This window comes from Bidens hawaiensis, unplaced genomic scaffold, assembly GCF_021521415.1.
Source record: "Bidens hawaiensis isolate Kalapana, Puna unplaced genomic scaffold, B.hawaiensis_p1.1 tig00023627_1, whole genome shotgun sequence".
Classification (NCBI taxonomy): Eukaryota; Viridiplantae; Streptophyta; class Magnoliopsida; order Asterales; family Asteraceae; genus Bidens; species Bidens hawaiensis.
The window spans coordinates 204,790-276,878 of NW_027505035.1; the positions used below are offsets into that span (position 1 = coordinate 204,790).

A 72,089-nucleotide genomic window follows, 5' to 3' on the forward strand; every position below is an offset into this window, starting at 1 on the left:
GGGTGGTTATGAGAGGATCCCCCCATTCCTCGTATCGAGCTCACGGTGTTCTGTTTTACAGGATATACTCGTCTGCCCCAAGAAGGTTTTATAACCTATCGTGGGAAATACTTAATCATATCCCTCGGACTAACGTGTTAGACCTGAGGGGTGGATTTGTGTTTATTCACCCTGCAACAAATTAAAAATCCATGGAGTTTGATACATTGGAAGAGAGAGAAAGAAGAGTTGGGAGATGTAATAGGAACGTGGGTTAATTAAAAAAAAGTAAATTATAAGCAATTTTATTATTAACCCCTTTTAGTTCAATACAATTACAAATAATACCCTTTAGTTTGATTTTAATTTTAAATCACCTTATAGTTAAACATTTCACATTACTTGTTAGTCAAATATTCTAGTAAAATTCAATAGATAAAATTACTATGCTTAAATGATATGTTTTGTTGTTAGATTAGTTAACTGATTTTGAATATATTTTTCTTTTGTTATTTTTGGGTTACAATTGTCCTCTTATTTTCTTATTTAATTAAATATCGTGTTCATCAATATTTTTGTTGAGTAAACTCTAAAACTACTCATTAACAATATGTGTTTGATCCGATCAAAAGATATCAATAAATCATTGTATTAATATGTTAATAAGTTCGAGTAATGTTACAATATCAATAAGCAAACAACTTTGGATTATTTTGGCTTTTTGGGGCGATCCATTATAAACCAACTTGTTTTGATCCGCCATTGCAAACGGGTTAACTGGACGTCGGTACGCTTGCAACACGAAGCCGGGGCTACGACACGCGAAACACGTAACCAGAATCCTGTACAAGCGAACCCCTATAATAAGCTTTGTTACGCGCAAAACACGTAAATAGGCACCGGTAAAAAATTTCTTAAATGTATGTTTAAAATATTTTTTACGCTACCCCTGAAATAATTGTCTAGATCCGCCACTGATTGTAAAGTGGGTATAATTTTCTTAGTAAGTATGCATTTATTACTTATTTTGGTTTAGTTGTGAATTTATAAATTATTAGGAAATAAGATTATAATTAAAAAAAAATTCTAAAATAGTCATGTTAGACCTTCTTGTTTTCATTCTGGTCTATGATACCCAAATGAATAACCAAAATAGTCAAAAGTTAATTAACTAGTATTAAAAAGATAATTGAGGGTTAAGTTTGTATCTTTTATTCTTTTAAATGCTTTATATATTATGTTAAGGGTTATATCTTTCAAACACATGCTTTATATATCACGTTATGTTTTAAGTGTTTTCTATCTTTTATATTTAAACTAGTTTTTATCCCCCGTATTACGGGGGTTATGTTTCTTTTTCGTGTTTAATATTTATATTTTCTTTTTGGATTCTAGTTTTATTTATTATAAGAAAAATACTAATTTACTCAGGGTTTGATGATGAAAAGGTTTCACAAATAAATAAGATGTTATAATCCGTTTAAAAGCTAAGAGTTTGGTGGGATCCATGACCCGCTTAATATTTTTTTTACTACAAAACTTTTTCTTAATATAAATAATTTCTTTTTCTTAGAAAATTTGGATATTAATTTTTAATATATCCTTATTTTATAGAATTTTCATATCAAATATATAATGATATTAATTTTTAATATAATGCGATGTTATAACCCGTTTAAGGTTATCTGGGTTTGGTGAGATCTATACCCGTGAATCCGAGTCAAATACATGATAATCTTCATTTACAAATAAAACAATCTGGTGGGTTAAGAGATTTTAAAGGTTTGGTTTATATATATTTAAGACTAAGATTCTTATTGTTAGGTCACGATTTTTATACTGAGGATCCTTTATCCTTGACTGTCTTATGGATAGTTTATCCTTGAAATATACATCAGGATATAAAGGATCTACGATCCTCGGTATTGTTTGTTTACTAATGATTGCGTTTAGTATGGTGATGTGTTGGACAGGTATATCAACTTTAAGACGAACTTGCATCAATTATCCTCATGGGACATCCTATAGCTGGAACATGGATCTAGGATCCTAATTCAACATAGCTGATTATGGACGAACTCTCTAGAAGATTGACGTTTAAACAATAACAACGGTATCTAGACCCGGTCTACCGCTTTGTTCGCTAGTGAGTGGCTATCAGCACGTGGTCAAAGAGCACGTTGGTGAGGAATGGAAGACTAGCAGATTTATAGGATGAAGTTGTTAAGTTTGTTAATTACTTTTTCCTTATATATTTGAGTATGATCGAGTAGGAAAACACATGTACTTACACACACACTAGAGCAGAAATTAATACTATCTACACACTAGCATACTCTGTAACCTCGATCGTATTCTCCACTACATTTGTAACCACCTTTCGTTCTATTAATATAATCGACGGTGATAGTTTTCACCGTCCAGGGGTTTTTTGTGCCGGAGACCACGATAATCATATACTCATCGACCAAAGGTTACCTTGTTGATCATTGACTAAAGTAATCCGACCAAAGATTATCTTATTAATCCTTGACCGGAGTTATTTTACCAAAGATTACCTTGATAAGTTTTGACCGAAGTAAGACTATTTTGGTTAAGGGCTTTTTCCCTCGCGATAAAACCTTTGTGTTCACCAACATTACGCATATACATTTGTCAATATCGAGTTAGCATCTCACCTCACATAACAGATTTGGATACTTGATCCTTAGTAGATTTTTATCAAGGATCTTTCTTTCCGAATCAAGGATCCTCGGGCGTCCAACATCAACGATCCTCTGAAGTCCATGAAGGAGATATAATCCCCATGCAGACCATAGCTTCTGGAGGACCTACTCAGATTGCTGACTCCTCTTATCCCAGATACTCGTCTGGAATACCAAACTCCACCCAGCAGAGAGGTAACTGGTACGATCCTATATCTTTAGATACTAACCATGTTCCCATGCAGGATTCAGGTATCAACCAGGACATGGCCAGAGAATTACAGAAGCTAAAGGATATGATATCCAGTGTCCCGGGAGTGATACGTCCAATCCCTGAAATACCAGAGGGGTGTCACAAATTATCCAGATTCGCTCCGCCCATATGTGATGCTGAAATCCCGAAGCGGTTTCAAATTCCCAACATGAAGACGTATGATGGGAGCACCGATCCTAAGGAACATGTAGCCCAATATTGGGAGAGAATGGAAATTAATCCTTTTTCTGAGAGACTCAAAGAGGCTTGCCTTTGTAAAGGATTTGGAGCCACACTGATGGGAGCTACACTAAAATGGCTGCTAAGTCTCCCCCTTTCTTGGTTACATCTTTCTCTCATTTAGTTAGTTTGTTTAACACTCAATTTTCCTGTAGTCGGAAATTTGAGAGGTTAACCAGTGATTTATATCGAGTTATCCAGCCTAGTGATGAATCTTTTAGGGATTTCATTACCATGTTTGGAAAGGAAGCTCTAGAAATCCCAAATTTTGATATGACTAATGCTGTTGAAGCATTCAAGATGGGAATTCAAAAGAGCTCCCTTTTTTATGATGATTTAGTGATGACTCCATGCAGGACATTAGATGAAGTCAGAAGCAGGGCATTAAGATACATCTGATTAGAAGAAGATAAAAAGATCCAGGATCGTCTCGGGGGACAAAAGAAGCAAGAAACTCCTGAAAATAATAAAGGATCCTGGAATAGGAACAACAATTCAAAGCTGTACGCCAAGCCCAATAATCACAACGTGCGGGCAGTTGAAGAAGGAGATGACGATGAAGACTATCCTTGCATCTCCGATTATTGTTTCTCTATGGACACTCATGGCTTGATCTGTGCCATGAAGGACTTGGGAGAAAAAGCGAGGTGGCCACGAAAGAATGAAAAGGGTGTCGGCTTCAAAGACAAGTCTAAGTGGTGCGCTTTTCACGAAGATTTTGGCCACGCGACAGACGAATGCATCGCCTTAAGGAAAGAAATTGGATACCTCCTGAGCAAGGGTCACTTTAAAGAACTCTTGGGAAGGAAGAAATCTAAGATTCAGAATCCTAAAGATCCTCCACAAAAAGCAACACCGCCACCCGCCGGATGCTCATGTGATCAACTTTGTCTCCAGAGACTACGAATTGTTTAGAGATTCTTGTGCCGTAGCAGAGAGTCCCGCAGAAGAATTCGAGTTGGATAATGAGAGAAGACCACTCATCCCCACTACTCGAGTGACTGATCAGAGAATCTTTTTTAATTCAAGGATCTAGGATCCTCGACAAGACAAGCCAGATGTGCGAGCAGTTAACTTCATCTCGGGAGGTTCAGACATATGTGGAACTTCCTTCTCTGTCACAAAAAGATTCGCCAAGGAGATCAAGATGGATAACGGAGATCGTCCAATAGTTTCAACCACATTAACAACAGACAAGAGAATCTTCTTCGGTGAGGAAGACAAGCTGAACATTCAGGATCCTCATCATGACGGTTTGATTATTACTTTATTTATCTCTAACCATTATGTACGCAGGATCCTAGTAGACGGCGGCAGCTCGGTCAACATTATCCAACATGATGTCCTTAAGAAAATGAACATCCCGGATTCAGAAATCATCCCCAGAACATCGGTGCTAGTTGGCTTCAGTGGCGAAACCAAGAAGACACTGGGGGACATCAACCTCCCAATTTATATCGAAGGGTTAAATTCATACCAAAAATTTTGTGTTATAGATAACCTTTCCTGTTGCAATGTTATTTTAGGTAGGTCGTGGCTCCATGGAATGAAGGCTGTAGCCTCAACTTATCACCAGTGCATCAAGCTACCTACTCCTTGGGGAGTTGTAAAGATAGTAGGTGACCAAGCGTAGGCCAAGAACTATTATTCATCATCGATGAAGCCAACAGCCAAGCCAACCATAGCATAGCAACTACAGCAACATCCTAGGGACGTGATGGAAGCTACGGAGAAAGACCTTAAAGAAGTATCATTGGACCCCGAGGATCCTGAAATAAAAGTGTTCCTAGGATCCAGTATCGCAAGTAAGATTGAGGAGGATATAATATCCTTCTTAGGGTGAAGAAGATCTACTTTTTCCTTCAAGCACTCGGACATGACAGGTATTTCAAAAGAGGTAATCACTCATAAACTCGGCCTTGATTTATTTGTTAAACCCGTCCATCAGAAGCGAAGAAAATTCGCTCCAGAGAGGAACAAGATCATACAAGAAGAAGTTGAAAAACTTCTTAAGGCCGGTATGATCAGAGATGTTCAATATCCTCGATGGCTAGCTAATGTGGTCGTTGTTTCAAAAAAGAATGGAAAGTGGAGGGTGTGTGTCGATTTTATTGATTTAAACAAGGCATGCCCCAAAAATCCTTTCCCGTTACCACATATAGATTCCATGGTGGATGCAACGACAGGACATGAAATGCTTACCTTTATGGATGCTTCCTCTGGATTTCAACAAATTCAGATGGAACCATTTGATCAAGAGAATACAGCATTCATGACTCCTACCGGCATATATTGTTATACTGTTATGCCGTTCGGACTAAGAAATGCAGGGGCAACATACCAAAGATTAGTCAACATGATGTTCAAGGATCAGTTGGGTAAGACTATGGAGGTCTACATAGATGATATGGTGGTGAAATCAAAGAAAGCTGAGGATCACCTTAGAGACCTCGAGGAAGCATTCAATATCCTCGACCAATATAACATGAAATTGAATCCATCAAAATGCCACTTTGGTGTTAAGGCTGGAAAATTTCTGGGATACATTGTGACTAAGAGAGGAATTGAAGCAAGCCCTGAACAAATTGAAGCCATCCTCAATTTGAAATCTCCTGCAAACACAAAGGATGTCCAAAGGCTTACAGGAAGAATAGCTGCTCTCAACCGATTCATCTCAAGATCCTCCGAGAAATGCAAAGACTTCTACGATATTCTTAGAATAAGAAGTTTGAATGGACAGAAAAGCATGAGGCAGCACTCAAGTCGTTGAAGGATTACTTACCCTCAGTACCATCCTTAATAAAGCCTGTAGATAGAGGATCCTTATATTTATACCTAGCAGTTTCAGGTAATGCAGTAAGTGTTGTTCTCATTAAGGATCATGAAGGTGAACAACACCCCGTATATTATGTAAGTAAGAGTCTGTTAGATGCAGAAGCCAGGTACTCTCATCTTGAAAAATTAATTCTTGCTTTAATTATGGCTTCTACTAAATTGAGACATTATTTTGAAACTCACCCTATTATTTTGAGAACTAATTATCCTGTGAAGAATGTCCTTAGAAAACCAGAGTTATCAGGTAGAATGGCCAAGTGGGCTGTGAAATTAAGTGCATTTGATATCCAATATGAGCCAAGAACAGCAATCAAATCTCAAGCATTAGCAGACTTTGTGGCTGATTTCACTAGTGATCTACAAAAAGAAGCTGACTAGGAGGTCCAACAACTGGAAAAGACCAAGGATCCTTGGATACTCTTCACAGATGGAGCATCCAACGTAAGAAGAACAGGATTAGGGATCCTACTGAAATCGCCACAGGGGGACATAATACCCCAATCCATATCTTGTGAGTTCCAAGCAACAAACAATGAAGCAGAGTATGAGGCTCTGATCGCAGGTTTGCAATTAGCCAAAAGCATGGAGATCAGGTATCTTCAAGTTTATGTAGATTCTTTATTGATAACTAACCACTTTAATAGCTCGTATGTTGTTAAAGGTGAGAAACTAATGAAATATTTAGATGTTGTGAAGGAGTTATCGAAATCCTTCGAAATATTTATTATTACACATGTACCGAGGGAAGAAAACGCTGGGGCAGACGCCTTGGCAAACTTAGCCTCATCTCTGAAGATTCCTGAGGATTTGAAAATCCCAATAATCCACATACTCTCGCCAGCAATAGGAGAGCAAGAAGTTGGGGAAATAACAAATGATAAGCAGATTGTGCTTTGGGATCCATTATCCTCGGACAATCAAGGATCCTGGATCCGATCAAAAAGTACATACAAACAGGAGAAATTCCAACAACAGAGAATCCCAGATCCTTCAAACTCAAGGTATCACAGTACATTTTATTAAATGATATACTATATAGAAAATCTCTTGCAGGTCCATATTTGAGATGCATTGAGGATCCTGAGATCAAAGAAGTACTCAAGGATTTTCATGAAGGAGATTGCAGCAATCATACAGGTGGAAGAGCATTATTTTCTAGAATACTTAGAACCGGATACTTCTGGCCAACAATGAAGAAGGATGCAGTGGAGTATTCAAGGAAATGTGATGCTTGTCAAAGACATGCAAACATCCTTCATCAGCCAGCGGAGCCTTTATATCATATATCCTCCTCATGGCCTTTCATGAAATGGGGTATGGATATTGGAGGCAAGTTACCAAAAGCACCCAGTGGAAAAGTCTTTATGCTTGCCATGACTGACTACTTCTCCAAATTGATTGAGGCAGAAGAATTTGTACAAGTCCGAGAAAGGGAAGTAATATCTTTTATTAAACGAAATATTATAACTAGATTTGGTATTCCTGCTGAAATTATTTGTGACAATGGTTCCCAGTTTATCGGGAATAGAACCACTAACTTTTGTGACAGTTGGGGCATCAAAATGATTACTTCCACTCCGGTTCATCCTCAAGCCAATGGTCAAGCTGAGTCTAGCAACAAGATCATCATCAACAATCAAAAGAAGAAGTTGGATCCGAGAAGGGAAAATGGGCTGAAGAACTTCCTTACGTTCTTTGGGCAGACAGGACAACTCCAAAGAATGCAACAGGTCAAACACCCTTTTCACTGGTGTTTGGATCCGAAGCAGTAATTCCCACAGAAATGGTGGTTCCTACTGCGAGAACGAGCATCCGTGATCCTCAAGCCAATGAGGATATCCTTCTTGAAGACTTAGATACTATAGAAAAACTCAGAAACCTAGCAAAGATCAGAATGGCAGCTTATCAACAAAGGGTAGCTGGGGCATACAACAAATATATCAGAATCAGAAGATTTCAAGAAGGAGATTTGGTGTTAAGGAAAGCCTTCCAAAACACAACAAATCCGGGTGATGGGAAGCTAGCGCCCAAATGGGAAGGACTTTATCAAATTGAGTCGGAAGCAGGAAAGGGGGCATATCATTTGCTCACAATGGAAGGCAATAGACTACCAAGACCACGGAATGCTATCCACCTAAAAAAGTATTTTTCTAATCAAGATCCAATATCCTAAGAGGATATATTATCCTTAAAGGATCAAGGATCCTAAAATCGGTAATATCTATCTGATTACTTATCTATTTTTTTATTCTTGTTATTCTAAGGATAATATATTCTTAATATTTATCTTTTCCGAGTTTTTAAGTAACAATGCAGATTCTAATGAGAAGTTCAATGTCTAGGAGGTTGGCCACCTCTCCTTTACATATAAGGTACTTTACTATTTCCCTTGGCTTTGCCCACGATTGGGTATGACCCCCGATGGTCATACCCCCTAAGGTTTAAAGGTTTTCACCTTTCTCACGATCGCCAGTTGCGCACGATATCCAATGTATAGTCCGGGGCAGCGGGACCAGTACACGTTTAGTGGCTGACAATTTCGTTGTTGCCGGCTATATGGAGGATCCTACGATATATGGTAGACGTACCATTTCCTAAGGTTTAAGGGGTTTTCACCTCTTCTCAAGGGCCATGTCGCCAGTTAACACCAGTTTATTGGGCTTGTCCCCAGAATATTTGTTGGGCTTGTCACCAGTTTATTGGGCTTGTCCCCAGAATATTTGTTGGGCTTGTCCCCAGTTTATTGGGCTTGTCAACAGAATATTTAAAGGGCTTGTCCCCAGTTTATTTTATGGGCTTGTCCCCAGTTGCACGGGCGTGTCCCCAGAATATTTGTTGGGCTTGTTCCCAGTTTATTTTATGGGCTTGTCCCAAGCTTAACGGATTTGATCCCAATTAATAATATGAATTATTTGCAGCGAATTTTCTAAGTTATTACTAAAGATCGAGAAACTAAGGATCCCAGATCCTAAAACTACTCTTGTAAGGAATATTAAGAGTTCAATATTTCTGGTAACTTAGGTCTATCTAGACCTTCTTGTATGATCTTTATCGTTAAACTTAGACTTGTTATTCATTGCAATAAATTTGGATATTCCGATTGGAAAGACTATTTTCTTAAAGTTATTTGTCTATCTTAAGGATACTTTATCCTAAAATTTATGATTTAAGGATATTCTTTTCTAAATATTTTCTTCCTTAAGGATATTTTATTCTAAACAATTTTTAAGGATCTTTTATCCTAAAAACCTTTTACTTAAGAATATTTGCCAAACTATTAATAATGCTAAAAGTTATATCAAACAAATTTTTGAAGATAAACAACATGTAAATAGTCAAAAGATTTATATATTAATTAAGAAAAGCCCCGAGAACTTTTCCAAAATTACATAACCCGGACTTCACCATACGAAAAGATGGACCATCCATCCGGGTTAAGTGAAAGTTACTAATTGTTCTTAAAGTGCAGAAAATTAAAACAGGGGCAACAAAGGCTTCAACCCCACAAACAGAGGATCCCTCCACCTTTGTCACCCCCGCCGATTGTCTTAAGGATCATGGATCCTTTATCCTAATTTCTATTGTTTATTACATACCATAGTACTTGTTCATAAAAACATCAACACCAAATAAAAAAGTGGGCTCGGGCCTTGTCTTTAATATCCTTCATCGCCCACTTAAGCTGCATCTTCTACCGCAGCATCACCTTCCCCCTTGCCAGCTTCAACCACTTCTTTACGCCACTGGTCCCAGCCTCAGTGTTCTCAACCATCTCCTCGTCATCCTCACCACCAAGGTCATCAAGAGCAGCCTTCCATTTCTCCACATCCCAGGCCGACTTGTCAAAAGCGGGATCACCAGCCTCCATCGCCATCTTGATCCACGCTTGGAAGATCGACCTGGCAGCACACACCTTGGCTTCGTCTGTCGCTTGCTCCACTGCCTCTTGACATTGGGCTTCAGCTGAGGATATCTGATCCTCCAATTGTTTCTTGAGTTGGATCATGGCTTTATCCTTAGCAACCGCAGCTTCCCCAAACCTGCCATCTTTTCGCTCATCTGAAGGATAGTCTTCTCATAATAATCCCTCATAGCAATCACAGCCTATCAACAATTTTCATATCAAGATTGGGACAATACTGGATCCTAAATTATTAAAGACGAAAATACGATATACTTACAGAGCAGACAATGTCGCAATGAGTCTCGGGATAGGAGGATCTTTTCCTCTTAGAAGTTGCAGATTTGGCCCTGGTTGTGGCGGTCTATGGTTCAGAACTGGTTCCAGCCTTTGAAGCTTCCTTCTTGGCAGTGGGGGAGGTCACCATACAATCGATATCGTCCAGGGAGAACTTGAGGGCAGATTTACCAGATTTCTTGGTGCCTATAGAAGGAAAATCGACAGATAAGTATTCTACTTTATTCTAATTACTTTAAAATTATTAACTTACTTGACATTCTTAAACTTGAGGGGATATCACAAAAGCCTTCAACAAATCGAGCTTGAAAAGTTCTAACTGCGGTATCCAACTCCAGGAACCGTTTTGGTTTTTCTTCCGTTCCAGGTAGCTTGCTCAATGAAGCGAAGTTCTCAACTGCAGACAACAGAAAAGAATAAGTCTTAAAACTAAAGAATAAAGGATCTTGCTATTCCGTAAGGATCCAGGATCCTACCCTTCGTGACCCACGTTGAAGGAAGATCAGTCACCCCTGGTATCGAGTCGCGTTTAACGAAGAAAAATTGATTCTTCCACACGGAATCATTTAGCGTGGCTATGGAGATCGGATGGGGCTGTCGGGGCTTGGATTTGAAGATAAAACGGGAAGAACCGAATGTAGTGAGGGTATACAGATATGACAACTCCGGAAGGCCAAAATCGATTTTTTCCTCCTTGATGATTCTTTCGATAGTGCTAAGAACCCTCCAAATCATGGGCATGTCTTGTATGTAAGATATGCCGGTAGAATCGAAAAAACTTTGGGTAAAATGCAGAAAGGGGTATTTATAGCCGATAAGAAAGGGAGTTGCTGGAAAGCAGATCCAAACCTTGGAGTAAATATCGCATCTAATGCTGGATTCGTAGGGTCGGAACAGGGTTTTTGGAGGAAATAATGTATGAAAACTGTCAACCTCGGGATCCGTGAGCTTACAAATTTCAGAAGATGGGTTGGAAAGCAGACCTTAGGGTTCCATTTCGACTAGTTCGGAACCACCGGATGACTGTTCAGAAGGTTTAGAAGGGGCCGGAGAAGAAGAAGAAGCGGCAGACATGATTAAAGAAAATAAGATACAGAGGTTAGAAGAATACCTGATGCGTCGGATGAAGGTGTATATAATCCAAGATATATGGCGGCATATATAGACGGTTATAATTAACCTTGGGAGCTAAATGGTAAATTTTCTGGCAAAACCGTCCCATCATTCAATTTTCACAGGATTTTGAATTTCAAAATGACAGCTGTGCTCCACTGTCACCCGCCATTTGGGGGGGCAATTGTTAGGTAACGATTTTTATACTGAGGATCCTTTATCCTTGACTGTCTTATGGATAGTTTATCCTTGAAATATACATCAGGATATAAAGGATCGACGATCCTCGGTATTGTTTGTTTACTAATGATTGCGTTTAGTATGGTGATGTGTTAGACAGGTATATCAACTTTAAGACGAACTTGCATCAATTATCCTCATGGGACATTCTATAGCTAGAACATGGATAAAGGATCCTAATTCAACATAGCTGATTATGGACGAACTCTCTAGAAGATTGACGTTTAAACAATAACAACGGTATCTAGACCCGGTCGACCGCTTTGTTCGCTAGTGAGTGGCTATCAGCACGTGGTCAAAGAGCACGTTGGTGAGGAATGGAAGACTAGCGGATTTATAGGATGAAGTTGTTAAGTTTGTTAATTACTTTTTCCTTATATATTTGAGTATGATCGAGTAGGAAAACACATGTAGTTACACACACACTAGAGCAGAAATTAATACTCTCTACACACTAGCATACTCTGTAACCTCGATCGTATTCTCCACTACACTTGTAACCACCTTTTGTTCTATTAATATAATAGACGGTGATAGTTTTCACCGTCCGGGGGTTTTTTGTGCCGGAGACCACGATAATCATATACTCATCGACCAAAGGTTACCTTGTTGATCATTGACTAAAGTAATCCGACCAAAGATTATCTTATTAATCTTTGACCGGAGTTATTTTAACAAAGATTACCTTGATAAGTTTTGACCGAAGTAAGACTATTTTGGTTAAGGGCTTTTTCCCTCGCGATCAAACCTTTGTGTTCACCAACATTATTCATATACATTTGTCATTATCGAGTTAGCACCTCACCTCACATAACAGATTTGGATACTTGATCCTTAGCAGATTTTTGTCCAAAACACTTATATCTATAGGTTTTATTTTATTTTCTTTATTTTCTTTCGTTTTTTTTTTTCTTTTGCACACAACATGTATTGTATCATCATATGTTGTTTTACATTATTCGTTTATAATATTTATATATTTTTTTGAATTTTAATTTTATTTATTGTAAGGAAATTAATAATATACTTAGGATATGATAATAAAATGGTTTCATGATCAATAAATGAGATTATTTATTTATTTCTACTTAGGAAATTAATAATATACTTAGGATACGATAATAAAATGGTTTCATGATAATATTATTTAGTGAGACCCATGATCCGTTTATTTATTTATTTTTACTATAAAATTGTTTCGTAATTATAAATAATATCTTGTAAAAAAATATATATTAATTTTAAGTATATCCCTATTTTATAGGATTTTCATATCAAATATTTTATAATATTAACTTTTAATATAATGAGATGTTATAACCCTTTTAAGGGCTATCTGGGTTTGGTGAGATTCATACCCATGAATTCGGGTCAAATGTATGAGAAGCCTTCACTTAAGAATAAAGCAATCTGGTGGCTTGAGAGAATTTAGGGAGTTTTCGTTTATATATATTTAAGATAAGATTACTTAACTATTAATAATCAAAAGTTAATTGTTTAATGTTGATTTTATTATCTGTTTGTTTTCGTTTTACCTTTTTAAAGGTTTGTTTTTATAATTCTTATAAAAAATACAAAACGCTTAACTTTAAAATGTTAGGCCCCGTCTCCGGTGCCCTACTTTGGACGTTGGATTTACTCATAAACACAGTTCTAAATATCAGAGTTAATAAAAACTTTCGCGGAATAATATAAAAGTCAATCATTCATTACAAACATCCATAACTTGTCTTTCAAAAACATATCATAAAACATAGTATTTCAAACATCACGACAAATCTCCGGATGCCAGCCTCCTCGGATCCCGCCATGTGTCTTCCTCAAGCCAACTGTCTCAGTCGATTAGCCTGCATGCATACTAAAAGTCAGCTACGTTGAGTGAGTTTTAGTTAATCATATAACATTCAAATACATTCATAACTACGTACTTTCATACGTACTTCATACTTTCAATATTTCGTTCATAATATACATACTTACCTTCATACTTTATTCTAAATTCTACTTTACATTATTCTATTCTGCCTCAGATATTTTTAGGGTCCGGTCCCTTTTTCTGCCTTGAGTATTATTAGGGCTCAGTCCCTTTCTGCCTCGAGATTTATAAAGGGCTCGGTCCCTTTTCTACCTTGAGTATTATTAGGGCTCAGTCCCTTTCTTCTGTACATGGCTATCTCTACATTCCTTTATAACATACATACGTACCATTTATACATTATACATAACATTATAACTTGACAATACGTGCAATATCAGAAGATCGTTCGCGTACCGACTAGCAATCATTCATACTTTATTTATGTATCGTTCGTATCTCCAAACTATCACCCGACGGTATATGTAATATCCAAAAATTGTTCACGCACCGTCAAGCATTTATCTATACAGAATCATATAAGGCATACACTTACCACTTAAGGTAAGTGTATTAACTAATCACATCGAGTATGCACACAGCCCCGAAAACATAACAAGGAATAGGGCTAGAAGCTCACCTGAAGTCGGTTACGTTCACCGTTAATTATTATTCCTTTCCTTAGCTGTGCTCGACTAACTGTATAGCAATTAAACGTATCAATTTAACTATCAATACTCACATCGCGTTTCTAGTCTAGTTATAATTCTCAACGAACGGGGGTCCGAGGGTAGCGCCCCTGGCAGCGCGGTCTAGGGGCGGCAGCCCCTAGCAGGGTCCAAGGGGCAGAGCCCCTGGCTGGGGTCGAGCTTGGAAAAAATTTATTTCCATTAACTGTCTTATCACATTTTCCATTAGAATTTTGAATCATCGTTAAATTTGCTAACTTAAAAAGTCCAAGGGCTTCTTTGTAATTAAACCATTCTTTTATAAGTCCAGGGACTGTTTTGTCATTTCATAAAACCTCTAGTTCGTTACTTGGTTCTTTAACGAATTGGTTCGTTATAATGAACTGGTCCCTGTAACGAATTGAACCCTCTAACGAACTGGTTCTTTGACGAATCAGTCCGACCTTCTAATTCGTTATCTATGTTAACGAATGACTATAACGAATCAAGGGTAATTCGTTATCTTTTTCCCTTAACGAATTGGATACGAACTAAAGCTAGTTCGTTAATCTCTCCTTAGCGAATCAGCTGACGAATTGCCTCTAGTTCGTTAATCCTCCGTTAACGAACTAGGGTTAGGTCAGAGAATGTCAGAACATTCTCTGACATTCCCTTAACCTCGTATCTTTTCCGGCGCCGTCGCCGGAAAAACGCGATTTCGCCGGAAAAACGAATTTGACTCATTTTTCACCGTTTTTCGCCCCGTTCGATCCAGATCTCAGCTAGGGTGATCCCTAAGCTCATCTTAGGTTCGGTTTATACCCGATTCCATCCGGATCTCGTGATTTAAACGGTTTAACGGTGTCAGCTCGTCGTTTCGTGACCATATCTAACGGATTTGGGTTTATACAATATCATACTATCATTACCTCGGGTCGGTGCTTGGTTTCCTTCTTGGTTTCGGCTTAGGTAAGGAGAGGACTAGAGAGAAAGCTGAAGTGTGTGTTTTGGGTTGTGTAAGGGATATGTGTAAATGAGGGATTAAATGGTGATTATGGTTTATATATTTAGGGATCATGCGCTTAAGCCCATGACCTTTCCTTCTTTCTTTCATAATCCAAGTCCATAGCCCATATCCATTTACCCAACACTAGCCCAACTCATATTCTATTTATCTAAAACCGATAACGACCCACTCTAAAATAGACGAAATTTATTTTATTATTATAACCAAAAGTAGGATGTTACATAACATAATAATATAATATATAAATCATTTACAAGATATAAAACACTTAATACTTAATTCTAAAAAGAAAAAATCCTTTCCAAAATGATAAACCGTCGGCCGACTAAACTGATAAACCATCGACAGATTTCAGGTACATGTGGCGCTATATTATTCATCCAGGAGTTTCGTTAGAGGACAGAACAAAAACAGTTGGCGGCTGAAAAAGATTCATCGGCCGACGGTTATTGAGTGGCTATTTTTAGCTACCATTGTAGGTCCCGTGACCGGATCAAACAAAACAACAAACTAAGTACTAGTCGTCTTGGATCAACCTCTTCACTAGTTGGCTGAAACAACTAGTAAGGACCGAGATCTCAGATCTTGTGGTGGGGTTAGTGGAGGCCGGAAGTTGGTAGAGGGAGGGAGGAAGAGAGAGTTTGAGAGTACGGACAATTAGGTTTTTGCAAAAGGATTTATTCACAAAGGTTGGTGGAGAAATTGGTTAAATGACCCTTTATATAGGGTTTCCTATTTCTCCAAGTTTACATAACATGATGTAAAATAGACGTACTGAGGTACGTATTACACGACTCTAAACAAATATAAAGACACACACAATCTTAAAACTAATATAAAATATTGGCTCTACAACTAAAATGGGAACAACGGGCCAACTTGGCTATTTTAGGAATTTTAATCTCTATAAAAAATTGAATATTGCCCATTTAATATTCCTCATACACTCTGGTCGTAGGTTTTCATCCGGGGTTCAATCGCTGGTAAACAAAGAAGGGTTCTGTTACTCAAGATCGTTAGGTACGTAGGTTGTCTTCTTCCTCATTATTTTTGTTCATGATTTTCGTCTATTTCCCATTGAATAATTTATTGTGCTATTCATGTATTGGTTTGCAAACAAATTGTTAAAAGTTAGAAACTGTGTTGTTTTTAGTGTATTGAATATATGCCCAACTGTTTGATATAATGTCTATGAGTTAATTTTAAACTGTGTAGCTTCAGATCGGCATGTCAGTATTATATATTACATATATGTTTAATCTGTTAAATAAAAACTATAAGTAATATGTTCGTTTAGGCTTGCGAGACTATTGGATCTAAACTGATTAAGTATACAAGGAATTCGGTCTTACGGTACCCGTCTTTTAATCCACATAATCAATCACATATCATTCCTTTTGTGTAGCATATTCTGATTATTGCATGTTATTATATATTGCAGCTTTTAAAGAATGCATAATGATGATGGTTTGGTCAAAAAGGACTCATCACATAATTAATAATAATACAACGGAGGTAGAAGACGACGATAGACTAAGTAGTTTGCCAGATGATCTCGTCCATAAAATTCTCTCTTTTATTGATTTTAAAGATATTATTAAGATGAGTGTTTTGTCGTCTAGATGGAGGTATATATGGACTACAACGCCCTATCTCAATTTCTCAAGAAATGATCTTGTTACTACACGCGAGCCTTCCAAATTTGTTATGGATTTTTTGTCTCACCGCAGTAATCTAACTGGACTGTTTTCAATCAAACTTAGTTGGAATTCGTTAGTCATTCGTTGGTTGTCTATCAAAAGCATTTTGAACTATGCGTTTTCTCATAATGTCCAACAACTTACACTTCAATGCTTTCGTTTCAACAACAATAAATCGCCCGTTTCTTTCTTTAGTTCCAAGTCTCTGAAACAGCTTAGTTTGAGCGGATCTTTTGAGAGACAATTGATTATGCCTCCATCAACATGGGAACTCTTAGCTTTAACAACACTGCATCTTCATTTTGTCACATTTAATAATAACAATACTGATACGGACATTCGTCTTTTCTCAAAGTGTGTGAATCTAAAGAGTCTCGCGTTAAACGAGTGCATAATGAGGGGATCCGAGGGTTTTCGTATCTGTCATCCTCATCTTACGGATCTAACTTTTATAGATCGTAAAGGGAAGTTATTTAAAGGTGATTATCCTTTGCAGTTCTCTAAACACAGTTTGCATTCTTTGGAGAAGTTGGATCTTTGTATCATGCATCCTCGCGAGGCGGATGGAACTAAAGTGTTTGGTCTGCTTCAACACCTTCATGGTGTCAAATTTCTTACACTCAACTTGGGACTGGTAGAGGTATATTTATGAACATTTATTGTATGAGTTATAATGACATAGTATACTTTATTTGTATTTATATATTATTTATTTTGTTAGTCTTTGTGCAGTTTCTTTCTTCACCCATGGAGGACCTGATCTCACATCCACCTTCTCCATTTGCTAATTAAAAAAGTTTAGAGGTCTACCGAACATATGCGCAAATATTCAAAGTCGAAGAAGAAGAACAACTACGACCTTTGTCTACTGAAATAAAAAACTATTTTCTAAATAGTTCTCCAAGTGCTTCCTTCACATTGATTACTTTTGAGAAGTATCTAGGGTTGTGAAAAAATGTGTGTTTTAAAATTATGGGTGGAAATTTAACGTGACAATGGACTTTTGTACGTGCTTTTGAGGCTTTGGACCGGAGTTTGTGTTTTTGGGGTTTTGGATAAATGTTAATTTTATAATATTTATTCTTATAAATTGCATGCAATTTTGGAAAGACGCTATATTTGAAGTTTAGTGATTAAAGCTGAAAGACGCTATATCCGAACTATCATAGTTTTGTATCCTTGATTTTACTATCTTATAACCTTTTTATAATCGATATAAACCTTTTTACACTGCTGTTTTTTTTTTCTAGAAATTAATAGAATATATGACCAAGGTATTTTTTGTAATTGCAATTGATTTATGTCACCTCTTTGTAACAAACATCAACAAATAAAAGAATCCTATCTGTATTTTTTAAGGTGAAGATCAATGAAAAGAAAATAAAATTTGATGATAATAATCTTTTAAGATCAAAATTTCAAATTTTGTATAATATACTTGGGATCCTATTATCTATATAAATTTGTTACAAATAGAAAACAATATCTATTTAAACCTTAAGGATATCGATCCTTCATTCATTCTTATTCTTATTCTTAAGTCATATTTCAAATCCTCTAAACTGTTCTTCAATGTCTCCAAATTCATATCGAGTTTCTGCTCATCAGATCAACAACATCAACATGAATACTTATAGTAAGTGATAGTTTTCGCTAGTTAAATTCGTTGACACTATTCAAGTTCTTAAACTTGATTGCATTTATTGTATTCACATAATAATTAAATCATAGTTTATACTCCATTTTCAACAGACAAAGTTGACATGGAAATAGTTCGCGAAGCAAGGCGCATAATAAGCGAGAGAAATGTAAGTTGTGCGTACGAATTAATTTAACTGTTTTTGTAAATCGGTATGTGCTAATCGTTATGAGGTCTCGTTTCAGGAGAAGGTTATTGACAAAAATCTGCTGATTACAGCATACCAAATGCACTCAATGCTCCTAATTTGTTCTATTTTATTGGGATTGAAATTGGATATCAATGAAAATCACCTAATGATCGCATTTACGTTGGATTTCGTGGTTTTGGTCTGTAACTGCTTTCTTTTTGGTGCATTTGTTGCATACGGAGGGATTATGTTTAGGAAGCTGACTTTGCTTGCCATGGCTTTGCAATTTGCGGCGAATCTTTCGCTAATTGCCTTAGCTGTGCTAGATCTTTTTGAGGTCATTTAACTGGAGATCATTTTGTGTGTTGTCTTTTTGGTGCACGAACTAATTTTGTCTTTTGGTTTTTTGTTTTATGCATTTAGAATTCGTTGGTGATTAATAATTTGATAACTTTTTGAAATGATTACATTTTGAGATGAATCATGAGTTGAAATGTTACAAGACCCAAATCCAACCCAACAGTTATAACAACCATTTGGATCAATGGTTTGACGAGCTCGATAACTAAATAAGCTTTATCTAAAGCTCGACCTTGGCTCGCTTCGCTTTTATTGAAACGCCATGGCTCTTTGCGAAAAAGTGTGTTAGTTAAAGGTTAAACATTGAGAGCTGATAATCGACTTTCAATGTGTTACTTTTGAATTCCGATAACACTGATGACAAGATAGTGCTAATCGCGCATACAATTGCTTGTAGTCGTTGCTTATCATAAACCAAATTGTTGCTTTACCACTAATGATTAGTAGTAACTTGCGGCATTGTATTCAACTCCCACAAGCAATTTCTATGTAACTTTCTATCAAATCTACTCCCCTTGGATTCTGTTAGTCTGCCTTCCCAAACACACCAAGGAGGTGATGTCCCCTTGGACCACCATGTTCAATGATGACGGATACCCGAATAATTTTGATCAAGCATTATATTGTTTTATTCTGGTTAAACATAAATAAAAAAAAATCAGGTTCTATAGTTTTTGTATTTATACCATTATTAAATAAATATAACAATAATAAAGCAACATCATCGCTATTTAGACTATGCGTACTGGGCGATAAATGGGGGCGAAAAGGGGCGACAAAAAGTTGTAACACCGCCCCGCAGGCGATATTCGGGCGATTTTTTTTATTTGGGGGGGGGGGGGGGGAAGGCAACTAGTTTTTGTCGCCTGTTGTTATATATTATTATAATAGGTTGTGTGTATGTAATATATATATATATGAGAGTACAACACTATTACACCCATAAAGCAAAAATCAAATCTTTGCTGATTGGTCACCACATGGAGCAAATCGTCTCATTTTTTAGCTCATCACTACACATAGCCTTATAATCAAAATCAATCACCAATAACTCGCCCCACATTTTTAAAATTTTCAGAGATCGTTGCTTAAGAATCTTATTTACCAATATATATATATATATATATATATATATATATATATATATATATATATATATATATATATATATATAGGATTAGGATCATTTCAGAAGTATTATTGTAGAGAGAAGTGCGAGAAGTCAATAGACCAATCATAAAGTTTCTTTCTTATTTTTAGATTATTTAAATACATAGGTGTTTTAGTAAAATGCTAGTTATTATTTTTTTGTAACTAATCACAATTAATAGTAAGTTACAATTTATTATTTTTTATTATTTCATCTATAATTATATAAACTTAAGTTCTTTACCCAACCAACACAAGTTGATATCATCATCTCCTCTACCTAAATTTATCAATATTACCTTGTTTTATTTTTGTAATTTGAATTTCATACATTTATCTATATTATAGTTCTTAAATTCAGTCATGCCAATAAAATTACACAATACATAAATGAACCTACACGCGATAAAAATTATACACACACAATTCGAAATACCATATACACAGTAAACATATAAACCTATACAGTACATAAATTAACCTACACACAATAAAAAAAATAAATACGTGTACACAATTTGAAATAGCACGTACACAATATTTATACGAAACTAATAATACAAAATAATAATTATTTTGTGTTTATATTAAAGTACATACATGTCATTTGAATTTTCATACCTTATTCTAGATAGTAGTTCTTAAATTCAATTGTGCCGACAAAATTCACAGTACATAAAATGAACCTACACAATACATAAATGAACCTACACATGATATAAATTACACATACATAATTCGAAATTCACCTACCTAGTACATATATGAATATGTGTAATACCCAATAACAAATAACCTTTTGCAACAAACATGATATACTACAAATCCAATATTATATACTATACAACAATAAACAATTATAAATTAATAAAAATATCCTATACATCGAAAAATATATAATACACATCAAACAATCTGGTTTACTAAAAAACAAAACTGAACGTGCTAAATATAAATTATAATTCATTTAATGAAAAATACATAATTCTTTTCCTACATTTTCATATTTAATGTTACACTGACTAAGGCTAAAAAGAACGAAAAACTGATGAAGAGGCTGTTAATGATTTAATTATGTTCATACCATTTGACCATTATATCCTTTTTTTTACTTTAAATCTTGCTATAATAATGTATTAGTAATTACAAGTATGCCATTTATGATTTTCAACTTTGATTACTCATAATTAATAGTTAAGATCGACTTCTCGCAATAAAATCACTTCTCGCATGAACTATCCCCAATATATATATATATATATATATATATATATATATATATATATATATATATCGGATTAGGTTCATTTCAGAAGTATTTTAAGTGCTTGAAGTGCGAGAAGAAATTTTGACCAATCATTTAATTTTCATTTAAATTATAATTAAATTAATTAGAAGGTTATATTGGTAAAATTTGTATTTTTCTTAGTTTGGTAACTATTTTATAATTAATGATAAGTTGCACAAGTATTTTATTAATCTATAAAGTTTTATTATATGGTTTAACCCAATTTCTTTGTTCATATATAATATTCCAATTAAGTTTAGGCGATTTCTCTTAAACTTTTCATCACAGTGCCCACTTTCATTAATTTAGCAAATTATTTTAATTCGAATAACCAATAACCAAAACGTCTACAAATAGATGTAGGTTCATTAATTTAAATATTCATCATACAAAGACTATGAGATACAAATTTCATGATCAGATTTCAAACCCATTTCATTAATACTTCAAAGTATTACAAAATCCTTAACCATGAACAAAATTAAGAGTTCAAGCTTTTTCCAAGATCCATAATCTTATTATAGACAAAATACCAACTACATAAACTTAAACTAAAACATAATTTTTAGAAATACTATCATGGATTAACCAAACTTTCATTTAAATTCAAGATTATCCCAAAATATGAGATCTTTTCGTGTTTACCCTTCGCTTTCGACCTTCTTTTCTTCTCGGCATCAAAGTAACCACTTTTGGCTGATTGTTAAAATCTAAACATACAAGATAATAGATAATAATGATCAGCCGATTTAATCTGATTTAATCAGACATGAACTTACACATAAACTTACAAAGCCCTACGTGCATTACAAATTACCTACACATAATCAAGCATGAAATTACAGAGCCCTACACAGATTACAAATTACCAACACATAACCAGACCAGAAGTTACACATGAACTTACAGAACCCTACACAAAAGTTACATAGCCCAACACATATTACAGTTTACCAACACATTATCAGACATGAACTTACAAATGAACTTACAGAGCCCTGCACATTAGCTACATAGCCCTACACAGAGTACAAATTACCTACACATAATCAGACATGAACTTACAGATCCCTACACAAAATTTACAAAGCACTGCCCAGATTAAAAATTACCTACACATAGTCCTACACTTAATCAGGCATGAACTTACAAAGCACTAAACATATCAAAAATTACCTACACATAGTCCTAAACTTAATCAGACGTGAACTTACAAAGCCTACACAGATTAAAAATTACATACATATTATACATGTGAGCTTACACAATCTTAGTATACCATCTTTTATTACTCTCGCACCTAAGTTTTCATTGATCATCTTCTTGCCTATTATAAAACATAACAGATCAAACATTAGCATTATTTATAGTTTGTATTCAAACCCTCTTGATATTCATTTACACAACACCCACCAATTAAAACCAAATAATAATTTATCAAACAAAAAATGGATTAAAACAACTAACAAGTTTTTTTTTTTGCTGATTTTGTCGTCGTCTTCATCAACACCTATTGGATTCAACAAATTGATTCTAAACCATAGAAAATATATTTTCTTCGCAATCTTTTCGCTTTTCCTTCGTATCCAACACAAAAAATTGAAAATTTATATACATGTTTATATTAAAAAAACACTTACACGATACTCAACAAACACTAACGTTCAGCTTACTGCCGGACAATGTCGAAGAATGCATTTTGTTGGTTTGACTGCAAATATACATCACAATTAATGCCTAAATTATTCTGTGTAACCACCAACATCTACACTATTTAAAGACAATAATAGTTTGGAATCAGAAGTGTACGCGTTGAAACAAATATTCATATAGTTCTGTTCATACTAACTTCACACCAACAAACACATTTATAGACTTTGTAATTGAACTAAGCATGCCATCCATAATATACATTCTAATGTTTCTCAATTACAAAGCATTCACACTAAATATAACTATCCTACATACCTTCATAGTAATATTCATACCTACATGCAAACATACATACCTACATATCATCCCGAGGTGTATACATGAATGTTCTTACACCTGCAAACTTAAATACTAACTACTTAACTTACACAGCATGAATAATAACTAAGCATCCACCACAAATAATAGTTTATACACAACACAATTACATATTTTCAATCTTTGTGAAACAACACAAGAACCTAATGTCGGGCATGTCTTAACTTTCTATTTATCAATTTAACTATAGATTTAACAAACATACCAAAATTTACTGAACATACACCTACCTACCTGCAACATACATAACAACTACTTCCCTTACACATCATGAATGTTCTTCAATAATTAAATGTCCACATCATATATTACTTACTCGACAGCACAATAACACATTTTTGATCTTTTTAAAACAACACATGCACGGACATAATGTCAGAATGTCTTCACTTTCTACTTTATCAAAAAATAACTCCAGAATTAACAAATACACCAAAATTAAACCTAATTAGTAGGTGTAGGGCAATAAGATGAATTGAAGCTAAATTAAGTCGAATTATGTGCATAAATTTGTTTATATGCTACCCAGAATTAAAAAAAAAACACCACATATTATACTACATACCTTCAATTTCTTGTGTAGGGTTCATCGCTTGAGCTTACAAAAAAAACCCCAATTATGCTTCTAAGCACACCAATAAACAAAAAAGGAGGGCCAATTGCTTCTTATACCCAACCAAACACAATCAATCTACTTTAAACTGGTGAATTTTGTGTATCAACCGGAGGAGGGAAGACGGATTTCACAGTAATAGTTTAGGTCGACGGTTTGGGAGTGAAAACTGGAATACCATATGTTACTAATTGTAATCATAACCACTACTGACAAATCTGCCCTTTAAAGCATAAATTAGCTTATATAATTTTCAAAGTATTTACAAAATTTCCGTCGTGTAACCATAACCATAGATTTGTGTAATGAATGGTTGAGATTCACTTCTCGTACTTCTCATTCTTAAACCACTTCTCGCATGAACCATCCCCTATATATATATAGGGTGGGGTTAAAATAAGAAGTAGAGTGTGTTTAAAAAGTGTAAGAAGTAATCTGATGCATTAAATATGTTGATCTGACGATGGATATGAAAAGTGTGTTTATTGTGCGGTGTGTTTTATTAGATCAAATGGTGTAAACACACTTTTTCACTTTTTAGGAAAAATCTACTTCTTATTTTAACCTTGCTATATATATATATATATATATATATATATATATATATATATATATATATATATATATATATATAATTTCCTACCATGAAATTGTACGTGTCGCTCAGGTTCCCCCCCCCCCCCACAAATTCTGTAGAGTCACTAAATTGCTTGATTTATAACCGGAGACTTTTCATGCATTTGACCCGAATTCGTGGGTATGAGTCTCACCAAACCAGGATAGTTTTTAAATGGGTTATAATGTCTCATTTATTTGTGAAATAACCACTTAATTATCAAAGAATAATTTTCACAGGTTATGGGTCTTACCAAACCCTAATAGCCCTCCAATGGGTTATAAGATCTCATTTATTGGTAAACACTTTCATCATCAAATCCTAATTTAATTTATCTCCTTTGCATGTTCTCTGTCAGTTAACTTCCGTTACTATCCACCATCGTCAACTACATCAATGTCCCCTTTTCATTACACAAATATTTGTGTTCATTTTTGTTCATTTAAAGGAATCAACATGCTCGTATTCATTTATGTTTTTTCGTTAAAAACCTAAAAAACCTACGCATCTCAATTGAAAAACCCAAACGTTAAAAAATAAAATAAATCATCATAAATAACAAAACGATTAAAAACGTAAATAAACCCCTGAAACGCGAAATGATCAAACAAGTACATATATATATATATATATATAATATATATATATATATATATATATATATATATATATATATATATATACACACACATATATATATATAAACGTGATCAAATTCATTTTATTCTTAACATGAAAAACAGTGAGAACCAATTTATTGTTATCATTAGGTTTATTTTTATAGGTGTTTGCTGTTATTTTTTGTTCGTATTTGCTAATTTTCAATTATTGGACGTTATAAGTATTTGTTGATTTATATTTTGTTATTAATATTAGATTATTTTTTTGTTGTAATAAGTATTTGTTGGTATTTCCTGTTATTATCTTGTTCTTGATTTTGATTCTTTTATTGTAATTTTAGTTTTTTTCTTTGTTATTATAAATCATTGTTTATATAGATTGGTATTGCAGTTGGTATTGTTTCTTACGATCTCAGTTTTTTTATAAATTAGTGTTATTTCCTACGTTCTCTTGTTAAGATTAAAATGTACATGAAACTTCCCATATATATATATATATATATAGAGAGAGAGAGAGAGAGAGGAAAGTTAACGTATAAATGAAATTAGCGTGCTAATTTTGAGAATCAATTAGAGGAATTATATATACAAATAGAGTACTTGTGTAATTACATCATAGAGTAATTATGTAATTACTCTATGATGTAATTACATAATTACACTACTTGATTAGTACAATTAGCACGTTAATGACATTTGTATTTGATCTAAATCCACACACACACACACATATACAGAGCAAAGTTATAATAAGAAGTAAAATTTTCCGAAGAAGTGTGTCTCACCATTAGATATAATAACACACCGCCCAATAAACACACTTTCTATATCCACCGCCAGATCAACATATCTAACACACCAAATTAGTCTTTACACTTTTTAGACACACTCCACTTCTTATTATAACCTCACCCTATATATATATATATATATATATTATAGAATGTTTATACATTCTTTTTAGAACAAATTCGTGTACCGCTAGACTAAAAACTTTTTGATAAACAGACGATTTATATATGCCCGCATTATATTCTTCACTTGATTTTAGTATATGAGTTTATTATCATAAAAGATGTTAATAACAATTGAAATAGCTACTTTTGGCAACTCATAGGTATGAAAACCGCAACATTAGCCCCATCCATTGTAGATGGTAAATGTGTTGATGTTAACTAGCAAATAAAAAGATTCAAGTCTCACCAGAGATAAAATATGAAGAACAGAAAAATTAGTTGTTATAAAAAGTGAAAACCGCAACATTTTTTCGTTAACCATGATTTAATATTACATTTAATTATTTCATCAATTCAATAATGCATGGACCATGTTTTGATGTTTCATAGCTCAATTTTGTTAATTATTATGTTATGTCATTGTCACGTAGGTAGTGAGACAATGTATTATTTTCTGTTTTGTGAGATAATTTAGTTTTGCTAGTTATCTTGTCACATGTTGATTTTTAAAGATAAATTTTTTAATGTTTACTTTTATTATTTTTATGAAATGCTAAAAAAATTACAAAACTACTAAATATTCTTGTAATTGAAATTAATCAAACAACTTTTCTAATCATCATCTTCATCATTATTCTTGGTCAACCAAAAATGCTCTACCAAATACGATTGAAGATTGAATGTTTCTCCTTATTTTGTATTTTAAATAATTTACAAAGTCCCTCGTCTTTGTTTAGTAGTGTGATCAGCGATCCCACATCATCGTATTCATCTTGGCAAGTTCCTCTGCCCGAGTCTAAATTATCAGTTTAAGTAAGATGATGCAAGTACACATAATGTTTGTTAACATGTCCTTGTGGTGTAAACACACTAGTTGAGCAATTATGCTTTATCGTTTCTTTAGTATACCAAATGTCCGATTGATATCATTTGTTTCCGATTCACGTTTTTTCTTGAAATATTAACGTCTATCATAACCCGGGCATGAAAAACTACACATCAATGTGGCCCACTCTGGGAAAATACCGTCCACTAGGTATAGGTAGTACGCATACTCGTACTCGACATCATTTGCATAAAACGATGTCCCCGGTGCAACTCCCTCTATGACGCTGTCAAATAAATGAGATGAATTCAAAATAACGATATTATGTTTGTGCCGGCCATATAAAATGCGTATGCTAAACCATAGATCATATGATGCAATAGCTTGAAGTATCAGTGTTGTACCATCATGATTGCCGATTTTCCCCAGTGATATTGACCTTGTCAAACCGTTGAACATGCAACCTAATCCTAATGTGTGCACCCAAGGCTACTAAGTTTCCCGAAAAAACCGTGTACGAATGAATGAACCTCATTTTTTTATGTCGCTAAATGTCGGACTCCTCAAATATTTCTTTAGAGATCAATAACACCTAATAATAATAATAATAATAATTTATTATCAACAATAACGTTTGTAGTATATCAATAAAATATAAAAATAGATAGCATTTATAATTATAAGAATTAAGATAAAAATAACTTTCTAAAATAACTGAAGACTTTCCTGAGCCACATTTTCAGACGTCTTAAAGTACTCTTCTATCGCGTCGGTTGATGTCCCGTTTGCCATTTGACGAATTGCGGTTGTGCATTTTTGCAAAGCAGATATCCTAGATTACGTCGAGCATCCTTCTTTTGTTGAAAATATCTAATCTCGCATTCTAAGTCCTCGGAAATACGTAAGAATAATCGCCGACTCATTCGAAAACGGTGCTGAAAATGTTCCAAATCATAAACACGGTATTCAGAAAAATAATGTTTCACCAAAAAGTCACGAGCAGCCTGACGATCCCGCAGAAGCAGGGGTCGTCTAGCAGGTAGTAGTTTGCTTTGGCATGCGCTAAATAATAGTTGACTCGCTGCCCGAATCGAAGAAATTATCACATCTTCCATCGTTTCTGAATTTGAGGAAGAGTCAACGCGATAATAGTCGAATGACGATAAGCCAGAGTACTTTTGAAATAGATTGGTAGAAGTTTGGAGAAGATGGACTTTTTTTGTGGAAGTTTGAGATAATATGGTGGGTTTATATATAGTTTTTAATAAAATTAATTAATTAATTTTAAATTAACCGTTAAGCAACGACTAGTGCATGGGAACCCTTAAATTTTTCATCAAATTCCACCACATACTTCTGCCATGGTGTCGTGATGGAGACGACGATGACTAGTGGATTACGTTGTTTGGTGAGGCTCGGCCGGTGTTCACGGCGCCATCCAGCCATGGCATGGATGACACCATTTTCTACCCCACAACGAATAGTCTAAATAGATAATTTCGTTGGTTCAAACTTTCATAAGCCGTATTTTTTCGTAAATAATACATGTGACGATTACATTTAATTAGATCATAAACCATATGAATTTAATTACTCATTCACATTTGACACCCTCAACTTTAAAAATGTAATGGCTCAACATCAGTTTGGTGATGATGTGACAAGAAGAGAAGCATTCAAACGGGTATTTTAAGCCTTTTTTTTCAATTTTATTTTAATTAATTATAAAATTATATATACACAAACTATTAAACAATTTTAACCAAAACATCTTAACCAACAAAAGATTCGTTTGAAACTAAGGTTGAGCAATGAAGAGGGGCATAGGGAAAAGTTTTAAACCATAACAGTCAATACTGACCATCATATCATATCAGAACTCGAAATTACGTTAATTACGAAGAGAAAATTTGCCAAAAAATATGGCAATAATTTGTAGTTTTTCTATTTTTTAATCTTACAGTTCCACTCAAACCCATTTTGACTCGAAATTCGTTCTAACCCGACCCCTTTTGACTCAAATCCATCTAACATCTTGAGTTGAGCCAGACTAACCCCTTTTGGATTGGTCTGTTCCGAAAATAACCCATTCTGACTAGTGACCCGACCTGGTTTGCCAGTTTTAGATAGAACATAGGTTGCGTGATGAGGGTGAATGTTAGAGGAGTTAATGAGGTAGCCTTCACTACAAGGATTTGTAGCTAAACCGACAACACCTTTCCCGACAACATCGTGTCGTCAATATACCTAACCTTATCTATACCGACGACATGTCTTCGTTTTTTAAAAAATGTTTTTTAACATATGTCCCGACAACGCCCCATTGGGAAAGATTTTTCTTTTTCTATAGGGACGAAGCAATGCCGACAACACTTATGCCGACAACTTGTCGTCAGAGCAAGATTTATAAAGTTATACCGACGACATGTCGTCAGGAAAATTTCAAAAATTGTTGTCCGGATAGGCAACAAATGTTATATTGTTTTAGCTGGCAAAGCATGTAGAATTGTAGAATGGAGAACATTATAGATATGCATAACGCATGACCTAAATCGGGTATAATTTCGTGATTAAGCATGGATTTATTACAGATTTGGGTTTTTTTTGAAATTGTGTATACTTATAAACAACCAATACCGGACAAACAACAAAAACGCCCATAGTGACCTCCACAACACGGAGAGAAGCTCAACACAAAACAACTATATGAAAATAAAATTACATCAATTTGACCATTTTACCTAACTATCTTTAGTTGTAAATTTATGAATTACAAGGTTAAAATTTGAATATTGCCCTTTTAATATTCCTCATACCACTCTTCATTCTGGTCCTAGGGTTTTCATCCGGGCTCAATCGCATGCGAAAAGGTACGTGGGTTCTCTTCTTCTATTCATCTTCTTGTTTTCAAGTTCAAGTTATTCTTAACGATTAAAAAGTCTTAACTTTAATAAATTAAACCCAAAATCGTGCTTTATTATTTTCGTTCATTAATCTCGTCTATTTTTTAGTGAATAATTGTTCTGTTCCAAGTATTGGTTTGCAAACAAATTGTAAAAGATTACAATTCGTAAAAAATTAAACCCAACTGTTTGATAAATTAATGTCTATTGAGTTTCAACCTTTAAGCATAAAATGGGCTTCAAATCGGTATGCCAGTTTTATATACTACATATATGTTTAGTTTGTTAAATATGAAACTTTATAAGTAATATGATCGTTTAGGCTAGCAAGAGTGCAAGACTGTTCGATGTTCAAGTTTTTCTCAACGATCAAGTCTAATTTTTCGGTTTCAGCCAAGTCTCAATTGAATTTTTCCTTTTGGCTTTATTCAGAAATATGTTTAAAGGATCGAAACCGAATAAGATTACAAGGAATTTGGTTTTATCCATCTTTTAAATCCACATATCATTCCTTTTGTGTAGCATGCTCTGATTATTGCATGCTATTATATTGCAGCTTGTAGAATGCATAATGTTCATGGTTGGTGAAAATGGATTCAGAACATAATAATAATATTACAACGGATATGGAAGACGATAGACTAAGTCGTTTGCCAGATGATCTCATCCATAAAATTCTTTCTTTTATCGATTTTAAAGATGCTATTAGGACGAGTGCTTTGTCGTCTAGATGGAGGTATATATGGACTTCAACGCCCTATCTCAATTTCTCAAGAAACGATCTCTTTACTTCACACGAGCCCTCCAAGTTTGTTACAGATGTTTTGTCACACCGTAATAATCTAACTGGACTCTTTTCAATCAACCTTAGTTGTGATCAGTTTGTCTTTAATTGGTTTGAATGGGAATTTATCAAAAACATTTTGAACTATGCATTTGGTTATAATGTCGAAGAACTTACACTTCAATGCTTTCATATCAACAACATTAAATCCCCCGTCTCTCTCTTTAGTTCCCAGTCTCTGAAACATCTTACTTTGAGCGGATCTTCCAAGAGACGGTTGATTATGCCTCCATCAACATGGGAACTCTTGGCTTTAACCACATTGCATCTTTGTTATGTCACATTTTATAATGACAAAAATGATACGCACATTGGTCTTTTCTCCAAGTGTGTGAATCTCAGGAATCTCACCTTAGGCGAGTGCTTAATGAAGGGAGCCGAGGGTTTTCGTATTTGTCATCTTCGTCTTACAGATCTAACTATTATAGATAGCTCAGGGAGGTTGTTTAAAGGTGATTACCCTTTGCGGTTCTCTAAATACAGTTTGCATTCTTTGGAGAAGTTGGATCTTTGTATTATGTATCCACGTGAGGTGGATGGTAGTAAGGTGTTTGGTCTACTTCAACACCTACATGGTGTCAAATATCTGACACTCAACTTGGAACTGATTGAGGTATACTTATGAACATTTCTTGTATGAATTAACAACATAATATACTTTAATTTGTATTTATATAAAATTATGTTTTGTGAATCTTTGTGCAGTTGCTTTCTTCGTCCATGAAAGAACTAATCTCACGTCCACCTTCTCCATTTGCTAATTTAAAGAGTTTAGAGGTTTATCCAACATACGCGTTTAGGTACGAGGACGAAGAAGAAGAACAAATACGACCTTTGTCTAGTGAAATAAAAATATAGTTTCTAAATAGTTCTCCAAGAGCTTCACTCACATTGATTACTTTTGAGAAGTATCTAGGGTTGTGAGAAAAAGAATGCCCATAAATTGTGAAAGGAAACCAAATTTACAACTTTAATCAAATATTTTCATTGATCATAATATGAGTTTAATAAGAGACCTAGCTCTGTAAGAGTATAACTAATCATCATTGTCTTTTAGGTGGCGTTTGTTATTTCCCAAAAGAGTTTCCTGGTCTCTTCTGTCTGCGCCGCGCAGACGTTGCCCTATGCAGAATGTTTGTTTTTCCGAAGACGTTTCATTAAAAATTGTCTGCGCGCCCACTTTCTGGTGCAGACATGATCCTACCACTTCTAGCGTCTTCTAAAACCTCTTCTAACACATTAGTATCATTCTCATCATACTTTTCTCTCAAATCCTAATCTCCTCTCTCAAACTCTGCCACCTCCACCACCATACCAACCCCTCCACCACCATACCTGCACCTCCACCACCATACGCACCGCCGCCGCTTTCTGCCTCCGCCGCCATACCTACCGCTGAGAAAAGAGAAACATAATTGAGGGTAGGTTTAAGGGTTGGAGGAAATCTTTGAGGCTATCAATGTTGGGACAGTTCATTATCCAAAAAGTGGAGCTCTCCTGTCCACGGCTATGAAGTATCTTTAGGAATGTTACATATCATTTGGAATTATTTAATATTAGATATGTTGTTGTTCTTAATTCACATAATTTAAGTAAGCCCACAAGGTATTTGATGAAATGCCTAACAATAACTGAAGTAAAACTTCTGATTCATTTACTAACAAATATTCTTGGAGTACTACAGATTCAAAGCTAGTGTCATAACTTTATGTGTTGCATATTCATTGTAATTTGACGAAAATAAAACAAATTCAAAATCACAAACTCTCAAACACAGATTCGTAGCAACTAACAATAACAATAACAATAACATGAATCTTACAAATTGACGGAAAATTAGGGATTACAAAATTAAAAGCGGAAGTTAAGAAATTAGGGGTACTAGAGATATGTGGAGAGTGAGAACGCAGAGTGTGATTGAGAGACTGGTTCTTTATGTTTGTATTAGAGCCTTATTACTCGGTTCAATTGGGAAGAGGCAATCTCGTGTTCAATCAAATTATAGACCAGGGTATACTAAGTTCGAATTAGAGAAGTTTAATAGATCACCAACATCTAGTAGGTACATAAGTTCGAATTCTTGTTGGATAATTTTATTTTTGGTATAAAGCTAAATATTAAAAGTTTTAGCAGTCTGCAGACGTTAAAAAACAAACAGTCTTCTTCTTGCATACTGCAAAGAATTGGTCCACATCTTGTGCTACAGATGCCTGCAGACGTGGTCCGCAGACTGCAGACATTTTAGCTCTTAAAAACCAAACATCACCTTAGTTTTCATATAAGGGGAAAAAAGCCTAAAGATACTTACTTTTGGGCTTAAAATGTAGGCTTTGAAGACCTGGCAGTTAAAGAATCTTAACTTGGATTCTAACTACTTTTTAAGTAAATGAGTGAAATACCGGCCCAAGTTAATTCTTCTAAACCACAATTAAGCCTGATGACAGAACTAACACATGCGCTTTTATCAACACATACTATGTGCGGGTAATGACCCAAATTTCTTGTAGTCCGCACGTCGCTCACTCGGAAATTGCTCGCTCGTTTTTTTCGCTCGATTGAAAACGAGCCGCTCTGCTCGGTTCGGTTTGTAAACGAGCCAAGCAACGAGCAAAGGTCTACTCGGTTCGCTTCGGTTCGGCTCGAATATTTTAAAATTATTTTATATATAATTATAAATGAACAAATATATAATATATGGACAATAAATATAAATATAAGCTTACAATTATCTTTACCCCTTAAAATTTTCATATTTCGTCAATTTTGTAGTTTTATTTGTTCCCTTCAAACTTTTAGAATGCTAAAAGTTTGTTTACATGATCATTATATCTCATTTCAAACTTATTTTTAATAAAAAATACAATCTATTCCACGTTTGTCTAAAAACTACTAATTTATTAAAAAATATATTATTTACAACCTTCAAATTTGTTTTTTATTGAAAGTTTTAAAGTGAAAAAGAAATAAATAATGCTCGAAATCGCTCGACGTTCAATCGAAAAATGCTCGATTCGATTTTGGCTCGTTTCGTTTTTCACTCGGTTTGAATTTCATCCGTTCTGTTCGGTTCGGTTCGGTTCGGTTGTAAACGAGCCAAGCAACGAGCAAGCCTTCACTCGGTTCGGTTCGGCTCGGCTCGGCTCGTGAACAGCCCTACATGCCGGCTATAAATACAAAGTAATATAACTAAAAGCAAAATTAAAAACTTTGGTTGAAAATATTATTTGTTAAAAGAATATATATCTATACTATATTATAAATAAAAGTTTATCAATGCCACATGGCATCACACAAGATACATGTTTACAAAATTTCCCACATCTCTCTCATATTAATTACATTTATCTTTCTTATTAATAATTTTATATTTAATATTTTTTTTCTTTTTAATCTGTTATTTTCTCTTTTTAATTATTACTTTTTTCATTTAAAAAACAAATTTATTTTAATGCATGGTAAGTCATTGTTTCATTTTTTAAAGTAGAAAGCAAAAACAAAATGAAACTACTAATTTTGATATGGATGTTAAAATTACAAATATATATTGTATACAAAAAGATATTTAGAGATTTACGAATTTTCAATAACGTTTAATTTTAATATTGTTTAATGTGTAATTTATTCTACCATATATTATATCTTTATATCCTTTGAACATATTTTTTGTGTTTCACATTATATTATTATTATTTAAATAAATTTATTTATTAAACCAGTTTTCCATACGGTTTTCTTAATGTCAAATGTCATTACACAAGAGTAACCTTACAAAATTTTCATCTCTCTCTCTCTATATATATATATATATTAAACATGTATTTCTTTTTCTTATTAATAGTATTATATTTTATTCTTTTTTCTTTTTGATAATTATTTTATGGTTTAAAAAATTAATTTCAGAATAAATATATTATTTTTTATATAAATATATTGTATTAGTTATTAATATTAAACATTTATAAGTAATGAATTTTCACATTAATATATAAAATAATTAATATCTAAATTCAAAGAAGAGAATTCTCACTTTATTAATAGATTAATAAAAGCTAAGTCCAATCGCTTTAGATGGTTTGTTTGTTTTTTAGACAACCTGTTTTAACACATGGTCAGTTATGTGTTTCATTATCTAGCGTTGAAACCAAAAACAAAGTGAAACTAATAATTTTAATATGGAGGATAAAGCTACATATAAAATTATAAATATTGTATACAAAGAAATATTTTGAAATATATGAATTTTTAACAATTTATTTCCATATTATGCATTGAGTAATTTATTCTACCATATATTATATATTTATATATGTTGAACATATTTTTATAATTCATATTGTGTTATTATTAAAATAGATTTATTTTTTTAACTCGTGTTTTACATGGGTACCTAACCTAGTTATTTATATTCAACGATTATATTCTTGGCATGATTTTAATTTTATAAGTTTTTTTTATAATCGATACATGTTTGCAATAACGTATATTTATAAAATTTAAAAAGAATATATGACTAAGATATTTTTTGTAATTGTAATTGGTTTATTTCTTATTTCTAACAAACCTTTATAGATAATAAGGTGGAGATTAGTTAATGAAAAGGAAATAAAATTTGATATAATAATAAAAACAATGTTACAAATAGGAAACAGAATCAATTATAATTACAAATAAAATCTTGGTCATATTATTAGAACCGATTTTCCTCTTTGGTTTCTTGTTATTTAAACATGATTGATCTTCAATACGACCATTCATTCATTCCTTCATCATATTTCCTATCTGTTCTTCATTGTCTTCAACAAAAACCTCCTATAGAGTTTCTGCTGGTGACATCAACAACATCAACATTGATAATTTAAGTAAGTGATAATTTTTACTATAACTAGATTCGTTGATACTTCCATTGACTTTCTGGTTGAATGGCGTAGGGGTAATGGTTAAGACTTGAGATCTTGTGGTCTCACACTCGAAACCTGACTCAATAGGGTTTTATACAGTTGTGGGTTTCCTTTTGATAGTATTCTTAGGTGAGCATCAGGTCGTCAAAATTAGTATGGACGGTTGACATCTCGTCTCATAAAAACTCACTAGGGTATCAGGGTAGTTCCGGTCTTTAGAAAAAAAAATCGTTGATACTATTCAAGTTCATTGCATATTGTATTCACAAAATAAGCAAATCAAAGTTTATATATACCAAGACATACCATTTTGTTTGTATATCTATTTGTTGTTTGTGATTTCTCACAGAAACTATTATTCATCAGATAAACTTGACATGGAATTAGTTCGCGAAGCAAGGCGCGCAATAGGCAAGAGAGATGAAAGTCAGTCGTGCATACACATTTGATTGTTTTTGTAATTTGCTTTGTGTTAATCGTTAATTGCTAATCCTTAGTTTCAGGAGAAGGTTATTGAGAAAAATATGTTGATTTTTGGACTCCTAATGCAAATAATACTCATGCAATGTAATATTGCATTAAGATGGCAATCAGATGCCTATAAAAATCACCCAATGATGGTAAATACATGGGGTGTCATGGATTGTGTTTGTCATTTTCTTCTTGCTTGTGCAATTGGTGCAGACGGAGGGACTTCATTCAGGACGATAATTTGGCTTCCCCTGACTTTGCAAATCGTGTTGATATTATCGGTTATTACATGGGTCGTGCTAGGCGTTATATTTTGAGGCCAATTAACTGGAGCTTGCTATCATCTTGTTAAAAGATGTTGGATGCTAATGTGAAAATTTTGATTTTTAGTTTTTGCTTTACGCATTTAGAATTCGTTGGTGAGTAATAAATAAATAAAAGTTCGTTTCTTGGAGCGGGTGCAGAAGGTGGTCCACAATGACTCACAGAGCCCGAGGAACCAAGGATTTATATTTAGTAGAATAGGCTTTGCGATTCAAAAGGGGATAGCGGCGCAGCTTGTTGCTCGCTTACCCATTATCCAAATGTAGTTCGGTTTGTGTTATATATAAAAGGATCAATATTTTCAAAGATTGCTTTGACTACGTAATGCATCTGTGATTGTGTGTGTTTGCAGTAATGTTTAAACAAACAAACGATAATATTATTGAATAACCAGATAATCCTTTTGTACAAAGGATGCAAACGTATATACTGTAATTTGGCGTTGGTCATAGCAATTAGCAATGTTTACAGCCTTTGTAACGGTTAATTATATAACCGTTTTAACCACCGAAATATATATATAGTACATAACTGAAGAGGTAGGCCCAGTTGGACCCGTAAGACTCACCTTGAAGAGGGACGTTTGCGCAAGGACCAACTGGTTCCGCAGGACCCACCATGCTCAGAGATGAAGACCTTACGCGCAGTACGCCAGCTGTTCCCGCAGGGAAAGCCTCCCAATGGTGAAGTATCCCGCCTGTCCCCGCAGCTGCGGATACAAGCCATCAGGGAAGGCTACCCGCACTAATAGCAAGGCTACACGCACAAGGCACTCAATAATTCAGTGTCACCTGAAGGAATGAGCAAGGCGGGAATACTCCCGCCCAAATGAGCCAGTCTGTATGCTTCTGGAAGATCTTTTGTACTATACCTGCCAAGGTATGGACAAAATAGACAAGATCTGACCAAAGCAGCCCATGAACCAATCACAGGGTGACAGCTCACCGACAAACAGTACGAGGAGCATGCTCTAGTACTGTTTGTCACTATTAGCCGCTGCCTACTCACCAACCCTTGTCGCGGCACGCACATAGCCTGCAGTTGGTGGAAAGGGAACAGCACACAGCCGGCCTTGTCACTATCAGCCGCTGCCTACCCACCAACCAGCATGGCACGTGCGTAGCCCATAGTTGGTAGAACAGGAATATTATACAGCTGGCTGTACCTGCTTGGAAACCTACCTTCGGCTATAAATACTCCAACACCTTGGAACGGTATCATCATCTGGTATTTTACCTTCACTAGCTATTTCTCTCAATATACACTTATATTCAGAGCAATCTAGTCTGATTCTCACGCCGGAGGGTGGTCACAAGGAGGAACCCCCCCCCCCCCTTCTCAGTGACGAGCTCACGGTGTCGGTTTTGCAGGTCATCTGAAGAACATCCTTCTTTGCCGGACCTAACCCTCGTGGGAAACATTACTTAACCCCCAGATTATCCGTAATCTGCCCGGGGTACATTAGTGTTTCTTCATTGGCGCCATCCGTGCATAAAAGCTAGAACTAATTCTCAGTTTTTTCAAAACTTCAGAAGAAATGGTTAACGTTACTCCGGTCCCAAGGCCAGTAAGTGACCAAGAAACCCCGGTAACCACAACCCCAGCTACTGGGGGGAACACCGGCGGTTATACAAATTTTACAAACACTACCCCGGCTACCCAAGCCGGGGCAAGTGCAGTAAACAATATTTCACTGGGGTTCACTGATGCCCAGTTGGAGAAACAGGCGAGGCTCCCTCGCCAAACACTCGATCAAATTAAGGCGTGGGCCGAGGCACGTCAGAAAGAGTTCCAAGCTGAGTTGGATGAACGCTTGCGTTCACTCCAACAGGCTGACGAATTCGGAAATACTCGACAACAGCTCAATATGAACAGTGAGTGCGAGTACTCGGACAATGATCGGGAGGAATTCGACACCGACGCAAACCATCGCCATAGGGCGAAAGGGAAGCGTAAGGAAACGGACTTCCAACCAAGAAGGAATTTTGGAGAAACCTTCAAACCAAGGAACGCGGGAGGAAACCCACGTGACTTCTCCAAAACCTTTAGACCAACTGCCGCAAATGCGGGAAAGTCCAAGTTTGCAAGGGACATCGCGGAAGCAATCGCCCCGAGAAGTGCCAAACAGATGTCCAACATCGGTACTTATGATGGTCTATCCGACTCAGACGATCACTTGAACAGATTCATAGCGGGGGCAACCATCAGTAACTTGACGGAACCCACGTGGTGTTATATGTTCCAAATGACGCTGGTTGGAGCGGCCAGGGCGTGGTTTGATCGTTTACCGGTCCACAACATCTATGATTGGGCAGACTTTCAACACAAGTTCAGCCAACACTTCAGTCAACAGAGGAAATATACTGAAGAGCAGTGGACGATCCTCAACTGCGTGAGAGAGGAAGATGAATCTTTGCTAGACTTCATCACTCGCTTCAACTCCAAAAAGCTGAGTCTGGGCAACATAAGTGAAGATCTTGTTCGCGCCGCTTTCATCCAGGGCGCCAAATACCCGGAGCTTATCCGCACATTGACGGGTAAGGACGGCATGCCATCCACATGGGATGCCATCATGACGGCGGCCAAGCGCTTTGCCGAGACGGAGAAGCAACTGGGTAGGGATCTTCCCCAAAGTACACATCTCTACACGCAGAGGACCAGAGAAAACAATGTTCGGATCGCCCGGCAGAACAAGAAGAGGAAGCTAGGTATTTGGCAGTCAAGGGTAAACTTTGATACCTCATCCAGCTCTCGCCCTCTTGTTGGCGGAAGGCATAACACGCACCTTCAAGCCGAAAACACCGGTGGACGCCACTCACCAAAAGCGTCACGGAGATATTTGCCACCGAAAAACTGCCATGGCCAAAAGCTCCAATGATCCGACAACGACCTAATGGGGATCAGAGCAAATTCTGTGACTTCCACGGGACAAAGGGTCACAGTACAGAGGAGTGTACATCCTTGAAGGATGTTGTTGAAACATTCGTCAAGGATGGAAGACTTGCACACCTTGTGGCATCAATCAAGAATGGAGGAAGGAATGATAACCGGTATAAAAACAATGGACGAAAGTCCATTGACATCAGCATCCACATGGTTCATGGCAACATCAGTGGAAGAAAAAGACGAACGACAGAACCATGCGAATGGAAGGAAGCTGAGGTACGCTTCCCGCGAGTGCCAGGAGGACCCAGCAAGGAAGGCCCCATCGTCATCAAAAGCCAGCTGGGGCATTACATAACTTCCTGCACTCTTGCGGACAACGGCGCCTCATCAACGGTTATGTACAGGCAGTTCTTCGACAAGCTAGACGACGAAGACAAAGAACGCCTGGAAACGGTTTACGCCTCAATGGAAGGGTTCGACGGCAGCACAAAAACCCCCCTGGGTATCCTATCTTTCCCCGTCATTCTCACGGACGGGAAATACTCTCGCACAGAAGACGTGGACTTCGTCGTAATGAGGAAGCCACATCACACATACGACATTCTCTTCGGGAGAGACGGGATGGCAAGATTCAACGCCGTGGTATCTTCAGTCCACGGCATGATGGGATGGCCAACTGCTCAGGGTGTAGCGATGATCACCGGTATCCCCCAGGTATGCATCGCATCCGTCTCATCTAAACCCAAACCAAAGATGGCTAAACCAACCATTACCGAACCAGAAAAATGGGCCCTCAATGGCAGATACCCTGACCAGGCTGTTACAATTGGCCCAACAATCGCTGATCCTACGCGCACCTTACTCAAACGCTTATTACAAAGAAACGCTGACATCTTCGCGTGGACACCAGCTGATATGACTGGTGTACCGCGAAGTAAAGCAGAGCATAAGCTCAAGTGTGACTCGGCTTTTACGCCAGTCATATAAAAGCGCAGAGTAATGGGGGCGGAACAGGCTAACGCGTGTAGAACCCAAGTCAAGGAACTCCTTGACGCGGGCATCGTACGCGTTAGTAGATATCAAACATGGGTTGCAAATCCCGTTATGGTACCGAAGGCTAACAAACAATGGCGCATGTGTATAGATTTCAAAGATTTAAACAAAGCATGCCCCAAAGATTGTTACCCGTTACCCGAAATTGACCTCAAAGTGGATTCATTAGCACCGTTTCGCCTTAAATGCTTCCTTGACGCATATAAGGGGTACCATCAAATCCACATGGCTGTAGATGATCAGGACAAAACCGCATTTCGGACGCCCGATGGCACATTTTGTTATCAAATGACGTCATTCGGACTTAAGAATGCAAGGTCCACATACCAACGCCTGATGGACAAAGAGTTTCATGCCCAAATTGGGAGAAACTTGGAAGTCTACATGGATGATTTGGTCATCAAAAGCCTTGAGCCAGAAGCGATGTTGAAAGACATCGAAGAAACTTTCAACACGCTCAGAAAGATAAACATGAAGCTCAACCCGAGCAAGTGTTCCTTTGGGATGGAAGAAGGGAAGTTCTTGGGAGTCATTGTTACTAAAGATGGCTTCAGAGCGAACCCTGAAAAGGTGGAAGCCATTATCAAAATGGAATCACCTACTACCATCAAGCAAGCTCAGACACTGAATGGACGCCTAGTCGCACTTAACCGCTTTTTGTCAAACCATGCGGATAGGTCGTTCCCATTCGTGTCAACATTGAGAAACTGTTTAAAGAAAACGCACTTCCGCTGGACACCAGAAGCGGAAGCAGCTTTTCAGGAAATTCGGTCATGCTTGATCGAACTCCCAACGCTCACAGCACCAGAAGCGGGGGAGGAATTAATCATATACCTTTCTGCCACAGATAGAGCAACCGGGGCAGTCCTGCTAGTAGAGCGGAAAGGTATCCAGATGCCTATTTACTATGTTAGCCGTGTCCTAACAGACGTAGAAACCAGGTACTCCACCTTGGAAAAATTAGTCTTAGCACTTGTACAAGCTTCACGCAGACTGAGACGATATTTCCAGGGTCACCCAATCACCATTCTCACCAACTTCAAACTCGCAAACGTTCTAGGCAAACCCGAATTATCGGGACGTCTAGCCAAATGGGCAATTGAGTTGGGGGAATATGCGATAAAGTACAAGCCAAGACCAGCTATGAAAGGCCAGGTCCTGGCCGACTTTATTGCAGAAGTCCCCTCTTCGCGGGAGAAAGAGTGCCAGGAGGAGGCTCAACCCTCCCCAGCACAAGACATCAATGATGTCTGGCGACTCTATACCGATGGAGCAGCCAGCAACGAGGGTTCAGGCGCAGGGTTGAAATTAACCAACCCAGCAGGCCAAGAATACACTTACGCTATTCGACTGGACTTTCCAAGTACGAATAACGAAGCCGAGAACGAAGCATTCTTGGCAGGGCTGAGAATTGCGCGTAAAATGGGAGTGAAAAACTTGGAAGCCCACGTAGATTCCATGTTAGTAGCCAATCAGATAAACGGAACGTACATGGCCGTGAACGACACAATGGCCCTGTACCTTGCACAAGCAAAAACCCTTATGCGCGATTTTAATGATTGTAAAGTCATACACGTCAAGCGTAGCGAAAACAAATCTGCGGATGCGTTAAGCAAGCTTGCATCATTAGCCTTCACCCATTTGGGAAAGGACATCCGCATTGAACTCCTTGAAGCACCATCAATCCCGCACAAGGAAATTTGTGTCATCCAAACCGGTACAGAAACGTGGATGACACCAATAATAAATTACCTTGCAGCGGGTATACTACCAGAGTCAAAAACACAGGCAAGAAAAATACGTTGTAAAGCATTAAACTATCAACTCAACGATGACATCCTTTACAGACGTAACTTTCTTGGCCCACTCTTAAGATGCGTGGACAACCAGGATGCTGACTACCTCCTAAGGGAAGTACACGAAGGCATCTGTGGAGTACACACAGGTCCACGCGCTGTTGTAGCTAAGCTAAACAACGCGGGATACTTTTGGCCGGGATGCATACGGATGCGCTAGCATACATCAGAAAGTGTAGGTCTTGCCAGCTCTACGCACCCAACACGCATCGCCCAAAGAATGAACTTGTTCCAGTCACCTCTTCATGGCCATTTCAGAAGTGGGCCATCGATGTGACAGGCCCATTTCCTACAGCAGCAGGAAACGTTCAGTTCCTACTGGTAGCCATCGACTACTTCACCAAGTGGATAGAAGCAAAACCCTTAGCCCAAACAACCGCAAAACATATTAAAAAATTTATTTGGGAATTTATTATTTGTCGTTTTGGACTTCCACAGACTTTGGTGAGCGATAACGGCACCAACTTTGCTGACAAGAAGCTACAAAAGTGGCTAGAAGAACTTCAAATCACCCACACCTTTACCTCAGTGGCACACCCGCAAGGTAACGGTGAGGTGGAAAGAGCAAATAAAAGCATCGTCGAAGGCATAAAGAAAAGACTCCTAGAACACAGATCCAGCTGGGTAGACGAAGTTCCACACGTCCTTTGGGCAAACAGAACGCTGAAAAAGGCCAGTACGGGAGAAACCCCGTTCAGCCTCACTTATGGCACTGAAGCCATGGTCCTAGTCGAAATTGGTTTGCCCTCACCAAGGGTCTTAATTCAGCCAGAAGACAATGATGCGGAAAGACGGTTAGACCTTATGCTAACCGAGGAACGCAGAGACTTAGCCGCAGCGCGTGAAGAAAACTACAAGCGACAAATGCAAAAGTACTAGAACACGCGGGTAAAACTCTGCAACTTCAATGTAGGAGACTACATATTGCGTAACAACGAGGCTTCAAACCAAGAGCGCCCAGGAAAACTGGCACCGGTCTGGGAAGGACCATACATTATCAAGGAAGTTTTGGGAAAAGGCACATACCGGCTCGAAAGGCTCGATGGCACTCCTATCCCAAGAACATGGAACGGAGCTCAATTACGCAAATGTTACATGTAGATCAATTCCAAATTTGTAAAGAAAAGGCCTAGAGCCACTTCTAATGGAAATGATTCTCCTTTCACATTGTGTTGATAGCCTTACCTTTATACTTATGAACTTCCCACGCTGCTATGCCGGTATTCACCGCATAAATATGGGAAGAAGTCGTTGCGTGTGGAAGGCGGCAAAACCCGCATAAACACATAAAACGGTAAAAATTTCTAAGGAAAACCTTCACGCAGGTCAGCTATAGGTGAAGTTTGGTCATCCCAATAAATGAAAGTGATGGTCCTACCCGCACAATCATGATAAATGAAACTGAACATTGACCTATTGACAAACGCGCGTCGAAAGGTTAACTTATTCAAAACACTTAGAAAATTTCAAAGGAAAGGATGAGGAAAACTTCCACGCAGGTCAGATATAGGTAAAGTTTAGCCATCCTACTAAGTGCAAGTGACGGTCTTACCCGCACAATCACGAAAGAGGAAGCAAAACTTTAACTTATTATCTGCCACGTTGAAAATTTAACTTATCTAAGTACTAAAGAAATTGCTAAGTTAAATCAGAATATGCGTGAAATAAACAAGGCAAGGCATTAGCAAATAATCTTTATTCCATCAAAATTCAAATATTACAAAGATTGCTGGGTACATACCCGCATACAAAAGAAGCTATACAAAAATAAAAATCTACTCTAATGGTGGAAAGGGATCTAAAGGATCAAGCTTCAGGACCACTTCCACTTGGACCCGCACCTTCAGTAGAGTGTGGCGGTTCAAGGAAAGCTTTAAGGAAAGCTAGCCCATCATCAGCAGCAGCAATCTCGTTCACCTTCTCCACCACCGGATGCGGGAAGGCAGCATACTGATTCACTGCTTGGTCATACGCAGCTTCAGTATCCACATTGTAAAGAGGGAAGTTGGAAGGCGGGATGCCTTGTTCAACAAACCCTAGACCAAGCAGGAAGCCAGCCTTTTCCCCATCCTCATGAGAAGCATTGAGGGCTGCGCTCATCGCATCGTCATATGATGTGTTCGTGAACACCCGATGCACAACCTACAAAACAGAAGTTTGTCAAAAACTCAAGAGTAAGGAAAAGCGTAAAGAAGTTAGAAGTTAGGAAGCTGCGCATACCTGCGACAACGCTTCTCGAAGAAGCCATTCCTTGGCAACCAGAGCCTCCTGGAGGGCAGCTTGAGCTTCATTACGGGCGCGTTCGGCTTTATTCTTTGTGAGGTTGGCAAGCAACACATCTTTGGCTGCAGCCTCTTCGACGCCCTTTAGCTTACGCTCAGTGTGGTCAAGCACCCCCCTCTGGTCCAAGATCTCTTGGAGCTTCTTGGCATCTTCCATGGCCAAGGCATCATGAGCCTGCTGGAGCCCCTCTAATTTGGCTTTAAGTTCCTCATTTTCGATGCGTAGAGGCTCAGCAGCAGCTTCAGCCTTGGTGGCCCTCTCGGTTGCGTTCCTTGCAGTTTCCTTGGCCAGCCGAAGCTGTTCGTTAACAGCTTGGGCAGCCTTGGAACGGGCCTCCAGACGAGCCTGAAAGTCAACCTCAAGGGCCTTGAAGGCCTTCTCCTTTTCCGCAGCAACGGCGGCAAGTTTCGCGTTCTCCTCCCGGATGGCCCGCGCCTGAGCCACTTCAAGGCTACGCGCCGTCTTCAACTTGTCGTTTTCACGACAAAGTAGCTCGACGCGCGGCTGCATCCGGGCGAGAAGGATTCGGAGCTCGTTGGACAGCCTACCCTCCTGGTAGCTGGCCATGGCCTCCCCCAGCGCACCGCTTGGGGCGGCGTGACGCGCCCATTCGACGCAGTCCTCAGCAGTCCGGAGGGTCGTTCCCCGGCGGATCTTCCACCGAGGAGCATACACCTCGTTGGAATCACGAACTGCAATAAAACAAAAAACAGTTAAGAGAAAGAAATGATGAAAGGGATATAGGCCCAAATAACCCTACGCACCTGTAGGGTCGACAACAGGCCGATAGCCACCAAACCCATCACCTGAACCTAAGGGATATCCATCCAAAAGGTCAAGGAGACGGGAAGGAGGCAAGGATTGGCTAGACGCCACAACCCCAAACGTACCTGAAGGACTGGCCGTAGTCGCAGGCGCCGGAGGAGACACGGTGGAGGCTGCCGCGGCGGAAACCAAAGGAGGTGAACTCACCGGAGGTGAACTCACAACCGTGGCCGCGGCTGCGGAAGAACCCGCAAGAGAAATCACCGCCGGCTCAGTGACGGATTCGGTGAAAATGGCACTGACAGCCGGCGGGGATAAGGTTACAGCTGGAACAGTTGGCTCAACGGGATGAGCAACTGAACCAACTGAAGCAGGCGCAGTCGCCTGGGTCATCGCCTCAGGTAGGTTGACCAAACCTACCTTCATGGGTCCAGAACTGCTACCTCCCGCTCCACCCTGGAATGCGGTAGCATCCACGCCTGCACAAAAAAGATATAAGTATAATGGTGGAAAGCTATGCAGTAAAAGTAAAGGAAGATTATACTTACGGGTTTTCTTGAGCCTAAAGGTGCGAACAGGCGGGGACGAACCCGATGGAGCCGGCCTCTTCATACCGGTCACCGTCGTCGTCCTGGGCTGCTCGGAGGTGACAGTCGTCTCAGCCTCCGGAGCAGTGGTCTCAACACCACCTGGGTTCCCCGCCGCCTCCTCGCTCTCGGTCTCTGAGTTTGACCGGTTCCCCTGATCGGCGGAGGTAACCTTCGCCTTGCCCTTTCCGCTAGCAGCCTTCTTCTTCCGCGTGAAGAAAGGACCGTCTGCGGATTCCTCATCAGAAGATGACAGAATTAGAGGAATTCCAGCAGAGGTTTCAGCATTGAGAGGTCGAGGGTTGAATAACTCATTACCTGGCCGCGTGGCGCTCAGAATCGGGTGGCCTGGCGGGTACACCTCCACAAACCGATCCCTCGTTTGCTCCAAGATGGGCAACTCGTTCTCATCAAGAGCACGAGTACCCATCCGAGCGGGACCATCAGCCTCCCGCGGATGCAGGAGCGACTGCAAGTCATTCCCCTCTGAAATAAAAAAAGAAACAGTTAGAAGAAAAACCTATATCAACAAAGAAGACAGAGCATACCGTAAGGGACAGAGTTCAAACCGTATTCGATGACGATGGGAATCTGTGACGCCTCTTTCCACACCCGGCTCATCCCGAGCATCACCATCCCAGACTCCGCAAAGCGGTACACCGGAGTCTGAATCCGGGAGATCTTGGCGAACCATTCCGCCTCCTGGTGGTTAAGGGCGTGAAGGGCGGGGAGTGCTATCCCATTCTTAAACGTCATCGCAAGAGGGATGACGCGAGCGGAGATATAAAAAAACTCCCGCTTCCACGACCGAAGACTGCGCTCGGTAGCGCAGATCTTCAAACCCTTGATCCGATTGACCAAGGTGTACCACCCCTGGATGCACCTCCAGGAGTAGAAGGTCATCAACCGATCAACGTGGGGCTCCACGCCCACAATGAGGCACACCCACTCAAAGTGGCGGATCTTGGCGATCGCCATCGGGTGTACCTCGGTCAGATTCACACCGTGCCTCTCCAAGACACGGTATACAAACTTCGTCAATGGGAACCTCAGATTCCCACAGAGGAAGAAAGCAGCGTACACCCCTATCTTGCCCTTTGGGGCATCGTACACCGTCTGATGAGGCTCCGGAAACTCAGGCTCGAAAGGATCGAGCATGAACTTCCGGACGATGTACTAGTAGAGGTCAATAGGAAGAGCGCACTGGCACTCGACAGCAGTGCTCTTGTCGTCCTTTTCGGACGTCGACGTCGGGTTCTCGACGAACAACTCAGACTCCTCGGCAGTGGCCTCAAAATCACGGGTAGAAGACATGTTTTGAATGTACAGAACAACGATTTCAGAAGAATGCTCGACGGAATAGTGAGTATTCGCCGGAAATCGTTTAGAAGACGAAGAGAAAGTGTGGACTAAGGTGCACCCTCTCGCCCTTTATATACTCATCGCAATTAATGCGATGAATTTAATGCGGAAGAGAGAGAAATCGCAGGTGCAATGAAACTATGACACGTGGCAAAGAGCAAGCTGGCAACAGCTGTTGAAAGGACGCGTGCCATTAATTTCGCGGCCACGCGCCCGAAAAATCGCGCCCACGCGCCTGAAAAAGCACCTGGAATGACCATATACTGTCACGTCGCCATAACTTCCTGCACGTCCTGACACTGTCAGAAGAAACCGTCGGACGACGTTTCAACAGTTTGGACTGTTCTTATCCTTCCACCAACTCTTCGAATTTTAAAAAGATTCAAAAGTAAGCGGGAAAATACCCCTTACCTCGGCAACCAAGTAACTATAAGACGGGTGCGGGTACAGTGTTAAGGCAAAACCCTTCACATACCTAGCACCCGCAGGGAATTGACGCCAGGAATACCTTGGAAGTAAAGTAACCGTAAGACGAGCGCGGGTACAGTGTCAAGGCAAAACCCTTCACATACCTAGCGCTCCACAGGGAATTGAAACCAAGAAGGATCTTCTGGGCCATGCTTGCGGAAACGGGAATAACATCCCCGCATAGTGGGAATGTCAAGAACTAGATTGTTTGAAGCTCCAAGATGGAATTGGTTGTTTTAACATAATTGATCACTATGTTCAAAACTACCAAAACCTCATGGAGAATCTACACAAGTGGAACTCAACGCTCCTGACTTGCGAGGAGGTTACACACCTACCCGCATCATACCCAAAGATCAAGCAGAAAAGTCGGGAATTTCTGCGTGACATTAGGGAAACCGCGGGAAGAATCCCCACGGACAACCTTAAAACCAAATACTTTTCAAAACCCCTTGATTAAGTCCAAAGCTCACCTCACTTATTAACAATTCATGAGAAGAACATTGGACTGGGGGGACTTGAAGAGGTAGGTCCCAGCAGAGCCCAGTTGGACCCGCAAGACTCACCTTGAAGAGGGACGTTTGCGCAAGGACCAACTGGTTCCGCAGAACCCACCATGCTCAGAGATGAAGACCTTACGCGCAGTACGCCAGCTGTTCCCGCAGGGAAAGCCTCCCAATGGTGAAGTATCCCGCCTGTCCCCGCAGCTGCGGATACAAGCCATCAGGGAAGGCTACCCGCACTAATAGCAAGGCTACACGCACAAGGCACTCAATAATTCAGTGTCACCTGAAGGAATGAGCAAGGCGGGAATACTCCCGCCCAAATGAGCCAGTCTGTATGCTTCTGGAAGATCTTTTGTACTATACCTGCCAAGGTATGGACAAAATAGACAAGATCTGACCAAAGCAGCCCATGAACCAATCACAGGGTGACAGCTCACCGACAAACAGTACGAGGAGCATGCTCTAGTACTGTTTGTCACTATTAGCCGCTGCCTACTCACCAACCCTTGTCGCGGCACGCACATAGCCTGCAGTTGGTGGAAAGGGAACAGCACACAGCCGGCCTTGTCACTATCAGCCGCTGCCTACCCACCAACCAGCATGGCACGTGCGTAGCCCATAGTTGGTAGAACAGGAATATTATACAGCTGGCTGTACCTGCTTGGAAACCTACCTTCGGCTATAAATACTCCAACACCTTGGAACGGTATCATCATCTGGTATTTTACCTTCACTAGCTATTTCTCTCAATATACACTTATATTCAGAGCAATCTAGTCTGATTCTCACGCCGGAGGGTGGTCACAAGGAGGAACCCCCCCCCCCCTTCTCAGTGACGAGCTCACGGTGTCGGTTTTGCAGGTCATCTGAAGAACATCCTTCTTTGCCGGACCTAACCCTCGTGGGAAACATTACTTAACCCCCAGATTATCCGTAATCTGCCCGGGGTACATTAGTGTTTCTTCAATAACCAAGATACTATTATGTATGGAATTAATTACAAACAAAACAACATAATATAATAATTGCTCTTAATGCTAAATTTAAACTTCAGTTTAACAGTTTTGACCCGTTACCAGAACAAATCGAACCCAACAGTTTTATTGAGATTAGTTAAAAACATGTAAAAGCTAATTTTGAACAATTTCCATATTATCTGTTAAAGTACCTGCGGTGGTTTGACCTAACATCAATCAAAAGGGGTGCGTGAAGCCGTGAAGGTGTCTCAGCCGTTGCTTGAGGTTAGGGGTATAAACGATCGAGCCCAGGCTTGACGAGGCTGGAACTCTCCTCGTTTTGACTTACGAGTTCGAGCTCGGCTCGTTTCAAACTCCTTTTCTAAAGCACGAGCTTAAATGTTTCTTAGCTTGACTCGAGCTCGTGTACAGTACCTTAAATGAGACGAACCTCAGCTTACGCTCAGCCATATACAGTTTGAAATTAATTTATTAAAGTCTAAAAGAAGACTTAAAAATACGCAAAACTTGTTAAGACTCGACAAGCCTAAACAAATTCACACAGAACTATTATGTACACAATTTATACCGCTAGACTACAAAACTTTTAATATGCGCGCATTTTATATTCTTAACTTGATTTTAGTTTTGAGGGACTCGAGTGTAAATATTCGTAACAGATATTCCCACCATTTAGCTTGTTCTTTAAACCTGAAAAATCTTCTGTACCATTATTCATTTATTCATCATATTTCAGCTCTCTTCAATGTCTCCAAATTCTGATCGAGTTTCGGCAATATCGACAACTTGAATAGTTTCGGTAAGTGATAATTTCTAGTAATTAGATCGATTCTTTCATACTAGTTCAGTTCTCTAATTTCTAGTAAACGAACCGAACGTTCACGAACCGCTCATGTTCAGCGGGAAGTTCGGTTACATTCGTTCATTTAACAAATGAACGAACACGAACAAGAAATTTTGTTCGTTTAGTTAAATGAACGAACATGAACATAGGTTGAATTCTCTCATTTGTGATCGATCCTTAAAAAAAATTAAAAAAAAAAAAATCGTTAGTTAAAGGTTTGTTTTATGTTTTTATAATATTCATTAGTTAATGGTTTGTTTTAACTAACAACAAATCTAGCTTGTGCTTCCTTGACATTATCATAATAAATCCGTTGATTGGGTAATGATTATGTTTATGATTATTTATTATTATTATCTCAATTGCTTAGTTTTATATTAAACTAAGGTGATTATGTCTAATGATTTGGATTAACAATGTTGCTTTTTTTCCTTAAATAATGTACATGTTCATTTGCTTATGCGAACAAGTTCAAGTCCTTAACGAACGAACATAAACAATATTTTCCATTCGGTTAGCGTTCATGAACAAGTTTGATGCTAAATATATGTTATGATCTCTAACTTCAGATCTGATTGTTTCTGCATATTACTAAGTGTTAGTTGAATAACTATTATGATCTCTAATTTCAGGAGGATTTTTACAAGAGCTTGATGTCTATAGCACTCAATGGCAATTTCACTGTCATGTATTGTCTTCTTGCATTGAAAGTGGATTCGAATCTCTTTGAAACTCTCCCGTTGTTTGCAGTTATATTGTTGGCTGTTATGTTTTCCGTCAGTCACTGCAGTGTCTTTGTGGCGGTTGTGGAAGAGGAAGGGATAATATTCAAGGAAATGATTTGGCTTGCTCTGGCTTTGCAATTGGTGCTGATATTATCAGTTACTGTATGTGCTATGTTAGGTGTTATGGAGTGCAATTGGTTGGAGTTTACTGCTAGGATGGTGGTGTGGATAACTATGTGATTGCAATCTTGTTAAACATACTAATGTGTTTGGTTTTTGCTTCATGCATTTAAAAGATGATTGATTCCTTGCTTATAAATTGATACTGTTTTAATGTGTGTTTTGGCGGGCTTAGTTACAAACATTGATGATGGGTTTGTTATAACCAAATGCATTGCAAGTAGTTTACCTTTAAATATTTGTAGGTGTTTATTTCTTTTAATTTGATATATTCATTGAATCATTGTAAGCATGGTCGTAAAAATCGTGCCTAGGTTATGAGTACTCAACGAGTAATTCCCGCCTAGGCCGAGTTCTCGGTGAGCCATCCCCGAGTACTCTCCGACTAAGGCTGAGTACACACCGACTACGGTCGAGTACTCGTAAATCCCCAGTCAATCGCCTAAGGTCCGTCTAACGATTTTTGCAACCTTGATTGTAAGTATTATTTCGTGCACGGGTTTGAAAGTCAAGACAAAACTTAACTTGGGCCGCACCACCTCACTAAAGGCTAAACCCAGAGATAAACCAAATGCAAGTTAAATGCTTGCATTGAACAACAATTGTTATTTTTTGGAAAATATTTATGAAATATTAGGTCAAGTCTCATCCCAACACAACGTTGAATTTCCTTTTACTGTCTTTTGAACGACCAACAAACAAAAAATAGGCAGGTATTCCGTACAAGGTGACCTAATGTCAAAAACCACCACCAGCTGGTCCAACTTAGCCGTACGGAGCTCTTAAGCGGTGGTAAAACCCGTCCGCCCGAAGGCCCACCGGTGGTAAAACCGGACGCCCTCATGATCGAACGGGAGATCACAAGGATACAGTCTTCCTCCATTGAGCCAGTCATGCCCCCCCCCCCCCCTTACAAATTAAGTGTTGTTAATGGTGTTGTTAATGAGGATTGAACGTGAGTTTAGATTGAAAACCCCAAACTTCCTATCACTATACCATGTTGAAAAGAACATTTTCTTTTAATTGTAAACAGGAATAGTTTTTCATTAACCATGATTTGATGTTACATTTAATTATGTAAACAATTCAATAATGCATGGACCTTGTTTTGGTGTTTCATTGACTATATAATTTCGTTGGTTCAAACTTGCATGAGTTATGTTTCTTTATTAAATATTACATTCGACGATTACTAATTTCATCATGAACCATGTTCGGCACTTTGGCATCTCGTATTCGTGTTGCCAAATAAGTTGTTAGTTTACCTCCAAAGAAATTGCAACCTAATTGTTAGTCCACGAGATAGAAAATCACATGCCTAACAAGATACGATCCATATGTTATCTGGTCACGCCAAACCTGCTGAATACCGGTGACCAAATGACTGGACCAAACTAGGTTGACCGAACAAGCTTTTGTCCATCTCACTAGTATATTTTTTTTCCTATGAGATCTCTCAAATTTGTTGTTTGTACATTTATTGTTATGTTACTGATGATCTGCGGCTCACATTCAACATTCGATAACAGCGGAAAAGGGGGGAGTCAATTAGTGCTGTATTTGGTGTTCGTAGCTTGACGAATAGGCTAGGGATAGTGCAGGGGTTGAATATGTAATTTGTATAGTGTTATACGGTTAGTTTGTGTATCCATACGCTTAGATGTAAGCATATGGTGTTCATATGTTTGGAATACATCCCATACGCCGAGCTTGGCGTATGGGAGGCCATACGCTTCACTTGGTTCTTTACGCACAATGTTTCGGGTGTATGGAGACTCATACTCTTGGTGTTGAGCATATGATAAGGAAGCGTATGACAGACCTATATAAGGGCCTATTCCAACGTATGAGGTAGAGATCTGGCCATTTGCTTTAAGGAGTATTGTTATCAAGCTTCATTGTACGTATGTATGCATGTATGTATGATCATAGTTATTCGATTATCAATAACATGTAATCATTTGGCTTAAATCATTATATTATGTCTCATAGATCATCGATGTATCCAATTGCATCTAGATTCCTAGATCTATATAACGTTTTATCATTTGTCTTATCTCTACCGTGCACGTCCTTAGTAAATTACTATTTTTATGAATTAGTGAAAAAAAAAATCATCCCCGCAAGTTGTGGCTAGGTGTGGGGGTTCACATCCCTGAATATTTAATCAAAGAAATCAGGTTAGATTTGACGATCCAAAATAAATGTTTGTTTTGTGTCAGAAATTGTTCTCAAGAGTGTAAATGACTAATGAGTTGTAATTTGTAAGAATTTTGGAATCCTGAATCTTAACCGGAAAAACTTATGTTGAACTTTGTAATAAAAACAGTGACAGGTTTAATAAATAAGTTTTAATTAAAATTTTGAGTTACTAAATTTTTTATAATTTTAAATTGGCAAATTAGAAATAAATAATCTTATTTTTTTATCGGTCGATAATAATTTCACTTTTAAAAATCTCTGCTAATTGTTCAACCTTTCAACTATTTTTCTCTCAATGGAACTCCGTTAAAAACCATTAACGTCGTTAAGTTTTTTTTTTTTTTTTTTTTTGAATTTCAAACCGATGTTTTAGGGCTTTTGATTGAAAGAATGATATGAGTCGAACAATGTAAAACATATCTCAAAGCAGTGATCCAAACGACAAAACAGTGTTTCAATTCGAGTGTTTGAATTCCAAATAACAAAAGTCAAGTCATTTGTATCACCATTTCAAGATACGTTTTACGTCAGTTGATTCGTATCTCTTTACTGATCAAAAGCCTTAAAATATTTGTTTGAAATTTGGAAAAACATCGTTAAGTGTTTCTTAACGGAGGTCACTGAGAGAAAAATAGTCGAAAGGTTTGACGGTTAGCAGGAATTTCGATAGGCAAGATTATTATCGGCCAGTACACAAAATGTGATATTATTTAATCGAATTTGTCTTTTAAAGTTAGTGACAGAATTAGTTATTTAAAAAAAATAAAAACTTAAGCTGGATAAAAATCAAATTATATTATTTATGTTAATTTAAATATGCGACGACATACAGTAATGACAGAGTATCGTCGTAATGGCTACCATCGTTGTCCCAGACTAGTGACTACCGACTACGTGCTTGCTCCTCTAATATCCACTCTTATAATGGTGATATATATAGTTTAAAGTTTATAAACACTTCATTACTAGGAAATAAAACTTATATAACGATAAACATCATATACTTAACATTTAAACTAATAAATAATAATTAAATATTACTAAATAGGTTGTTTGATAATCTTTTAGCAATTTCATTAAAATATTACCCCCGAATCATCAACATTAGCATTAAGTGTGTTAAGTTCACCAGAATGCAACATTTGAATCGGTTATCAAACTTTTACCCATTAAGCTTCAAAATGATTTTAATTAAAAACTTTACCATTTTATCAATTCAAATGTGTTCATAACCCTCAGGCTGTCACTCACGTACCATCTCCTCGACCGACCAACACCTCCTCCACTACCAATCACCACCACATCAGTGCATTCATCACTGACTAGCTCGGAGACTTTTAATTATTCTGACTTCTTACTGGTTCAACACTATGCATAGGTTGTCAAACAACCCCTAAGTTTAGCCGGTGTTGAAAAAATAAATAATTAATTAATATGTGACTTCAATAATAATAAAAAAATCATATGATCAATAAGAGTATTATCATTGGAATCTCCATCTTCATCTTTATAATTAGGTTAAAACCCGCATTTTTCTCTAAATGTTCATTATTTTTAAATAAAACATCTCGCATTTAACTCTCTATTTATGTTGTTATTCATAAACAATTATTTTATTATCTTGTATTAATTTAGTACACATACAAAATCATATAGATTGATGAATAGCAACACCCTAAATATAGAGGGTAATTATTATTTTTATATTTTTTTTATTATAGTGTTTTAAGTTAATAGGTTTTTTTAATTGTTTTCTCTATTAACTTTTTCCTTATATAGAGAATTAATGTGAACGTTCTTACAAAATTATTAATTACCAAGTATTGTTGACCCCTTTCCGGACCACATTTATATTCACCACCGCCACCAACCGTTTCATACTTTCACGTACCCATTAGTTGAATACATAGAACACACACAAGTGCTTATGTGTTTGGTTTTACCTTGATGTTTTCTTTCTTTTTTTACGTTACTTAAGTGTTTTAATTTTGATATTCTTCTACCTCTTTTAATATAATGCTATATGTTCACTTTATCTTTCAAATATCTAGACATGTTATAAGCAAGTTACGTCAAACCATCATCTTAAACCCACTCATCATATCAAACAATCATCGTCGTATACTCTAATGAGGATGTGGGGGGTTGAATCCCTTATTTTCTCTTAAAAAGATTTTTCAAGTTAGTTGTTACTTGCAACACGATAGACTAGGCAACTTACCCGATGATCTTATATATAGAATTCTAGCTTATAGCAGTATAATAGATGCCATTAAGACGAGTGTTTTGTCATCTAGATGGCGGTACGTTTGGACTTCAATGCCTTGTCTCCACTTCTCACCATTTGATCTCTTTTCTTCATACACGTTCTCTAAATTTGTCATGGATGTTTTGACTCACCGTATAAACGAATTTGGCTGTGTTCACTCAGCTTTATTGGTGCACATTTTGACAAGACATTCTATGAAGGATTTCTGAAAAATTCATTTTGTTATAATATCCAACAATTTACACTTAAAGAATGTTTTTGTTGCGGCATCATTACATTCCCAGTCTCTCCTCTGTTTAATTCCAAGTCTCTAAAACATCTTACATTGAGTGGAAATTATCGCGTACCATCATCAAATTGGGAACTCTTAGCTTTAAGATCATTGCATGCTAAGTATGTCACATTATATAATGACAATACTGATTAGTGCAATAATGGCCTTTTCTCCAAGTGTGTAAATCTTAAGAATCTCACCTTAAATGAGTGCATAATGAAGGGATCATATGGATTTCGTATTTGTCATCCTCTTCTTTCTAGTCTCCCAATAATACACACACGTGGCACGCTATTTAAAGGTCCTCACGCTTTGCAGATCTTTATAAATAGTTTCATTCTTTGGAGAAGTTAGATGTATGTATTGCACTATTGTGAGACTTGAAAAGGCAGAAGTTAGTGTAGTGTTTGGTCTGTTTCAACACCTACATGGTGTCAAGTTTCTTAGACTTAACTTGGAACTTGTTCTGGTATATATATTAACATATCTGTGCATTAATTAAATGATCAAGTGTTCATGTTTTAGATAAACATATGTGACTTTGTTTTGTAAATCTCTGTGCAGTTTCTTTCTTGGTCCATGGATGAACTAAGGCCACTTCCACCTTCTCCATTTGCTAGTTTAAAGCGTTTAATGATCGACCCGGTACTATTTGAGCGTTCGAGAGAAAAAACGCGAACTTGTTTGCTGGAATCGAAAACTACTTTCTAGATGCCTCTTTGGATGTTTCAATCACAGTGATCCTGCACAAGGTATTTACCAAGCCAATATATTCTATGTTTAAAGTTATAAAAGAAGAAGATTATAGATGCAATTGACATAATAGTTTGGACACCTCTATAACACCCCCTCTCGTATAACTCTAGGGTCGTGTTCGAGAATTCGAATGCCCAAAACGTGTATAAAAATACACTTTATATAAACTTTTTTTTTCTAGTTTCACTCATAACTTTTTTGAAGTGCTAGTTTCACTCATAACTTTTTTTTGCTAGTTTCACTCATAACTAGGTCACCTTTTCAGATGTGTGGCCCAATTAAACTTAAATTGTACAAAGTATGTTTTTTTCATATATTTTGGCCAAATTTCACTTGTTATCAGGGTTATTTTGCCCAGTTGAACATAAACGAACTAAACTATGTCGTTTTTCAATTATTTTGGTTCAATTTCACATGTTACTAGGCTATTTGTTTCCCAATTAAACATAAATAGACAAACTATGTCATTTTTTCAATTATTTTGGCCCAATTTCACATATTATTAAGCCCCTTTACATTTAATAAATAGACTAAACTATGTCATCTTTCTTTAGTTGTTTTTCCCCTCATTTTAGAATGAAAACTTATTTAGGTTGAGAAAACTATATACACACACATGTATAACTTTTTTAAAATTATTTTCCAGATCGGAACTGCGCCCTAAACGGTCGCCGAGTTCAGACTTGGGTCTGGGCAGGCCCGATATCAATCAATATTTTTACTTTCTCCATCAAGAGTTTATGTTTATTTTTTGGTTGCCCCAGTTGAAACTTTTCAACGAGTCACCCATTCTATGATTACTTTATCTTGAACACGTTTAATTTTGGAGTTTCCCTCTCATTTACAATCGTGGCGCAAGAAAACGATTTTTTTAAATAAGGTTAATTTAAGATTCCTAATCACTTGGGGGGACTAGCTTTATTTTTTAATCACAAGTAGGGAAATAGTTTTTTTATATTGGCGAATAAGTAATTTTAAACGTCAAGCAAAAATAAACAAAATATAATAGGGTGTTTGATAAAAACATTAAATAGTACAATGATAAAATTCAAACACAATTACTCTAGTAGAACAACAAAAACTAAACACGATAAGATAAAACACGGTAAATACCAATAGTAGGCGATAAGACTAACACTAAACTCGATCATGAAGCGCACACAATCTATATAATTTGTTAGATATCCGACGTCGGTACTTAACACACGCAAAAGGGCTTGTTTTTAACCAACATTTCCATCATCATACAAACAAGCACACCGGCATTAGCAATGTTACCATTGTCTTGGCTTCTTGGGGCACACTAACATTGCTTGTTTGTATGATGATATGGAAATGTTGGTTAAAAACAAGCCCTTGTCGATTCAAAACAACGTTGAAGAGGCGTTTGTTAAGTACCGATGTTGGATGGTAACGAATTATATAGATTGTGTGTGGTTCGCGATCGAGTTTGTTGTTAGTCTTATCGCCTACTATTGATATTTACCTTGTTTTACCCTACTGTGTTTAGTTTTTGTTGTTCTTTTAGGGTCATTGTGTTTGAATTTTATCATTGTACTATGTTATGTTTTTATCAAACATCCTACTATGTTTCGGTCTTTTTTGCTTGACGTTTAAAATTATTTGAAGCCTTTCAAATAAAGTTAGCACCCAAATGATTAGAAATCTAAAACAAACCCTATTTTTAGAAGAAAAAAAATTCCAAAAAAAAAAACGTGTTGGTAACATCTAAGGTGGGACATTTCTCAAGGCCTAATTTCTCTCCGGTGTGTATAACCTCACAAACGATGAGAGATTTTTCTAAGGTGTCACACTATCACGTTGCATGTGTCACCTTAGACAAATCTCACATTGGTCGTCGTTCGTCGACAATAGAGATATTGGGTTTACAAGGAATACGAGAGTTCTAATATCTCTAATGCATTTTGAGCACACTAGTTATGGATGGGTGGAGACTCCATGCCTCTGAAACTCTCACGGAAGAAGTTGAGGTTTCATTATGTTGTCAAACAAATATCAAAATTCGCTTTACTACAAAACATTTTGATGGAATTCTGAGTATGTACGAACTTTTATTATAGCGGTCATTTAAATGGGAATTGCATATGATGATAAATAGTGTTCTTATGTTTTCACGAATTATCTGATGATTATGAACACATTACAGGACAGGAAGGTTCAAATTCATACCGATCCACATCATGTACAAGTTGAGATACAGAAGGCCGCACAAATGCGACAATGAATGATGACAAAGATGAAGAGTTGTTTTAAATATCTAAGTTGCAACCGAAAGACTATTTATTCTAAACAATAGAAAAACTAATTATTATTTAGCAAATGAAGATACCGAAAACAACAAACTGAATAAATACGTGAAAAAAAATATTAGATCCTTGCTTTTCTTTTTTTTTTTCGTTATATAGTTTTACAAGTTTCGATTGCTTTCAACCGTACTTGAGACTTGAGAGTCGTTTTTTTTTAAGTGTTAAAGACTCAGAGAGAAGTTCTTTATTCCCTTCTATTGTACATTTGTACGTATAAGCATTAGTCTGCCACAGTTTCATGAATTTGATCTTGGTCAACTATGTTTTCTTAGATTGCTAGTTAGAGTTTTTTTCTTTTTCTTATTTTTTCTTGAAACCATGTTTTGATGCTTCATTGAATATTTTCATTGCATGAACCATGTTACCATGGTTTTAATAATTTTACAAATAGAAGTTTCATTTTTCATTATTTGCTAAGAGGCGTCAGGCCCGGCTCCGAGAAAGAAAAAAAAGAAAATTTGGGCCGAAGGCGAAATTTTTTTTGTGCCTTAATTAAAAAGGAGTATTTTGTTGATTTAAACGATTACATTTTTATATAGGTTTACTTGGTTATAATTTGAGTTGTGTAAAAATTTTTTATATAAAAATAGGATTAAACATGTCTCAAATGACACTTGAACCCATAACCTTCGGGTTGAGAGTAATACCTATTTGCCACAAGCTAGTAGTCATGTAATTAAGTTTAAACATTAAATATACATATTATTTTTAATAAAAATAAATATAATTTAAAAAAAATTCGGGCCTAACGGGGTGTCGGGCCTGTGGCCGTCGACCACCCCGCCACCCCTATGGGCCGGCCCTGGGAGGCGTATCAGATGGAGATTTGGATCTCGACACACTATCAAGTTTCTAAGTTTTCGTGATCCTATTTCGTAAGCACGTGAAACCTAACAAATATGAAAATTCTTGGTTCCGGGTTCGGGTATGACCGGGTATTGGAAAATCAGATGTTGGCTATACCCGGGTCGGAGTATTGGCCAAGACCAACTCTAGAGGGGGAGTAAATTCAAGCTAGAATTTAGGCTCCTACTTGGATAGTTGGATAGAGCGACCAATTTTGACTAAAGTTGACCAAAAATATAATAAATGATGAAAATGATCTTTCAGTTATTTAAAAAGACAAACATATAGTGTTTCGCATTGTTACAATAAAATTTGAAAAAGACCCCGAATTCACGTTTTGTTTTAGGGCACCAAAAGGGTTGTAAAAATCTGAAACCAGCTCTGGGTAGGCTATGGAATTAGGTACCCTATAGCCGAGTATGTTAATACCTTATTTTCGGGTATATAAAAAGTCTTATTTTCATGTATAATTCCCCTTTTTTTAAGGGGCTGTAGTTTTTGAGGCATTTTTCGGGTATTTTTTAGGTAATTTTTTGGGCATAGATTGGGTTCTTTAAGGGGGTGCACATTTCTTTGGTAACTTTCGGGTATAAGTCAAGTATTTGAAAAACCTGGTTTCGCGTATTATAAAAACTCGATTCCGGGTATGGAACCGGTTCTTGGTTTCAGGTATGATCGGGTAAATATCGGGTATGGGTTTAAGAGTTTTGGTATTAAAATACATACTCTATCTGTACCCTACGAATAAGGTCGGGTTCGCGTTCATGTAGGAAATAACTGTTATAAAATACCTAATTCCGGGTATTTGTCCGGGTACGATGTCATGTTTGGGTTTTGTGCACCTCTATGTATGTGATGTGAACATGATTTAGTTCGTAAAAAGATTGGCTAAACCGGACAACCGGTGGACTAACCAAAATAAATAAGGCTGCAAGAGTGATGATGGGCTTCAGCCCAATATGAAAAAAAATGAAGATTTTCAATATGGTTCGTGACTATATGATCTACCTACATTTAAAAACTAAAAATAAAGATTAAAGAAACAGAAGTTAAATACAATTTAGTCCATGTGATTTAACAAAATATACTCTTTTAGTCCAAAAGTATAAAAACATCAATTCCAGTCCAATATTTTTAACTTTTGTCTCATTCTCTCACTGTAAAAATCCTAATTAGGAGCCGATTAACCCAGTTAATCCCGATTATTTGATAGTCCCCAACCCAACGACTAACAATTACTACAATACTAGTCATTGTCTACTAAAGGCATCCATTTTCCTGTTAAAAGGAGTATAACCAATTTTAACGGTAAAAATCTACGTAAAAGTTTAAAAAAAGAGAGAGAGAAAAAAACTTTATGATTAACTATTAAACCGCTACTCAAAAAATCTGTTTAAATATAAACAATTACCCAAATTTATTAAAATAATATAATATTAAGATAAGATTAGTAACAAAGGGTGAACAAATGAGTGGTTAATTTACAAACATCAAAGTAGTATGAATAATTATATAATAGTACATCTTAGAAAGTACAAAACAATATCAGGAAAAATTATGCATGGTTACATGTATGAATACGTGACCTCATAGAAAAGCTGATAAGTGACTACATGTCAAATCATGATAGTTAACTTCATAAACTTTATACGTGTTATCGTCTAAAAATATATTGTGTCACTTAAAATTGAATACAGATACACCATATAATTTTTTTTTCCTAGGTACACAACCCAACAAAACACCAACTCCTTTTATGATGTCCTTTAGTGAGTTGATCTTTGGGTATTTTTCAGTATAACCCATCATTGATCATCCTCACTAGTTAAACACAATGGTTATAGTTTTAAGTTTGTTAATCATTACTTCAAATGTGAATGATACATTTTATCGGAGATTCGGAGAACTAATCAACTTATATTTGTAAATTGTAACTCTTAACGTTATTAAATTAGAGTTAGTAGTTGTGTTGCCACTTTAAAATACTATGATTTCAAGTTAAATAAAACACACTATGATCAACAGGGCCTTTTAATTGATACTGATGTACGAACATCAAATCTACAAGTTATTTTACTGCAGCTTTGAAGACAGAGTCCTTTAAGGTTGGTGAAAACATTATAGTAATTTATTGACTTTCATCCAGAAAACAACAATAACTTTACTTAACAGTGATGTAAGAAACTTAAAGACAAGTGTTTTAAGCACAAAATAATTCAAAAATATGATAAGACTGTCTTTTGTTATTGCAACTAGTTTCTTTTATTTCATTTTAACATTCATATATTTACTATGTATACATAGATGTATAGCTAGCTATATTTATGATATTATCAAAGGTTTCAAATTAATAATGCTAAAAAACTAGCATGCCCGGCTCTGAGAAGGCAAGAAAAAAAAAATTATGGCAAAAGCGAAAAATATTTTTTGGGTCGAAAACGAAAATATTTTGGGCCTTAAGTAAAATAAGTATTTTGCTTAATTTAAACAATTTAACTTTTAAATGTGCATACTTGGTTATTATTTGGGTTGTATAAAAATCATTTGTGTAAAAATAGGCCTAAATATGTCTCAAATGAGACTAAAACCTACAACTTTTTGGATGGGAGTCATACCCTTTGCCACTAAGTCAAACTACTTATCATGAAATTGAGTTTAAACATTAAATATACATATTGATTTTCATAATAATACATATAATTTTTTTAAAATAAAAAATTTCGGCCTAACGGAGTGTCGGGCCAGGGGCCGTCGACCACTCAACCCTCCCTAAAGGCCGGCCCTGAAAACTAGGTAAGGGGACCCGGGGTGGAGCGTGTTGAGCCACCATCACGCGTGATGGCCTCACGCACTCCGCCGCCGGTGCCTCCATCACGCGTGATGCGGGATCCAGCGTGATGGCCATCACTTGGCGAAGCCCGAGAAGGTGAACGTTGGGGTGAATCCAAGGACAGCATACCCAACCATCTTTGTTCAAGCAGACAGTGATGGTCGGGTATTTTGTATACATATTAGCGTATTAATTATGTAGGTTTATTGAGTATATTGTTAGAACCTTGGTACTTCATACGTTCTTTTGTATTTCAGGTAATTGATCGTTAAAGATACTAAATGCGAGACCTGAACGAGCATGGGATGATATCTCGGGAAGACCGAAGCATGATTTGATGTCTTGGGAAGTGTTACAAGGATTCGGGAAGAGTATGGATGAGAAATCATAAGCCAATGCTAAAACTGAACAAGATGGGTTGACAAAATGCGACCTTGAAGTAAAACGAGCATATCCTGAGCTAGAAAATGAGTTGCGGGATCCATAATATATGAATTTTGGGTTTCTCGACGAGAGGAATCCAAATATGTGGTTTTCTTAGGTCGCGGTACGCGACAGGTAAGGTCTATGGCCATCGCGATACGCGATGGTCTTTAAAAACGTGAAAAAACGGATTTTGACCTATATCTTCTTTTTTTCGAACCCTAATCAGGATTGAAGACCAGCAGCAGCTATTAGGCGATTTTGGGTGAATTCCAGGGCTACCAATCATCTCTTGATCAATCCTAATGGCCTTCCTCATCATAATTGAAGATCTATCGATGACGATGCTCGGCTAGTCTTCTCCGAATCATACCTGGGATGTAAAGTTTGTAACAATTTCAGTTTCCTCATGTGACTAAGAACATTTATGTATAACTGTTTATGGTTAATCTATGATTATTGATGTTTAGTATTTTTGTGTGTTCAATCAGTTTAGGTTTACGTTAATCTGAACGATTAGTTACCAGTTGCTATAATAATTGATCATAGGGTTGTTTGATTAGGTTGAATACGACAAAGCATATAATTGCCCTTAACTGAGTCACACTGGCAGGGACCGTTTGATAACCAGTGTCATGTGTAAAGCAATTATTGTTGCCTAAGGTTTTGTCTAGTTGATCAGTCTGTAGTTAACCGTTAATGATTAATCTGTTAGGTTGCATGAGATTACTGTAAGTTTCCTACTTGAAGTCCCCGGGTGTGATTTTCTTTGTTAATTGAATGAAACTCGTTTACTTGTTTGTTTGCTTAATTCTCTAAATTCACTTTAATTGCTTGTGTGATCAACACTAAAAACCAGTCACTTCATAATTAGAAATCTGTTACACGAATACATTGACCACATACTCCTGGTGGATACGATACCTTACTTATCCTATCTATATAGTTTAACTAGGTTTTTGATTGACTCAAACGACGGTCATCAAAATGGCGCCGTTGCCGGGTAGTTAGTGCGCTTAGTGTTTTTCGTGTTATTTGATTTTGTGTTTAATTTTAATTTTAGTTTTAATTTTGTTTTTCATTTTTAGTTTAAATTTTATTTTTCTGTATTTTACGTGGGTTGTGTTAGTTGTGCAGATTACAGGTTTATGCACACCCGCCATTCGGGCCGACAACCCGAAATAGAGAGGTTAGATCGAAGAACCGAGTACAAAACAAAAATTCAGAAATGGCAGACCAGAACCAGAACCAGAACCAACACGAAAACCAGAACCAGAACAATGACCAAAACCAAGACCTACTCCCACAAACTAACGCGTTTCACCCAGCCAACATACCTGACCTAACAGACTTCAATAACCAAAATGACCAAAATCACTCAGCTCGTGCTTCCAGAACCCGAAACCAAAACCCAAGACGAAAACTAAACCTCAACTTTGACCAAGCCGGACCATCCACTCCAAATAATAACCCTAACCGCCGAGTTCGGATAAATATCAATAATTTTCAACCGAGTGTTCCGACAGAAGAAGAAGACGAAGGGGAAAATAATAATGGAAACGAAGGTTTGAAGATCGATGATGAGGTAGACAGATGGGTTAGAAATAATCGGGCAGTTGAGCCCGAGAACGAAGGTTTTCAGCAGGAAGATGTAGGTTATGGTAATCGGGGTGAAGAGGTAGAAGAGCCGGTTAATCGAAGACAGGCTGAACCAGTTAAAGAAACGGAAGGGGACGAGACAGGGTGAATCGGGCGGAACGGCCCGAGAGAGTTCGTGGTATTCCGGTTGACCGGGGCGGTTTAGGAAACCCCTGGCGGCTTAGGAGGAATTTTATGGCTCCGGTTCACGGTGTTAACAGTCGGTTCAGACCGGCTATCTCGGACGGAGCATCCCCGTTGGTCCCACAGTAACGAGTGCAGGGACAGCAAACTTTGAAGTCCCGGCCATCTTACATTAACATCGTTCCTCATTTTCACGGGTTGGCATCGGAAGACCCATATTCACACTTGACCAATTTTTCGGCTATTTACGGGTCTATTGGTGATGGCACGTTCGATCAGGATGAAGTCCGGTTGCGATTATTCCAGTTTTCCCTGAAAGACAAAGCAAAACTCTGGTTTAATTCACTGCCGATGCACAGTATCAGAAATTGGGCCGAGATGCAGCATGTGTTTCTAAACGAGTTTTATTCACAGTCGAAGACTACCGAGGCCCGTTCAGACATTCGCTACTTTTCACAGTTCTCTGGTGAGTTATTTCATGAGGCTTTTACCAGGTATAAAGACATGATCAGAAAATGCCCACATCACCAAATCGAACTGTGGGAACTGGTAAAGTGTTTTGTTGATGGGTTGACATACAAGGACCGAAAGCATCTTAAGGCCTCGTGTAATGGTTTGTTGCTGAATCAGCCTGAGGAAGATGATTGAGATTTTTTAAAGTTTATTTGTGAAGATTCGAAATCTGAAGCAGCAGCTGAAAGACGAAGACGGGGTAATTCATCAAGGTCAGTTAAGTCAGTTACGAGTGAGTCTGAAAGAATTACTGAGTTGGAACGTGAAATGGCTGAGTTGAAAAAAAGTAAGAAAAAAGAGGTCGGGAAAGTTGGAGTGAAATTCCCGGTTTGTGAAGATTGAGGTAAGCTCGAGCATAAGGCAGAAAATTGCCCCGAGTTTTATGATGACGAGGAGGATGAACCCAAGGAAGTTAATTATGCTTACGGGGATACCAATGGTCAAGGGTTGAATTCAAACACCTATCACCCGGGCCGGAGGAATCACCCGAACTTTCGTTACGGGAACACGTCTACACAGTTGAAACCGAACTTTCAGGGATCGAGCCAGAACATGTCGCAGGGTAATTACCGCAAGGGCGGTTATCAGCAGCAGCAAGATTCGTATGATCAGAATCGGGGGTATAACAGAGACAGTAACCGGGGTGGAAATTCATCGGGTAATCAGGACCAGCAGAGGGGGTCCTCGGGAAATTCAGATGAGTCGGTGCACTCAAAGTTGGATGCGTTGTTGAAGGTTATGACTGATCATAAAGCTGAAACGAAGCAACAGTTCGATTTACGAGATAAGTCGTTAGAGGCAATGATGAAGCAGATCGGTCAGCTCGCTTCAGATGTGGCAAAGTTACAGAAGAGCACGAGCCAACTCCCGAGTGACACCACAGTCAACCCGAACCATTACTGCGCAAGCTCCAAGAAGGGAAACAATGTGCACATCAACGTAGTAAGTCTTTTACCTCATTTTGAAATTTCTGTTGTTGAAGTTGATTCACCACCACAGTTTGTTGAGGGGGTGGAGGAAGATTTTAGTGGTGAAAGTGTCGGTCAAAATGAATCAAGTTTCCAAAATGAATCAGAACCAAAAACATATGAAATGTCTTTTTGTGAAAATTGCACATGTGAAAAATGTTTAAATGGTAAATCGACCAACATGAGAGATGAGGAGGTGAAGAATAATACCACCTCAAGTAAACTCCAAGGCCCGGGAGTGCCACTTTTATCAATTCAAATTGAGAAATTTAAAACTGATCGGACACTTCTAGATCTTGAAGCATGTGTTAGTAACATGCCTGATAGTTTATATGATCAGTATGAATTTGGCCCATTAGAAAGGGTAAACACCACCGTGGTGTTGGTAGACCAAACTCATACACTTCCACGGGGCATGGTGACTAATTTAATGTTTCTGGTAGAGGAATTTTTCTACCCGGTTGACTTTCTTGTACTTGACTATGCCAAACGTGAGAATAATACACAACCGCAAGTCATATTGGGTAGGCCATTCCATGCCACAGCACATGCGGTAATTGATTGTGCTAAGGGGGTATTGGAGATTAAGTGTGGGGATCGTGATAAACGGTTACCATTGTTTGAAAATGCTACTAACCATGTTGTTGACAAGTGTGAATCCTTGAGAAAGGATCACCCAAAAGAGAAATGTTTTGTGACTGACAGAAATGAGCTAAGGAGTAGCATGAAGGAGAAAGGATGGAATGAGATGTTTCATGGAGTTAGAGATGGTGATGAAGCAACTACAAGAAAGGGAAAGAAGACGAAAAAGAAAGAGGTAAAGAAACAGCCAGACGTAAATGAAAAATGGCAGGATCATGGCGTTCCAAAAGGTTGGGAGGAATCTCTTGAGGAGCGTGCATGTAACGAGAAGGCTGCACGGGGCAGGCTAGACGCCCATCTTGAATGTCATCAAATTTTCAAAATGGTGGTATTTGTACATTTTGTATATTTTTAGTTTGCATTTTTTTTATTTATTACTAATTGTATTTCAAGCGTACCATCATAGTAAAAGCTAAGTGTGGGGATACCGCTCCACGAGAAAATCATGTTTCAGTTAAGCGACCCAGAGTGCTTTCATGTTCATTTTGTTGTGGTTAATCCAGGTACGTGTATATTATGTTGTAACCGAACTTTGTGGGTGTAGTTCACTATAAACCCTCACGAGACCCCACTCGTCCTCCCGGGCTACCGGGGGGTTTACAGGGCTTGTTGCATATGCTAAATGCAATCGTGATTCCTACGAAAGTGAGTTAGGTCTTTTAACGTTTTTAACTAACTTAACAGAATTTCTTATGAAACGACTTAATTTGGCTCGGTAATTGTTTTAATAAATTTAATAAATATTCATTTTCATAACTCTTAAAAGACCTATTTCTTACACTTGTGAGAAGCTTGTTTCTACACGTCTCAAGATTTTGCAGGTTCGATTGTCAGTTTGGTAATTGGATGAGACGAGAGTTGTGTTTTTGAGAGTTCACGAGCCGACTGGTCCTTCTCAAGTCTCGTTGATATCAGGTGATTTCAGTTTCATAATTTGTTTTGTTTTTATTACTTTAAACGTTAAAAGTGTAATTGTATAATTATTAGTTGAACCGCCGCATTTGAGCCCCGAATTTTAAAATTGCTTATTAGTCAAAAAGTCAATTTCAACCCCGTCCCTCAAATGTTTATTAATCGTTTTATCTATTTTAACATTGAGGACAATGTTAACCTCAAGTGTGGGGATGGGGGAAATTTAAAAATTTTATCCCGATGGTACCTCGAAGAGTGTTCGGAAATCGAAGTTGTTAACTGTTAATTATTGCCATTAATGTCAAGTTATAGGTTTCTGGTAATGGTTGGTTTTTCAGCTTCTCGATAGTCTTACTAACAAATGTTTTCAAAAGGAGAAGTTGAACATGGGGTCGTTTAGGGGGGGATAACGAGTCAAGGGGACGGGTATACATGTTTCATATCGGCAGCCCATTATTCCATATATATTGTGAGATGCCCCCATATACTTAATACACATACTATGTAATAGATATAAAACATGTCTTACACCATTGATTGAAAGAAACCAGTATGTTTTACAGAGTTAGAACTTGCTTGTCACATGCCTATCGAGATCTTAATACCACCACCTGTATGGAGATTAGGACTTTAGAAATCCCTTACGTACACTCCCCCCCCCCACCCACTAAATAAATTTCCTTACCCGACATTATTCCCCTAGGAGCCCATTTGGACCATATTCCTTTTCATTTATTAAACTGAACATTACACTCCATTTCAGCCTTGGCCTTATCTTTATTTTAACCATGTGTGATGAAATCCAGTTCGTTATCGAGTTGTATATAGTCAGTTGTTGAGCATAGTACAGAATGTACGTATGTCTCGGTTGAGTTGTAAATATGTGTTTATCAGAGTTGTATATTTATTTGCTTCAGTATATTGTCTATCAGCTGTCAAAAAAAAATCCAGCAAAAAGCCAAAAAGAAAGTCAATTCTTATTCAGTTATGTAATTAGCAGTCTGTTTATTTTTGATTAGTTGTTTGTGTATTTGTAAACTGGGTTACATCCACCTTAGTCACTAAATATGCCTATTCCGCACCCAACCTAAGCCCCAGCAAAACCTTAGTCCGAGTCTTTATGCAACCGGTGGGTAATGGGTGGAGATAAGACCGGCCTGCAAGCTTGTTAAGTTGTGACTCATATTTGGTATTTGAGGGCAGAGACATATACTGGCACATCTTTTGCTAGTCCAGATATCAAACCGAGAGGAGTGTTGATAGTGTGAGGGGTATGAACATGTATGCTTTAACCGGAAACAAAGGACACTCGTCTGGACGGCTCTATTGTTTTTATTATAGCACTTAACCGTATTTGTGGGATGTCAATCTATAAAGTGTCAGTCTGGGAAACTGGGTATGACCTTAAGCCTTACTAGTATTAATGGCGATATTCACATACCTATGATGGAAGTTAATGTTTACTTTAGAGTTTTGCTTGAGGGCAAGAAAAAAATAAGTGTGGGGATGTCATGGTCGGGTATTTTGTATATATATTAGCGTATTAATTATGTAGTTTTATTGAGTATATTGTTAGAACCTTGGTACTTCATACGTGCTTTTGTATTTCAGGTAATTAATCGTTAAAGATGCTAAATGCGAGACCTGAACGAGCATGGGATGATATCTCGGGAAGATCGAAGCATGATTTGATGTCTTAGGAAGTGTTACAAGGATTCGGAAAGAGTATGGATGAGAAATCATAAGCCAATGCTAAAACTGAATAAGATGGGTTGACAAAATGCGACCTTGAAGTAAAACGAGCATATCCTGAGCTAGAAAATGAGTTACAAGAGCCATAATATATGAATTTTGGGTTTCTCGACGAGACGAATCCAAATATGAGGTTTTCTTAGGTCGCGGTACGCTAAAGGTAGGGTCTATGGCCATCGCGATACGCGATGGTCTTAAAATACGTGAAAAAACGGATTTTGACCCATATCTTCTTTTTTTCGAACCCTAATCAGGATTGACGACCAGCAGCAGCTATTATGCGATTTTGGGTGAATTCCAGGGCTACCAATCATCTCTTGATCAATCCTAATGGCCTTCCTCATCATAATTGAAGATCTATCGATGACGATGCTCGGCTAGTCTTCTCCGAATCATACCTGGGATGTAAAGTTTGTAACAATTTCAGTTTCCTCATGTGACTAAGAACATTTATGTATAACTGTTTATGGTTAATCTATGATTATTGATGTTTAGTATTTCTGTGTGTTCAATCGGTTTAGGTTTACGTTGATCTGAACGATAAGTTACCAATTGCTATAATAATTGATCATAGGGTTGTTTGATTAGGTTGAATACGACAAAGCATATAATTGCCCTTAACTGAGTCACACTAGCAGGGACCGTTTGATAACCAGTGCCGTGTGTAAAGAAATTATTGTTGCCTAAGGTTTTGTCTAGTTGATCAGTCTGTAGTTAACCGTTAATGATTAATCTGTTAGGTTGCATGAGATTACTGTAACTTTCCTACTTGAAGTCCCCGGGTGTGATTTGCTTTGTTAATTGATTGAAACTCGTTTACTTGTTTGTTTGCTTAATTCTCTAAATTCACTTTAATTGCTTGTGTGATCAACACTAAAAACCAGTCACTTCATAATTAGAAATCTGTTATACGAATACATTGACCACATACTCCTGGTGGATACGATACCTTACTTATCCTATCTATATATTTTAACTAGGTTTTTGATTGACTCAAACGACGGTCATCAGACAGCAACATTCCGATAGGAGAGTCGTTTTCCGGTGAGCAATTAGTTTTCCGGTGAGCAATTAGCGCCGCCGTTGACACAGTAGCACATTCTGATCAGCGGCGACTGTCGGGCGGAAGACTGTAAACAACCAAGAACCAGATCCAACTCAAAATAAGGTATTTCCGGTGGCGCCGCAGCTGTTGCCATTGTTTTCGGTGACGTTTAAGGGTTCGGGCGGGCGCCGCAGCTGTTGTCGTTGTTGCCGGTGGCTTTTGTTGTTGTTGATACGTGTGGGTATGTGGGTTTTGGGAGGATCTGGTGGCTTTTGTTGTTGTTGTTACGGGTGTGTATGGGAGGATCCGGTGGCTTTTGTCGTTGTTGTTGATACGGTGGTTGTTGCCGGTAGCTTTTGCTAGATTTTGATGGTGTGTGTTTGGTTGAGTTTATGTAAGAGAAATAGATTGGGATATGTATCTATCACACCACACCACACCACCACCCCTACCAAATTCCATCAAATGTGATGGATTGGACTTGGTGATGTAAAATCACGGAAATTTTGAGCCAAAAATGTCAACCTTTTAAAGTTAAGGGACCGAATCTTCCAAAATCCAAACTCCAGGGACTAAAATGTAAATTCCGTTTTCTTGTCCTCTCGCGATACGCGACGGGACAAAATACAAGCCCATCGCTACCGCGATGGGGCTTGGTCAAAGCTTCTGGAAGGGGTCAATGGCGATACGCGATCACTGTTGAACCAACGTCATCGGGATAAACGATGACGTGGTCTGACAGGTTGTGACACGTGTGCCACGTGGCACACGGTTGCACCGTCTGCCGCAACATGTCACCACGTCCGCCATGTGTCGCCACGTGGCAGGTCTACGTGGTGACACAGACGGCCTATATCGCGCTACGCGTTAAGCCTGTCCAGGGACCCATCGCGTACCGCGATGGGATCCCAGAAAAGGCCTATAAATAGCAGCCTCGGGTCTTCACAATTTCACACCAAAATTTCACATACAATCTTCTCTCTACTCTCTCACTACACCTCGAAAATCGTGCATTCGATCCATTTCGATAAGCGTGCCCAAATTCTCGTTTTCCATGCCCTACCTCGATAAGCGTACCATTTTCCGACGACGAGTATATTAAGAAGGTGATCTTGTACCGACGTCCCGACAATCACTTCGAAGTACGTGCCGTGAAGTGTTGGTGCCTCGAGAAGCGTGCCGAAGTGAAGTGGCGATCAAGGCGAGTGTTGAAAAGACCAAGCGGCGTAGAAGTGCTGCTCTAGTGTCTAGAGATTTATAAGCCGAGTAAGGTAAGTGTAATGCCTGACTAAAATAATCAAATATTATAAAGGCTTAATGCCCTAAGTTGGAATTATACTCGATGATTATAAAAAGAAAACAAATAACAAAGAAAATAATAGAAAGAGAAATAAAAAGTATATACATATATATATATATGTGTGTGTATGATATATATATATATATATATATATATATATATAATTCTTTGTTATTATTATTATTTAAGTTTAAAGAGTATTCTTAAATAATAAA

At 37.5% G+C, this 72,089-nt stretch overlaps 1 protein-coding gene across 1 annotated transcript; it reads left to right on the plus strand.

Annotated features, from left to right (window-relative positions):
- The first annotated feature begins 30,594 nt into the window (after window positions 1-30,594).
- On the plus strand, window positions 30,595-51,093 carry LOC143610029 (F-box/LRR-repeat protein At3g26922-like). The gene is made up of 3 exons (XM_077084623.1): window positions 30,595-31,461; window positions 31,554-31,625; window positions 50,761-51,093. Exons 1-3 carry the CDS (start codon window positions 30,595-30,597, stop codon window positions 51,091-51,093), a joined length of 1,272 nt encoding a protein of 423 aa, XP_076940738.1.
- The last annotated feature ends 20,996 nt before the right edge of the window (window positions 51,094-72,089 follow it).

What these genes read in the sequence shown, in the direction of transcription:
- LOC143610029 (XM_077084623.1), top strand. Translation starts at nt 30,595, where the DNA reads ATGGATTCAGAACATAATAATAATATTACAACGGATATGGAAGACGAT. An exon ending in TCAACTTGGAACTGATTGAG is followed by an intron (nt 31,462 to 31,553) that starts GTATACTTATGA and finishes ATCTTTGTGCAG; the next exon opens with TTGCTTTCTTCGTCCATGAA. An exon ending in CTAATTTAAAGAGTTTAGAG is followed by an intron (nt 31,626 to 50,760) that starts GTTTATCCAACA and finishes CTCTAATTTCAG; the next exon opens with GAGGATTTTTACAAGAGCTT.